General features: G+C 33.9%; 1 protein-coding gene across 1 annotated transcript; it reads left to right on the top strand.

Moving 5' to 3' along the window:
- Positions 1-50,406: 50,406 nt before the first annotated feature.
- LOC129233723 (protein unc-93 homolog A-like) lies at positions 50,407-70,521 on the top strand. Its single transcript, XM_054867701.1, has 2 exons — positions 50,407-51,563; positions 70,152-70,521. Exons 1-2 carry the CDS (start codon positions 50,421-50,423, stop codon positions 70,431-70,433), a joined length of 1,425 nt encoding a protein of 474 aa, XP_054723676.1. The 5' UTR covers positions 50,407-50,420; the 3' UTR covers positions 70,434-70,521.
- The last annotated feature ends 1,568 nt before the right edge of the window (positions 70,522-72,089 follow it).

Here is a 72,089-nt window from a genome sequence, read left to right as displayed (position 1 = left end):
AAGTAATAAATTTTAAAAGAAAACCCATGAACAATGCAAAAAGTCCAAAAATGAAACCAATCTGAATAAATTAGCAATAAATTTACCAGCGGGAAAAACTATGTATGGAAGCAATGTATCAAATGGAGAAATGCAGAAAAAACAGAGTTAAGGATAAACAAATTGGAATTAGTTAATCACAAAACGAAATAAGAAAGCAAAAAATGAAAAAATAAAAGTAAGAAATGTACGACGTTTACATAAAAATAATAGAAAATCTAAACCAATTTTAACAAAGGAGTCCACACAGAGGAAAAATAGGGAATTGCAGTAAGATCGTTAACTAAATTAGAACGGTTCCTCAGGATGTGGAAAGATTCCCAAAAATCAAGATCCAACGAATTGGGGCATTTTTGGATAATTTGATATGAGTTAAAATCAAAAGAGTGATTCGATTCCCAACAGTGTTGAGCAATACTGGATTTATTCAGCTGTTGTTTTCTCACATAGCTTTGATGTTCTTTTAACCGAAATTTCAAAGAACGGCGGGTCTGTCCGATGTATCCGAGTCCGCAATTGCAAACAATTTTATAGATCCCACAGCAATTAAGAGGGTGAATAGAATCTTTAAGAGAAGAGAAAGAAAGTTTATTAATAGGAGAAAATACCACTTGGAATTGGAATCGCTTCAGAATCTTAGCAACCTGAAAACTGATACCAGGGAAGAAAGGCAGAACAACTAAATTCTTAGTGTTAAAAGTTCTATTAAAAACAACATTTTGAGATTTTTTGCAAAGTTTTTTGTAAATGGAATCAACTAAGGTGGGCGGATAGTCTCTATCAACAGCCACAGCTCTTATATAGTTAAGCTCCGCATTAAGAAGCTCAGGTGAAGAACAAATATTCATTGCACGATAAACATATGTGTTGAAAGCTGAATATTTTTGATTAGGAGGGTGAGACGATAATCTATGTGGGGGTAAGGAAACAGCAAAAGGTTTACGATAAACCGTAGTTTCAAAACCGGACTCAGTTCGAGAAACGAGAACATCCAGAAATGGAAGGCAATTATTCTGTTCTTTTTCACAAGAGAATTGAATATGAGGATCAATGGAATTTAAAATGGATAAAGCATCATCGATGCTTAGTTGATCGTGGTTCATAAGAACAAAACAGTCATCAACATAGCGAACATAGAATTGAAACTGTAGTTTCTGAAACAACTTGACCTCAAAGTAATGCATGTAAATATCACTAAGGATGGGGCTAAGTGGGTTTCCCATTGCCAAACCATCCAACATAGTATAAAATTTACCATTAAAAACAAAGGAACTTTGCCTTAGACAAGTATGAGTAAGAAAATCTAAATCCTCAATTTCCTTAGAGGTAAAATAAAATTCAGACAGCCTACTCTGAAGGCATAACAATGAACCCTCGACCGGAACGTTCGTAAATAATGAGTTCACATCAAAAGAAGCCATAAAAGAATTATTTGAAACGCAATTCTGAATTTTTTTGACAAACTCGATAGAGTTTTTTACAGTGAATATATTATTACTCATAAGAGGAGAAAACACAGAGACTAAATATTTTGCAAGTTTATAAGAAGCCGTACCAGTATTGGAAACAATCGGCCTGAAAGGAATGCCAGCTTTATGTACCTTGGGTAAAGCATAAAATCTAGCGCAATTAGCAATAGAAGGAATAACAGAGCGTTTAACATTTATTGGAATAGATTGAACAGACTTGACAGCCGAAGAAATAGTCTTTAACTCATTTTCACTAGGATCTTTAGAAATCTCTAAGTATGGACCAGAAGAAATCAAATCATTAGTTTTGTCAACATAAGATGATTTGTCAAGAACAACAATTTGACCACCCTTGTCAGCTTTAGTAACAACAATATCTGAATTAGAAGTTAAATTCTTTACAGTACGCCGAACAGTATTAGTAAAGACGGGATTGGAAATTCTAGAATTAAAGTCCACATTAGAAGCAATAAGATGCCTAACGCAATCTTTTTGATTGGATGATAAGGCACTAAATTTAAAAGCTTTCTCAATAGGAGCAATAAGCTTAGAAAAAGAAGGTTTGTTGGCCAGTGCAAAGTTATCATTGCATTTTAGAGCATTAATTTTGAGAACTATTTAAAGGAACACTTGAAATATTAACGACAACATTTTTATTTACCACTGGTAAATTTTCCGAAGGAACAACTTTCGAATTTCTACAAAGTTTAGCTAATTTCTTTTTCAAAACAACTTGATGATTCTCCGTAGAACGAAGGGTTCTAGATCAAGAAGTTCTATCAACATAACCAAAATCAGAAATAGAATTTGAAATAGAGAGATGCAAATCATAGAGCTCACGTTCAATAAACGAGAGGCGTTTCCTAGTTTCTTGGATCGAAGCTCTAAGTAGAGCCAATTTCGACCGACAAATAACTTTATCAATTTTTACAGAACGTGGTAAGTTACATTTCAAAGAAATAAAATTCGGAATAACTTTCCTGCGCCTACATTCTTGAAGAAATTTTAAGTGGTTCAAAAAGCGAAACTTCTTAATACGAAGATTGCAAAACCTATTGATTTGAGACATTCCAAAAACAAAATAACAAAGTACATAAGAACAAATTATTATCAAAAGTACAAATCAAATTAAAACAGTAACAAGGCAAAAATGAAGCAAAATTCAAACCTACCAAATACAACAAATACAACCAAAATTCAAGGCAAGAAGAAAGAAAAAAGAAAGTAGAATGCAAACGTACAGCCCGTTTAAGCCAACTAAATAAAGAATAAATACCTTTGTGCTGAAAAATTAAAAAGTTAGTAATCCAACGTTATTAAGAACAAAACTTGCAAATGATTGCAGACACGTGTTTCGGTGTTACAAGGAACACCTTTTTCAATGCAAAGAAGTGTGAGCTTTTGGATGAAAAGTCATCCGAGAAAAGCAACACGGTGGAACAGGAGATAGTATAAATATCAAAAAATAGAAATTAAACAAAACAAAAAAGATAAAATGACACATGGAGACAAAATTTATCACATAATTCCATCAGGAAAAAAAACCGTTAAGTAATAAATTTTAAAAGAAAACCCATGAACAATGCAAAAAGTCCAAAAATGAAACCAATCTGAATAAATTAGCAATAAATTTACCAGCGGGAAAAACTATGTATGGAAGCAATGTATCAAATGGAGAAATGCAGAAAAAACAGAGTTAAGGATAAACAAATTGGAATTAGTTAATCACAAAACGAAATAAGAAAGCAAAAAATGAAAAAATAAAAGTAAGAAATGTACGACGTTTACATAAAAATAATAGAAAATCTATACCAATTTTAACAAAGGAGTCCACACAGAGGAAAAATAGGGAATTGCAGTAAGATCGTTAACTAAATTAGAACGGTTCCTCAGGATGTGGAAAGATTCCCAAAAATCAAGATCCAACGAATTGGGGCATTTTTGGATAATTTGATATGAGTTAAAATCAAAAGAGTGATTCGATTCCCAACAGTGTTGAGCAATACTGGATTTATTCAGCTGTTGTTTTCTCACATAGCTTTGATGTTCTTTTAACCGAAATTTCAAAGAACGGCGGGTCTGTCCGATGTATCCGAGTCCGCAATTGCAAACAATTTTATAGATCCCACAGCAATTAAGAGGGTGAATAGAATCTTTAAGAGAAGAGAAAGAAAGTTTATTAATAGGAGAAAATACCACTTGGAATTGGAATCGCTTCAGAATCTTAGCAACCTGAAAACTGATACCAGGGAAGAAAGGCAGAACAACTAAATTCTTAGTGTTAAAAGTTCTATTAAGAACAACATTTTGAGATTTTTTGCAAAGTTTTTTGTAAATGGAATCAACTAAGGTGGGCGGATAGTCTCTATCAACAGCCACAGCTCTTATATAGTTAAGCTCCGCATTAAGAAGCTCAGGTGAAGAACAAATATTCATTGCACGATAAACATATGTGTTGAAAGCTGAATATTTTTGATTAGGAGGGTGAGACGATAATCTATGTGGGGGTAAGGAAACAGCAAAAGAATTACGATAAACCGTAGTTTCAAAACCGGACTCAGTTCGAGAAACGAGAACATCCAGAAATGGAAGGCAATTATTCTGTTCTTTTTCACAAGAGAATTGAATATGAGGATCAATGGAATTTAAAATGGATAAAGCATCATCGATGCTTAGTTGATCGTGGTTCATAAGAACAAAACAGTCATCAACATAGCGAACATAGAATTGAAACTGTAGTTTCTGAAACAACTTGACCTCAATGTAATGCATGTAAATATCACTAAGGATGGGGCTAAGTGGGTTTCCCATTGCCAAACCATCCAACATAGTATAAAATTTACCATTAAAAACAAAGGAACTTTGCCTTAGACAAGTATGAGTAAGAAAAAGTAAATCCTCAATTTCCTTAGAGGTAAAATGAAATTCAGACAGCCTACTCTGAAGGCATAACAATGAACCCTCGACCGGAACGTTCGTAAATAATGAGTTCACATCAAAAGAAGCCATAAAAGAATTATTTGAAACTCAATTCTGAATTTTTTTGACAAACTGGATAGAGTTTTTTACAGTGAATATATTATTACTCATAAGAGGAGAAAACACAGAGACTAAATATTTTGCAAGTTTATAAGAAGCCGTACCAGTATTGGAAACAATCGGCCTGAAAGGAATGCCAGCTTTATGTACCTTGGGTAAAGCATAAAATCTAGCGCAATTAGCAATAGAAGGAATAACAGAGCGTTTAATATTTATTGGAATAGACTGAACAGACTTGACAGCCGAAGAAATAGTCTTTAACTCATTTTCACTAGGATCTTTAGAAATCTCTAAGTATGGACCAGAAGAAATCAAATCATTAGTTTTGTCAACATAAGATGATTTGTCAAGAACAACAATTTGACCACCCTTGTCAGCTTTAGTAACAACAATATCTGAATTAGAAGTTAAATTCTTTACAGTACGCCGAACAGTATTAGTAAAGACGGGATTGGAAATTCTAGAATTAAAGTCCACATTAGAAGCAATAAGATGCCTAACGCAATCTTTTTGATTGGATGATAAGGCACTAAATTTAAAAGCTTTCTCAATAGGAGCAATAAGCTTAGAAAAAGAAGGTTTGCTGGCCAGAGCAAAGTTATCATTGCATTTTAGAGCATTAATTTGAGAACTATTTAAAGGAACACTTGAAATATTAACGACAACATTTTTATTTACCACTGGTAAATTTTCCGAAGGAACAACTTTCGAATTTCTACAAAGTTTAGCTAATTTCTTTTTCAAAACAACTTGATGATTCTCCGTAGAACGAAGGGTTCTAGACCAAGAAGTTCTATCAACATAATCAAAATCAGAAATAGAATTTGAAATAGAGAGATGCAAATCATAGAGCTCACGTTCAATAAACGAGAGGCGTTTCCTAGTTTCTTGGATCGAAGCTCTAAGTAGAGCCAATTTCGACCGAAAAATAACTTTATCAATTTTTACAGAACGTGGTAAGTTACATTTCAAAGAAATAAAATTCGGAATAACTTTCCTGCGCCTACATTCTTGAAGAAATTTTAAGTGGTTCAAAAAGCGAAACTTCTTAATACGAAGATTGCAAAACCTATTGATTTGAGACATTCCAAAAACAAAATAACAAAGTACATAAGAACAAATTATTATCAAAAATACAAATCAAATTAAAACAGTAACAAGGCAAAAATGAAGCAAAATTCAAAACTAAAAAATACAACAAATACAACCAAAATTCAAGGCAAGAAGAAAGAAAAAAGAAAGTAGAATGCAAACGTACGGCCCGTTTAAGCCAACTAAATAAAGAATAAATACCTTTGTGCTGAAAAATTAAAATGTCAGTAATCCAACGTTATTAAGCACAAAACTTGCAAAATGTAGGCGCAGGAAAGTTATTCCGAATTTTATTTCTTTGAAATGTAACTTACCACGTTCTGTAAAAATTGATAAAGTTATTTTTCGGTCGAAATTGGCTCTACTTAGAGCTTCGATCCAAGAAACTAGGAAACGCCTCTCGTTTATTGAACGTGAGCTCTATGATTTGCATCTCTCTATTTCAAATTCTATTTCTGATTTTGATTATGTTGATAGAACTTCTTGGTCTAGAACCCTTCGTTCTACGGAGAATCATCAAGTTGTTTTGAAAAAGAAATTAGCTAAACTTTGTAGAAATTCGAAAGTTGTTCCTTCGGAAAATTTACCAGTGGTAAATAAAAATGTTGTCGTTAATATTTCAAGTGTTCCTTTAAATAGTTCTCAAATTAATGCTCTAAAATGCAATGATAACTTTGCTCTGGCCAGCAAACCTTCTTTTTCTAAGCTTATTGCTCCTATTGAGAAAGCTTTTAAATTTAGTGCCTTATCATCCAATCAAAAAGATTGCGTTAGGCATCTTATTGCTTCTAATGTGGACTTTAATTCTAGAATTTCCAATCCCGTCTTTACTAATACTGTTCGGCGTACTGTAAAGAATTTAACTTCTAATTCAGATATTGTTGTTACTAAAGCTGACAAGGGTGGTCAAATTGTTGTTCTTGACAAATCATCTTATGTTGACAAAACTAATGATTTGATTTCTTCTGGTCCATACTTAGAGATTTCTAAAGATCCTAGTGAAAATGAGTTAAAGACTATTTCTTCGGCTGTCAAGTCTGTTCAGTCTATTCCAATAAATGTTAAACGCTCTGTTATTCCTTCTATTGCTAATTGCGCTAGATTTTATACTTTACATAAGGTACATAAAGCTGGCATTCCTTTCAGACCGATTGTTTCCAATATTGGTACGGCTTCTTATAAACTTGCAAAATATTTAGTCTCTGTGTTTTCTCCTCTTATGAGTAATAATGTATTCACTGTAAAAAACTCTATCGAGTTTGTCAAAAAAATTCAGAATTGCGTTCCAAATAATTCTTTTATGGTTTCTTTTGATGTGAACTCATTATTTACGAACGTTCCGGTCGAGGGTTCATTGTTATGCCTTCAGAGTAGACTGTCTGAATTTCATTTTACCTCTAAGGAAATTGAGGATTTAGTTTTCCTTACTCATACTTGTCTAAGGCAAAGTTCCTTTGTTTTTAATGGTAAATTTTATACTATGTTGGATGGTTTGGCAATGGGAAACCCACTTAGCCCCATCCTTAGTGATATTTACATGCATTACTTTGAGGTCAAGTTGTTTCAGAAACTACAGTTTCAATTCTATGTTCGCTATGTTGATGACTGTTTTGTTCTTATGAACCACGGTCAACTAAGCATTGATGATGCTTTATCCATTTTAAATTCCATTGATCCTCATATTCAATTCTCTTGTGAAAAAGAACAGAATAATTGCCTTCCATTTCTGGATGTTCTCGTTTCTCGAACTGAGTCCGGTTTTGAAACTACGGTTTATCGTAAACCTTTGGCTGTTTCCTTACCCCCACATAGATTATCGTCTCACCCTCCTAATCAAAAATATTCAGCTTTCAACACATATGTTTATCGTGCAATGAATATTTGTTCTTCACCTGAGCTTCTTAATGCGGAACTTAACTATATAAGAGCTGTGGCTGCTGATAGAGACTATCCGCCCACCTTAGTTGATTCCATTTATAAAAAACTTTGCAAAAAATCTCAAAATGTTGTTCTTAATAGAACTTTTAACACTAAGAATTTAGTTGTTCTGCCTTTCTTCCCTGGTATCAGTTTTCAGGTTGCTAAGATTCTGAAGCGATTCCAATTCCAAGTGGTATTTTCTCCTATTAATAAACTTTCTTTCTCTTCTCTTAAAGATTCTATTCACCCTCTTAATTGCTGTGGGATCTATAAAATTGTTTGCAATTGCGGACTCGGATACATCGGACAGACCCGCCGTTCTTTGAAATTTCGGTTAAAAGAACATCAAAGCTATGTGAGAAAACAACAGCTGAATAAATCCAGTATTGCTCAACACTGTTGGGAATCGAATCACTCTTTTGATTTTAACTCTTATCAAATTATCCAAAAATGCCCCAATTCGTTGGATCTTGATTTTTGGGAATCTTTTCACATCCTGAGGAACCGTTCTAATTTAGTTAACGATCTTACTGCAATTCCCTATTTTTCCTCTGTGTGGACTGCTTTGTTAAAATTGGTTTAGATTTTCTATTATTTTTATGTAAACGTCGTACATTTCTTACTTTTATTTTTTCATTTTTTGCTTTCTTATTTCGTTTTGTGATTAACTAATTCCAATATGCTTATCCTTCACTCTGTTTTTTCTGCATTTCTCCATTTGATACATTGCTTCCATACATAGTTTTTCCCGCTGGTAAATTTATTGCTAATTTATTCAGAGTGGTTTCATTTTTGGACTTTTTGCATTGTTTATGGGTTTTCTTTTAAAATTTATTACTTAACGGTTTTTTCCTGATGGAATTATATAATAAATTTTGTCTCCATGTGTCATTTTATCTTTTTTGTTTTTGTTTAATTTCTATTTTTTGATATTTATACTACCTCCTGTTCCACCGTGTTGCTTTTCTCGGATGACTTTTCATCCAAAAGCTCACACTTCTTTGCATTGAAAAAGGTGTTCCTTGTAACACCGAAACACGTGTCTGCAATCAATTGCAAGTTTTGTGCTTAATAACGTTGGATTACTGACATTTTAATTTTTCAGCACAAAGGTATTTATTCTTTATTAAGAACGAGATTATCCAGCTCAATTCATTATTTTTTCAAGTTTACCTTTTTTTTTTCGTAATTCGGTACTTTTTGGCCGATAATGTTGCGCCGAGGCGATTTAGGGTCGATTTTTTTTTTTTTTTGAAAAACAGTAAAATATTTACTGATTTTTGTCTGTCTGGATTAACCTTAGAAAGACAGATGGGGACTGGCGGGTCCCTCGTATAGATCGTTATGTAATAAATAAAATAATGACTTACTGAAAGTAATGGAATTTTTTGACATTTCATATTATAAACCTATTGGATTGCTTATTTAATCATTCAGCCATTAGCCTCATAGAAATGTAAATTGAACCTTATACCTAGATAGACCTGTAAATATGTTTGATAAATGTATTGAACCTATGTTACTGGCTTATTTTGAAATGAATAGAAGGTCTTTTGATGTAAAATGGAATTCGCGTTTTTAATTTCGCAGAACATCGAAAGAAGTTTGGTATATCGCATACAAAAATAAAAAAAATATACCGCCTAACGTGGGAAAACGCAGCATTAAATAGATTGGTGACTCGAGCAAAGCAAGGCCCGTTTATTCCGTGAAAATTTGCTTTCAATACATAAAATGAACCAAATATCAATCTAAAAAATAAAACAGAAACAGGAGAATATAAATACCCGTTAATGCGCAAACATTTCATACTCGAACTTTATTTGGGAACGTTTGGCTATTTGAATTAACACAGTGGACAAATACAGTAGTTGTTCTAGCGGCTTCATTTTAATCAAAAAACGGCAATTTGTTTTAAATCCAAATTTGATATGAAAGATCACAATGATTGGTATTATTAAAAAAGCATAACACAATCAACGGTTTTGGTCAAACATGTAATGTCTCTTAAAAGCAATTTAGGTAAGTAATTTCCCAATGCTGTTTGTAGCAACGAGATTCGAGATGGATCCAACCCGTAACTAAAATTCGAAAGTTACTTTAGCTTAAATCAAGGTGAACCGAAATCAGACTTCTTGTTTTTTCTCGGATTTTGTAACTTTGCACTTGAAAACAAAGCTAAGCATTATTTGATTTTGTTTTGCGCACCATATACTTGCTTGCGAACATTTTCCATAGTATCAGGCACTAGGCTGTCGCACCTATCCTAAAACTATGCGAAGCATACCTACAACCGGGTTAATCTATCCAGAGGCCTCAATTTCGTCTCTGTTGTGGACTTGAGTGTCTGGGTTCAGAACTGATCGTGCTCGAGGCAGAAGTCATGTCATTCAAGCTGAGAGTGCGAACAAACTGGTAGGTAAGGTAAATTTCTCTGTTGTATTATTTACGGCCTCTATATGGTGAAATAAATTTTCTTTATTCACCAGTTTGTGTGAACCCTCAGCCTCAATGACATGACATCAGTTTCCTTGTTTGGTTGATCCTAGTTTAGGACTGTCATGCCCATGAATAGGAAGACTCAGATAGTGTTCGGAGGGGATAACCTAACCTATAGTGCATGGCAATTAATGCATGGGAAACATTCATCTCCGCGACGCTGGTCCGTGTCGCTCGTTCTTTGCTTAAAGTGAAAGATCAGAGAGCCCAATATTCAGAAATTCGTTTCTGAAACGCATGCATATAATAAGATAGGCATCCAGGAGTTGATAACAATTTTTTTTTATTATAACTTTCTTTCTTTTTCTATATTTTTCCATGTTATATAAAAAAGCAGAAAATATGTTGAAAAATAATCTTTGGCTTGCGAGAAAGATTTTAATGTGAAATGCACGGATAATGACAGAGAAAGTAAATTGAAAAATAGTATTTAAATTACCATTGAAAATAGACAAAAACTCTACTTAATCTTACGCCTAAATTACTGTTTTATTAAATCTTTGACGAAGTCAAAAAGAAAAAAAAAGTTCACAATCAGCCACAACAACTACACTATGTGCAGAATTTGAGCTCCACCACTGCCACTCTGGTGATTGACATGTCCTCTACTAGATCATAACAAATTGAAAAGAATTCAAACACTTTCCAATAAGAATAATGATGATAATAATAATAATAATAATAATAATAATTATTATTATTATTATTATTATTATTCGTAGAAATCAGCAAGCTGATCTAAGAGCAAATATTATTTACTGACCCATATGGATAGTGTTAAAAAAGAAATTTCAAGCTGTCGGCTATTTTTCGAGTGCTTTTCGCCGATTTAGACATTGCAATAATTTTACCTTTTAGCAAATTATCATTGAAATTAGCCATTCTACAATACCTATTGCAACATGACAAGCAAGACAATGAGGTTTTATTGTAGATTTTTGTAAAAGAGTTGTGTATGTTAATTTTTTTTTTCAGAATTATTTTTTTTTACAAAAGGCATTGGTCAACGCAGGAAAAAAAGAGTAGTATTTTACGTGTAGTTTTTAATTTAAAATGTTCTGTACAATATTCTTTTATTAGTCAATGAAATAGTGTTTCGCATTATTTACATATTGACGTTTAAACGGTATCCACAAAAAACTGACGATTGCAATATTGTGTTGTTCTTCTGCAGAGACAGAGAATAAATTTATACATTAAAAAAAATCATGGACGTACTTCTAATGTAGAAAGCCCACGTTATAATTGACTTGCTTATTTTGTTGAACAATTTTGTTCTTTTTTTACGAAGAAACTTACTTTCATAATTTCTGTTTTAAAAATGTATACGGTCTCCTAAAATGGGAAAAAATGAATTTTTAAGCATAGCGCGAAAACTACTGAATATTTTGAGCTCAAATTTTGGATTGCCTCATAAAAGCTCATCTAGATTGTTTTTCTATTAAAATTTAATATGGTTTCAGATCATATTTTTTTCAAAAAATTATATCATAATTCATAAAAAATCTAAATTTACATTTTAGTTGTTGTAAATGATGTTTTTAGTATTAGGCCGATTCATATTTTAATATAAAAAAACAATCTTTGCCGTTCCTAGTCTAGTTTATGTGTTGTGTGTAAAAATATCAAAATACATTTTAACATTACGAGAGAGATTTTTCAAAACTCAATTCTGAAGTAACGGCTGGATCAATTTTAACAAAAATTTGTATACTATGTTAAAAATGGATGCTGATTACAAATATGTGATAAAAAAAGGGGGGTTCCCATTGAAAATTTTGAATTTGATGCTCGTTTTAATATGAAGACGACCCCTTAACAACAATTTATCAACTTATAATCATGTAGAACACATTATTCCTAAAAAAAATAACAGCTTACACGTGTCTCTAGTGTCAATAGTCTGCGAATACGAACGAGTGTTTCGTTTTTTTTTTTTTTAATCTATGACTGTACCTTGGGACAGCCAAATATTTTGTGCCTCAGGACACGTTCCAAGGTACAACATATGCATAGTTCTTCATAATTAAGATATGTTGAGGAACGTGGAACAATGTTCTAATCTTATGTAGTCTTTAAAACTCATTTAATGTTAGATAATAATTCGTTATTTATTATCCACTAGCCGCCTGCGGCGACCAGCTGGTCCGCCTTTTTACGCCATTCGCCTTTTTACGCCAGGGGTGCCGCCTTCGGCGGCTGCTTAAACAATTTAGCGACGACATTAATCAATGTTTTTCTCTATAAATCAGTATTATCATTCGTTTTTTTACGCCAGTGTTGCCGCCTTCGGCGGCTGCTTAAATAAATTTCCTGGCGGTGTCAATCAATCTATATCTATCTATATCATTAATAATTTGAATGAAATATTTTCTAGATCTGTCTCCAGTTTCGTCGTTTGGAATATTTTTAAAGGAGGGGGAGGGGAGACACAAACGACGTACTCTTCATGCAAATTTTGTCGAAAAATAACAAAAAGCACTTCCACTTTTATGTGAAAGCATTTTTTTTTCAAAGTCATGGTGTATGTGGGAGAGGGAGGGGGGCATTGACATCCAATGTGCAAGCAGCCACCTACGGCGGCTGTTTGGCTAACTTGTCATTTACCTTTTTACTTCAAGTTTGCCGCCTTCGGCGGTTGTTTAAATAAATTTGGCAGCAGTATTAATCAATGCATCTCTATCTTTTTTTTGTGCCATTCACATTTTTACGCCAAGATTGCCGCCTTCGGCGGCTATCTACCTTTACAATCTATCTCTACATTTTCTTATCCATCTCTATTTATTTTGACCTCCGCACCCATTTCCTAATAAAAACAAAGAACACTCAAAAAACCGCTTTTTTTATTTAAGTAGAGCAAAAAAAAAAAAAACGCTCAAATTCCCCGTAGTGTGCAAAAAGTAGCGTTTGACAAAGATAAAAAAAATCTCGCTGTTTTTATTGAATTAATGCGCACAACTATGAAATGTAACGTAATGTAAAGGTCCAGCTTGGGGGGGGGGAGATGGAAAAAGAAATAAATGCAATCCCTAAATAAAACAAAAAAAAAAGGAAAAAAAAAAAAAAGAAAAAAAGCAAGCGCTGCCGAAAAAACACGTGGTCATCACGTCAGAAAATGTAGAAGTAAGCTATATAGTAAAAAAAAAAAAAAAAGATTAACATTTGTTTGCGATTAAGATTCCATCGTAAATATCGAATCGAAACCCAAGTAGTGACGTCACAGGAATAAAAGATTGAAGAACGCTTTTTTTCGACTGATGCGTGAAAGGACATGATGTGTTCAGCATTAAAAAAATTGTAAAAAAAAAAACTATTGCGTATTTTTAAGAACTTTTTTCTTCTGAAGAGGGCGAAATGTTTTTACTATTACCAACTTAAATTTCAGAAATGAGGCTTTGATACTTCTCGCAGGATGATATTAGAAAAAAATAAAACCCAGGAAAACATGCAAATTAAAGGTTTTTTCAAAAATTCATAAAAAATACAAAAATTACTCTATCTTCAAAATTTTTTTGTTCATCATATTTAAAATTAAATTTCCGACACTATAGTACCAAAAATATTTGTCTGGCGCGATTAGTTCGGGGTCTGTGAGGTTAAAAGTACTTAAAAGTGCTAAAAATCACATAAAACATTAAATGACTTTTTTTCTAATTAAAATATCAAAAATCGAAGCCCGAGGTGCACAATTTCAGCAAAAACTACACCTGTATACCAAATTTCATCTTTCTAGGCCTTACCGTTTTCCCGGGATGCGCGCCACACACACACACACACACACACACACACACACAAACATCTTATTTTATTATATGTATAGAAGATAGATTTAATTCACTACCATTATTATTTTTTTTTTTTTTTTGTGCAACATTCGTTTAAGTATATGGCTGTTTCCTGAATTATGAAGACTTGCCTATAGTACAACAGGATATGTCCCAAGGTACAATAAGATGTTACACCTTGGGACAGCTTGGAACTCTTATTATTCTAAATGGCTGGCAATATTATATTTTCTAACTGTCTAAATTTTAAAACATATATTGCATAGAAATATGTTGAGGTATTTTAATGTGACTTTTAGATTTTAAACTTGATTCAAATAACTGACGTTAAATATTAAAATATGAAAAGTGTCCCAAGGTACAACACTCTCCCCTACTCGAAGCATATTGCATCGAAAAATAACAAAAACAACTCCCAATTATACGTAAATAAATCGACTTCTCGAAGTCAGGGGGCAGTTGCCCTTTTCTGTTCTCCCAAATGACAGGGCTTTTTTATAACCTAAGGCCTGTCCATAAATGTCGCAATTTTTTCAACCCTTCTGCAACTGTTTTCATCTGCAAAGCATGTAAAAGACTTCTTCCATTACTCACCATTACTTACTAAAATTGGTTACTTTTCTTGAATTTTCTTGAATTGAAATCTGACTTTAATGCCTCATATTTTGATGACGGGGTCACAAGGTCAAATAATTTGTGTGTCCAAAAACATGTTTTACTATGTTCTTTAAGTTTCTCTCTAATCGTCTTCTTACTTAGATGTTTTCTATTATTGCACTATCTCATGGTTTCTTGTTTAGTGAAAAATACTTGCGTGTAGATTCATTAAAGCAAGAAAATTTTACCTTTAAATTATCTTTAAACACAAATCATACTTAATCAGCATTTGTATGTATGTACAAAAAAAATACACGCTTTTGAAAATAATAGTGAAGCACCGTTTATACGTTTTTGAAGGGATTGTATGAAAAAAAGCGTACAAATGAAAAAACATGTAACAGGTATAGGTTAATGTGTAAAGACTCTGCATAGATCAATTTTAAAAACGTTTAATTGATAAAAACGTATAAAAGAGAAACGTATAAATGGTAGTTGTTGCTGTCGAGGAGCATAACGTGCTCAGGGAGCACGTTATGCTCCTCAATCAGACTCGTTTTAAATCAGCGATTGCATGCTAATTTCGCAGTTTAAAATCCCCGTTTTTCGGATTGAACTTATTTCTGTGCAAAAGACAAATTATCTAATAAGTTCCATTTGTTACACGGGTGTTCATTTATTTTCGAAGCCATACAAAATTACCAAATGCTAATTTATCTTCAATGAAAGTAGCAGCCTATAAGCGTTTAATAACTGCGCGTCTTTCGAAATAAAACTGCTTCTAAATTCTTGAAGCTAATTAAAATTATCAGAGCTACACAGTCTGAGTCGAAGAGTCGGAGTCGCTTGAAAACGTACCGACTCCGACCTATTTTTTCTTTAATTTTCAAGGACTTTCCTTACATTAAAAAAAAAAAAAACAATTGGACCACTTGCTTTGATCACATTTATAACTGCATACTAATTTGCAAATAACTTTCTTTAAAGAATAGAACCTGTCAGCAAACGGTTTTGTTGCCGATCTCTTTCTAGGCACTATACCATAATGACCCATTTATAGGGTAGGCAACCATTCACAGCACAACAACTCATTCACACAAAGGAAGGACTAGGACAGGAGAGAAAAAGTACGTCAGTGCCTTCCTGTCGCAGTTATTCTTCTCTGACCACTAGACAAGGCTGGCGGCAATAATATAGTTTAAAATAACTTATTCGGGGCCTTCATGGACCTGTGATAGAAACTTTGTCTTCGAAGCTGGAGGTCGTTCGTTCGATTCCCGCCTGTGTCTAGGGTGTTATTTCCTTCTGTGTTGTAAGTCTTTCCTGTGTGTGTCCGGAGACAAGGCACTTTGTACGCAGTCCTCTATGTATGGTAAGTTTTTTAGAGATTCTGTATAAATAAAAATAAACAAATAAAAAGAATTTCCTCCACTGCGCTTTCTTTAAATCAATAACTATAATTTATATATGATCGGTTAAGCAATCACATGACTGAAAAATTTAAAACATTATTTTCGGTCAGAGTAATAAACAACTAGAATATAATCACATCCTCTTACTTTTTGTCAAATTCTTATCACCAGCAGTTTTTGACAGCTTAGTTTTTTTACTAGCAACATAAAAAAGAACTACTCATTAATTTTTCTTACGAAAGACTAGAACGAAAAAAAAAATCAGAAAGATAAGAGCGACATCGTAATTTGATTTTTGAGCGGACAGCTTTGTTATAAAAATGTATTATGGGTGAAGAGTTTCGAAGCAGAGCCATGAATCAATCATTTGTAAATGATCGGTGTTATGGGGAAAATAATCTCGACTATGTTTCATTTGTTTTAGTTTCTAGATAGTTATGGGGTAATTAATTTTATCAACATATTTTTATCCTCACTGCTCGATATTTTAAGGGGAGGTGTCAAAATCCATTTACTCAAGTTTATGAAATCGAAAAGAGGTTAGAATTCTGCAGGTCATGTGAATTTTTATTAATATAAATTACGTTGGAATAAATGTATGGGATTAAAATATATCACTAACGTAACACAATGTCTTTACTTCTGAGTAAAAGTAAGATACTTTCAGAGCATAATAGTAGACCATCAGAATCCAAGCTTATATAAAATGCAACAGTGGAAATATGGCACCTGTCAATCATGTGTGAGGAAGACAGAAACGAGTCCATTGACTTAAAAGGGTAGAGTAAAAGAAGAAAGAACGTTTGCCATAAAAAAAAAAAAAAAAAAATAGCGAAATTTCGGCGATATTAATGAATTTTTTTGAACAAGGTTTCAAAAAGAGAACTGGTTTTACTTCTGTCCATAGGCAGATTTAAGGGGAGTGAGGGGCAATCCGCCCCAGTCTTGGAAGGACTTGATACATAGTAACAACACGCTTCCCAAAATCTAAGAAGAAAAAAAATCAGGATTTTTTTTCTTTTTTTGAATAGTTCAGAAGTGAAAATGAAATGAATAGCAAATCTCCTTTTCTGTTGGTTGGCGGGGCGGTGGGGGGGGGGGAGGGTTAACATACACTGTATTACAAGTAGTTAAGCTGTCACTGGATTGCTGAAAATGTGTTAAAAATGACTATTTTAAAGTGAAAACGATTAGGGCAAGTAAGTATATAAGGAAAAATATCGACTGATTGAGCTATGCGTTCAGCTGCAAAACTTAAAACAATCGACGGTTATTTCAACAAATTAGAAGCTAAACCAGTGATTTAAAAAAAAAAACGAGTTTACCAATAAATTAAACAAGCTATAGCTTAGGGCACCCACTTTCTTGAAGGCCTTCAATTCCCTAAAATTTCATGATTTCTTCCCAAAAAAAAAAGGAACAGTTCTTGAAAAAATAAATTTCATTTTAAAGTGCTTGAAAACCTTTAAAACTAGGACCAGTGTGGATAAAAATCATAAGCTTTCAGATTTTTAACAAATGGGAGGGGGTATGGAGGAGAAATGTTGAAATGTGTCAAATTCAGCTCCTTGCAATATCCTGCAGTAAAAATGTAAAAATCATGGATCTCACGTTTCTGTAACATATTACTAGAGATATTTTTTGCGACTCCGCATGTTTCATATAATGCTTGCTGTTTATTCAATACTGAATGCTGTAAAGTAAGACAGAACAACGTTAGAAGAAGCACAAATTTGCAAATTACAGCAGACACGTGTTTCGGCGTTATAGGGAGCGCCTTTTTCAATGCAAAAAATAATGAGCTCATGGATGAAAAGACATCCGACAAAAGCATGAATGCTGTATTTTGGAAATTCTTTTGCATTGCTTGCTTTTATCTTACTTTCTCTGCATATTGTTAATCTGTTTAGCCCGAAAAAAAAAATACACTACTTCTATTCCTTTTCGTTTCCTGCACTACTTATAATTGAAAAAAATAGTTGGTGTATTGGGAAATCTATAGTTTTTTTTTCTTTTAAAATTAAAATAGTTGCTCTTACAAAGTTAGAACAATACTGTATAACAGTACAATATTGTACTAAATTTCAAATACTGGAAAGAGCAAATGAACTGCCTTAAATAACAATAATTGTTTTTGTGTCCTTGAAAAGAATTAAATCAGTCTTTGAAATTCCGAAGCTACTTCAATTTTATTTCTTATCTAGTGTATAAATTATAAATTGTCCAAATGGGCAGCATGTTACTCTCGCTTTACCTCTTTTCGGAATCTGCACACAATTTCCTTTTAAAGCATTTTTTACTATTGAACATTTTGCATTTAATTCATTGTTGTATTTGGGGATGGGTTGGATGCGTGATCAAAAACTTATTGAATTGAACCGACAGCCAATGTAAGCAAAATAACAATGCATAATCATCTGGTCTCCCTTGCATTTTCTCTCTTAGTTCAGCTGCCATTGATTTGTCGACCCCAAAAACAATTTTCACAGTGTATCATCGTAATTTGCAAAAGAGTATGTTTGCATATTTCCCCCCAAGATTTTTGTAGTTTCAGTTACCCCTTATAAGGCTTCAAAATGCAGAATTTTAAATCAATTTTACAGAAATTGTTCCGAGGAGAAACCCTTGGACCCCGTAAAATTTGAGATATTCGATACCCCACTTAAAAGGGATATCTTAAAAGGGATACTCTTAAGTTCAATTTGAAAGGAAAGCGAGCAACACAAGCACAAAAAAGTAAGGCATTACCTTATGTATCACAAGGAAAAAACATAAAGAAAAGGGGGGGGGGGGGGGGCTTTGTTCAAATGGCCTTTTTCGACACCAACAAAAAAGTTGTCTGGGCTACAAAAGAAACCCAAATCCTGAAATAGCTTTGGGCCATGTTAGGTCTAAATTCAGCCTTGATTACAACTAATGTTGCTCAAGAAAAGAAAAAAGGAAAAAAAATCAGCCCCCCCCCCCCCCCCAGGAATTCAGTTTTAAATCTGCCTATGCTTCTGTCATATTAGATTACAAAAAAATTTGCAATGCACTGAACAAAAAGAACACTTGCTATATTTAAGAGCATTTCTAAATTTTGCCGATCTTTTTTGACCAGAAAGAAAAACTGTTAAAGAAATCAAAAGTAGTAGATAAAAAACACGATGTTAACAAATTGACTATCAGAAAAGAGGTGGAAGGGTAGCAAACTATTCAAAATTTATCTTCTAAAATATTTATTTTGTTACATTATGCTTTATTTCAATTGAGATGGTAATTTCACGTCAAATCGCCTAATGCCAAGTGAATCGTCATGTCTTAGATTTTGTCCATTATTTTTTAACGAACAGATATCTATGAGAAACGCCCAAATATTTTTTTTTTTTTTTTGATTTTTTGAATGAAAATTACGCTTTGGAGAATTTTTTCAAAAATTCGATTTTTGATAATTTTTTGGAGTCGCCGTTTTGGCATGAATTCAGAAAATCTCTCTAATTTCTTGATTTTTTAACCAATTGAGCTGAATTTGGTATCAATTTCAAGCTAATATTTTCATCTTTCAGTGTGAACGACAGAATGTATTCTATGAACAGTTGGGTGTTGCCACTCTTTATCTAAAACCAGTTTTTATGTTTTTTTTTTTTTTCAATTAGGAGATTAAATAAGTCATATCTCCGGAGTACCTACTACGATCTGCATCAAATTTTTTTTGTAGCATATTTAAATCATTCTTATGCTATGTAGAAAAAAGTACAAGGGTGTTTTCTATTGTTTTGAAATAAAAAAATAAAGTTTGTTTTGCAGAAAATACAAGTTTTCTATTACTTTAAATTTCTTTTAAGCTTAAAAAAGGCCAAAAAAATTTCAGAACAATTAATACTGGACACTCAAAAGATTTGTATCAATAGTTAATCGCTAAAAAGTTGTTTACGTTGGAAAAGAATTGTGCAAAAACCTTGTTTCAGACTTTGCAAAAATAAATAAATAAAAAACATTTTTGATTGAAAGTGTACTAAATATTAAGAATAATAATTTGAAGAATAGTATAAAAAATATTTCTAATGGCATTATTTAGCTTTTTATCCCTTGGACAATAGACAATAAAAGATGGGGGAAAAAATAAAAGAATAAATACTATTGAAAAGTTTTCATAGCCTAAATTTGTTTGGATTACGTAACATCTGAGAATGATCTTCCGCTGTTACAATACTCATGCAATACGCATCATTCTTCTTTCGCTTCGAAAGTTAATCGACACATAGCTTTCGTCGATTATAAATTGTGAAATGAAAGGCATGCTTGTGCGGGCGGCTTTTTTTTTTTTTTTTTGAATTTACTATTTTCTTTGTATCAGAAGATGAAAAAGTCAGAATTTCTATCAATAAGTTTCATAGAGGTTTTAAAATATACTTCAATCAGATAAAGTAATCTTCTTCAGAGGAATCTAGAGTTGTGGAGTACTTACTGTAAGTGTGAAAGTTCAATGTCAGGTGTAACGTAATCCAAACAAGATTATACTAAGAAAAGTTTTCTACAGTACTTTTTTTTCCATCCCTTAATGTCAAAAAAAAAAAAAAAAGGTAAAGTAATTCCATTAAAGCTTTTTTTATACTATTCTTCAAATTATTATTCTTAATATTTAGTACACACTTTCAATCAAAAGTGGTTTTATTTATTTATTTATTTTTGCGAAGTCTGAAACGGAGGTTTTTGTGCACAATTCTTTTCAAAAGTAAACAACTTTTCAGTGATTAACTATTGTTACAAATCCTTTGAGAGTCCTGTATTAAATGTTCAGAAAAGTTTTTGGTCTTTTTTAAGCTTAAAAGTGATTTAAAGTAATAGAAAACTTGTATTTTCTGCAAAACGAACTTTATTTTTTTATTTCAAAACAACAAAAAACAACCTTCTACTTTTTTCTACATAGCAAGAGAATGATTTAAATATGCTACAAAAACAATTTGATGCAGATCGTAGTAGGTACTCCGGAGATATAACTTATTTAATCTCCCAATTGAAAAAACATAAAAACTGACTTTAGATAAAGAGTGGCAACACCCAACTGTTTATAGAATACTTTCTGTCGTTCACACCATAGACTAATAATAACATAGACTAATAATAAGAGTAGACTGAGCTATGGCAACCCTTTTGCTGCTCATAAACCAAACCATGTGACTGGTGGATATCCTAGCAACAGCGGGCGTTAATCGTAGCAGACGATCAACGCCAGCGCGAAATAAAATAAATAGAATTGATGGAACACGGAAGAATGATCTTTTATGGAGTCCGATTTGTAAATTTGTTATTCTAAGTTGTAAATATTTTGTTAATATAGTGAGTTTTTCGTTTAGATAGTATTGTGCATTTTCTTTAGTCAATTTCAATAACTCTCTAAGCAATAAAAGATGCAAGCGACCAAGAGGAATCAGCAAACGGTAATATTTTTACCTACAGTTTCAATTTAAGATACCGATTAGTACATTTTTGCGTTAACGCAAAACGTTTACGCCATTTCGTTCACGCCAACGCTGACAGCTCCAAATGAAATAAAAGTTACCGAAAACTGATCAAAAACTATTACTAATGTCAAAATAATGCATAACTAAAAGAAAAACAGTTCAATCTCTGCACCTGGAAGTTTTTTTTAATGAAAACACATTGTCTTAAAATACATGTCGAGGCCAAACTATAGATAATGCTGCCATCTAGCAACCATGCTGCCAAAGTCTTCGCCAAGCCCTTCCACTAGTCACATGATACATCTATGAACCAATTTTCTTTATCAGCAAGAATGAGAAAGCTCGGTCTACTCTTATTATTATATGAATAATAAGAGTAGACCGAGCTATGGCAACCCTTTTGCTGCTCATAAACCAAACCATGTGACTGGTGGATATCCTAGCAACAGCGGGCGTGGATCATAGCAGACGATCCACGCCCGCGAGAAATAAAATAAATATAATTGATGGAACACGGAAGAATGATCTTTTATGGAGTCCGATTTGTAAATTTGTTATTCTAAGTTGTAAATATTTTGTTAATATAGTGAGTTTTTCGTTTAGATAGTATTGTGCATTTTCTTTAGTCAATTTCAATAACTCTCTAAGCAATTAAAGATGCAAGCGCCCAAATAGAATTGGCAAACGGTAAGATTTTTACCTATAATTTCAATTTAAGATTCCGATTAGTACATTTCTGCGTTAACGCAAAACGTTTACTCCATTACGTTCACGCCAACGCTGACGTAGCAGTTCCAAATGAAATAAAAGTTATTGAAAACTGTGATCAAAAACTAATTACTAATGTCAAAATAATTCATAACTAAAAAAAAAAACAGTTCAATCTTTGCACCTGGAAAAAAATTATAATGAAAACACATTACTTAAAATACATGTCGAGTGCCAAACTATTCGGAACTCCAGCGCTCGAATACGCTACCTTGCGGTGATTTACAAAACTGCAAATGAAAACAAAACATTGCCACGTTGCGTTCCACGTGTGTCTGTTGACGTAAGCACAGGCAGTTTGTTCAGAGTATTTATTAACGCAATCGATGTGTCTTAGTTTGCTTTCAGCTACAGAAATTAATTCGTCCCTTAGTAGTATTCTCGAGCTTCTCAGAATAATGTTAGCTTTCCTTATTTCCTTCTAAAATGTGAGTTGATTGAGAAATGGTTAAAGCGAAAACTCTGGATTAACAAACTCGGATAACGTTATACAAGGTAAAAAAATTTATTGTTTTGTATGAATTTGTAAGAATATGAGTTTTTTTTAATCATAAATTAATTTAACTAATCATATTTTACAGCAGCATTTAGTTGGAATGGACAGTATGCAAAATATTTTCTTGAATTTATTATCGTAGAACAAAATGAAAAATGTTTAACCGAGAAAGAATTTACTTTATTCCTTTTATTCTCAGCTGAAAGGTTTCGCCAAATTTGTTTAGGGTTATAGTGTTAGTATTGTGCGAGCAAAGTAGCCTTGGCGAGATTTCGCGTTTTTAGTTAAACCATTTTTAATTTTTATCATGAGTGGAATAAAATGATAGTAAGATTACAGAATTCGATAAGTAAAAAGAAATAATAGTCAATCAACTGAAAAGAAAACTACCACCATATATAAACTGTGAGTACACATTTTAATTTATTTTGTTCTGAGTGAATTTGAATAAATATCAGTTTTTCAATTCGATGAAAAAAAAAACGAACTTAACAACATTGACTGGACACTTTTCCTTAACCTAATTCCACATAAATGATTTAAATAACCTTTGTTACTACAGTATCCTACTGAAATAGACAGTATGCAAATATATTTTCTTGAAAATATTTATCGCAGAACAGATTGAAAAATCCAGAAAGAACGTTAAGAATTTGAACAATAAAAAATAAAAGTTCGCCAAAAATCTGTTTATAGGGTTATGGTTTTAAAATTGTGTGAAAGAATAATGTATCTTGACAAGATTTCGCATATCAGGTAATTCATTTCCATGACGAATGAATTAAATGCATGATTTCTTTGGATATCCAATCATATAGTCATAGAAATAAATTATCTAGTGTTAAACGTTACTCTTGAAAGTCTGCCACGTATGTGCACTATGTGACAAAAATGTCAACAAATGCCGGAAATGTCACGAAACTGAACTTAATATGTACTAATGTATAGAAAAAACGGTACAAAATGAAAATGCCGTTCGAAGCGAACCAAAAATTTATGAATTCCGAATTCAACATCGTGAAAATGGCTGCTTCAGAACAACTTACTGTGTGTTCTGTATTAATTGTTTACTTTCGTAATACTTTTTGGTTTCTAATCTCTTTCTATATGGGTCAGAATAACCAAAAGACTTTGAAAAATCTTTTCAAATGAATAAAGCGAAAAAATCATACATAACAACAAAAATCACAACACTTTTAGCATTTTCTTCGTTACCACATGCGTTTGTTTTAGTTTTTAACTCCGCCATTAGACAGTGACTGCAGTGCCCCCTATAGCTCGTTGGAGTTGCGAATTGCAAAAGCAAAGCAAAGAGCAAAAATTGAAAGTTATTTTAAAAGCATTGCTTGAATTAATTACAAATATTTTATGTGTCAAATACTCGAAATTGTATTGAAAAATGAATTTAACTTCTTTCAATAGGAATAAATGTCTGAAAGAAGTTTTACTGAAAACCGTCGTCTTTGTAGCTGTTGAGAAAATCGGTTATTGTTAAGTATTGGAATTTCTTTTCAAAGCTTATGATTTAGAAATTGTTTAAGCTATTTTGTAAAAAAGAATTTTAAAGTGAAGTGTGAGATGGAAAATAATAACAAAATAGAATCAAGACTTTTTTCTTTTTGAGAAAATTTTAGATTCTCAGCCATGAAGAAATAACTTTCGGAAATAAGAAAGCAAAACAAATTTACGACTTTACATTGTAGAAGTTTTGCACATATTTTGTGAAATGTTATAGACTTTTCTAAATATATTGCACAAAGGTTACTTTCTTGTTGCGTAACTTGATGAATTATTTAAGCGTAAAATCTACAATGTCGTAACAACTTTCGTTTTCACTCCTTCACTGTAAAAACAATCCAGAAATGTTCCTGGAAGATAATGGGCAACTGACGTGTCCAATTTCTGCAAGTAGCATATCAAACAGGAATTTTTTCCGCTAAAATTCAGTAACCTCGCTAAAATTATCCTGGAGTATTTTTGACTTGTTCATAAATCACCCCGGTAAAAGCCAATCGTATCTCGACTCTTTTAGAGGTAACTTAGGTAGGTTTAATAGAATAATTTGGTACCTTTCTGATTTACCAAGAAAGCTCCAACTGCATTATTGCAATCATGGCCAAAGCTAAAACAAAATTGCAAGTAAGTACAGTGAAACCTGTGTAAGTTGACCACTTGCGGTGCACTACTTTAGTGGTCAACTTAAACAGGTGGTCAACTTATAGAGGTTGAATTATATGATATAGATCTAACTCTGTTCTTGAAAATAGAGGTCAACTTAGACAGGCTGTCAACTTACAAGGGTAGTCAACTTTACAGGTTTTACAGTATCAGTAATCTACTTGCCTGCGATTCTTTCAAAGCTGCGGAATCCAGAGATTTATTCACTCTCTTCTGAAGCTAGTCATTTGGACGGGCCGTAACCGAACGGAAGGCGACATACTTAATAAATACGCTGAATTAATCTTTATAATGGTATCTAAAAATATGTATCACAACAGTGACTAGTCTGCATTCGTGTAATATGTAGCAATTCAAGAAACTTTTTGACAGCAATACTTGATTTCACAGGATGTGGATGGAAACCTGTAAATTCTCGAACCGTTCCACGGAAGTAATCAGCAACGTTTCGGAATTTTTTTGCAGAGTTAATACAAAGTAAGAGGTATTTTATTAACGTTTTTTTTTTCTGTCAAATTTCAACGAAAATTAAGATATAATAATAATAAAACTATTTGAACTGATTTATTAATCTGGTTTAAAATTATCCTGCCAAATTTGGTAACTAAAATTTTAGTCAGTAATGTGATATAAAATAAATTGCAGTAATAAAAGTAGTGCCACTTTGACCGGAATAATAAAATTCTTAAATGTTCAAAAACTTCACAGTTTTTTTTTCTTTGAGCAATCACGATTGCTTATTGTTCTCATTTGACTGTTTTGGCGTGCTATTATTTTATTTTCCCACTAGTACCCTCTGCAGCATCACCGTCGACCGGCTCCCCACGATGCTGCTCCTCTAGCGAAAACCGTCTCCAGGTTGCGTCCATATCCTACACACACACGCATACACACACGCGCATACAAGCTCACACTCCTACACACACACGAACACCTACACACTCACACGCGTACACACACAGCACTGCGTACACAACATGCACACACATGCATACACACACACACACACACACACACACACACACACACACGCACGCACCCACACACATGCGCCTACACAAACACACACTCCTACACACACACACACACACACGAACGCCTACTCACACAGTACTGCATACACAACATGCACACACATGCATACATACACACACACGAACGCCTACACACACAGCACTGCGTACACAACATGCACACACATTCATACATACACACACACACGTACGCACTCACACACATGCGCCTACACAAACACACACGCGCATACATACACACACACGCTCGTGATTGCGAAAAACATAATTTGAATTCAAGATGCCAAAAATTCTAATTATTATTATTTTTTTGCTTTATTTCATAGCATCGCAAGGTTTCTCTGATTTATTACTCTGAATTAAATATTGCAGTGTAGGATGAGAAATTAATATGGCAGGTGCCACACTAGTTACCGAAGTCGGCTAGTACACAGAAAAATACGAATTGGTGCAAAATTAACGCAATGGTTCCAAGTTATCTACGGGTGCCCATGCCCCCAAGGGGCGATGCGCACCCCCCTCAATTGCTGCGGGATCCACCCCCCCCCAAGGAGAATCAGCGCTTCCCCTCCAAAAATAAGATCTAAATCCCTGTCAATTTACACCCCTACCCCTCCCTCCTTAAAATTTCAATGGCGCAGTCTGCGCCACGGACCCTCCCTGGTCGACATTCTTGAGTTATAATAAATTAGTGTACTTCCGACTTGTAACGACACATCGATAGGACAAAGTATTTTGCTATACTTTCTTGAGTCGTGCCCCCCCCCCCCCAAGAGCGAAGGCGCACCCTCCTAAATATCGTGAAGACCCCCAAAGAACAATAGCCCCCTCTCTAAGTAAAAAAATACCCCTCAAAACACCCCCTAAAAATTTTAATGGCGCAGCCTGCGCCATGACCCCCCCCCCCCCCCCAGAGAGCACCCCTGCTTGCTTTAGAATACAAAACAAAACAACACCTCTTTCAGGCTCTAAAGCGATTTGACTCTGTTGTTACCTCACATATCAGTTATCAGTTTCATAACGTTTCGCTCACCAAGATGGAAACAGAAACAAATCCTCTGACGTCTGATTCCTTTGCTTTTTCTCCGAGATCAAAAACCCGCCTTCCGTTTCTAATTGAGGCGGAGGGAAAACATGGGCTCCCGGTGCTCGTTCATCAGCTCTGCAGATCTGCAAATGACGAGTTGGCGATTCCTTTTCTTCTTCCTTTTGCACAGATGCATTCGTTGGATAATTTCTTTTTGTCTGCATTGAAGGGATGAGGAGAAATGTGTTCGCGTTTGAAAAGCTTGTCGGCGGCTAGTTGTTTGAGGAACAGCGAATATTTCTTCGCGTGTGATAATGACGAAACGAATTTCTCTCAGAAATTATTAGTGTTTTTATTTTCCTTTGTGAGAAATTTATCTTGTAGATATTAAGAAAGTCCTTGACTTCTTGGTAGGGGATATTATGAAAGTTGACTAATATATTTAGGATATTATGAAAATACTAGAAAATCGCCGGTCAAGGTATGACGGGTGAAAATTGCTTCAACATTTGAACGAAGCCATAGCCTGTTCGGTGATATTTTGCTAGTTGAAATTGTAACCGTCACGCTAGTGGATTAACCCTAAACTCCAGTAGATAGTGCTCATTGTGAACCACTTTCTCGTTTCTTTATTCTCCTAAAATGAGTCTAACCAGTAAAACAGTTAAGTTACCGGATCCAGCTCAGCCTTGTCAAAATTGCTGGAAAATATTATCAAATATTATCTCGCTAGGCGCGTGTTTCATTGTTGGTGACGTCAGCGTTACACGATCAGTGAATTGACTATTATATATATCAGGATACTTCTTCCACTGTTTCGTTGCTACAATTTTTAAATTTTGATTTTTCGTTACTAATGTTACTCCGGGGTGCCCCGAGCGTAAATTTTTAGGAGGGTGGTAGTTCTCAATTTTCCGAATGAAAATGCAAATTTTACAGAATGATTAAATACGATGTGCACACATTACTACATCTAATGACAAGGACATTCCACATTTAAAATATTCCAATGTTGTAATTATGTATCCGAATTTGCCATATCGTTAGACAAAGTTTACCGAATGACGATCTTTTGGGAGGTCACAGTGACCACCTTTCGAAACACCCCTGATAATACGTACCAAAATAAATTTCATGCGAAACTGTTACTATTTCTCCATTAAATAAATGAAGCACTTATATCATATGGACACGACCTCTGCAACTATTTTGCGTAGTATTACTGAACAGCGTAAGAGATTGCAACTGCCTCATCAAGAAGGGCAAAAAGCACAGCCAAGAATTTTACAGCTCTCACGTTATTAAATTATAAAATAATCAATATGATATTTTATCCTATTCTGAAAAGCTCAAGCCACTGTTAGTTGCGTCTTAGCTATCATCATTGACTTAATGTGTTTCTTCATCTTTTTCATAAGCATCATATCTATAAGAAATGACCACAAAGGAAAAATGATCACCAAATAAATAAAACAATAATCTGCCATGAAGAAACATATAAGGGTCATTCTTCAAAAGCGTAACTTTTCTATCACACGCCTTTTACAGTAAAAACTTTAAGGGACAATTCATTTAACGATGTTTTTTAATTTAATCAAAAATATATCTATTTAAACCTGTCGAAAAATATTTAATAATAATTTTTGTTTTAGTATATTCTTGGTTCACAACATGTGAATTCTGACCTCCGTGGCATGTCACACATTTTATGTATTGTTAATGTTGCTTCATAACTTGTTTAATTTTCAGTACATATTTATTTATTTATTATTTCTTTCACAAGTCTCTCAAATACTAATTGCTTAAGTATATTTAAATTTTTAACATTGTGTTTCAGTTTGTTTTAGTAGAGTAAGGAATTTTGTCACACAATACATTCTCACCTCCGTTACCCAAACACAAAATGCCATTTCTCATTAACAGATGGCAGTAATGACATCACATTTTATTTCCCATGGTACAAGTAAGCCCCCTTGCTCATTTTTAGCCGAAAAGAAGTTGTGATATTTTTGTTGAAAAACAAGATGACAGATTTTTTTTTTTTAAACCCAAGTGTGGTTATTGGGAATTCTCACTTCCGTGAACTTGAATTTCAGCGATGTAAATTAACGCAAAAAAAAAAAAAGCACATGAAACATTGTTTTCCTTGACAAATGTATTTATTGCGCGTATATTAATGGAATACTCCTCACCTTAGTGACAGACCTTGTCAATGTCATTATTTCTGAGGTTAGAATAAATGATGGATAGGAAATACATCAATTTCAGACAGTCTACCAAAATTATAAATTACCACTATATCCTCAAATTTACTAATTTGGAGATATATTTATACTACACTATTTTTAACACAAGTTTTAACTAAAAGGATAACTAAAATTTAAGCCGTACTAAGAGAGTTTAATATTGAATTCACTCATCATTGAAACAGCTCATTGTTTGCACAATTAACAAAATTACTTCTTTGATATTAAACTGTCCTCTAGTTTCAAACACTAAAGTTTTTTTTTTTTTCGTGAACAAGGTAAGTTTTGAGTAAAACGCGTTTAAAGATAACATCCTAGATAGGCTTTCATTAAATTTTTTTCCTAAATCATGCTGTATAGCGGCAACTACCAGAGCTATTAGTACCATCTCTTGCCCGAAGACAGAGGAGAGGTTCACCTACCATGTGTATTGGTTATCTCCAAATTTAATTTTGCCACATACATCCCTTTGCTTCTCACTGCTTCATTTATGAGTAAAACAATGGGAATTTAGCTGAGCCATTGTTTATAGTTACTTCTAGTAGGTAACACCTTCATGTAATAATGAAAAAAAGAAAACAAAAGATTTTGAAATTGAAAAATATTTTCGTCCAAAAGTTACACATTCTGGAGAACGTCTCTTAACTATATCAATAATAATAATAAATCAAATAAGTTTCAAATCCCGATTGAAATATTAAATAATCGAGCAAATAAAATGTGTCAAGAAATTAAAAACTTAAAAGTCATTTTAAAGTGTAAAATTAAAGCATGAGGAGCAAACACGGAAGCGATGTTAACAATATTTTGATGTCGCCAAGATTAGAAAGTATACGAACGGTCAATACAAAATAATTCTCGTCCTCAAAATTTTTTTTATAAGCTACACTTTACCTAAAATCAATTAACTATACAAACTTAGATAAATAACTTTTGTTGTAATAAAAAAATTCTTTAAAGGAGGTGAATAGAATAAATGAAAACGCAAACACTACTGTAAGCGAAAAAGAGCTTTTGTTGTCAAATACATTTTTGCAATCTAATTGAATAATGCTTCGCATTGAGCAATAAAGCTGGAGGAGATTTCATTTGGGAACTACTGTCTGGATTTACTTTAATAAAAAGCAGAAATGTGTCGTCAAAAATGTACGGCAGACTAGAACAAATAAGCCATCAGAAAGTGTACATAACGTTTGAGATATTAAATTTGTAAAAAGTGAACATAGGCTTTGAACAACAGAGCAATAAAAAAAATACCATGAACATATAAATCCCAAAAACAAATGTACAGAAGACTAGGATAAATAAATTCGTAAGACATGTGCAAAAGACATGGACAAAAATATCCTCAAAATACCATAGACGAACAAAAATATCTTATCTAAAAAAACTCGAATTTACTTTTATTTATTGCAAACCCAAAACAAATAAATTCTGAGAAAATAATAAGACCGAATATTGCTTTCTTTTAAGCGGCCTCCTGAGTTTTATGGAGCTACTACTTTCTCTTATTAAATTGTGAACATAAATAGAGAATAAAAGTAAACAAACTACGAGCAGAAATGACAACGAGCTCAAAAAGGATTTCTAACTCTTGTTAAAAAGTAAACAAGGATTTGAAGGGGCGTAGTTTTAGGGTACTTTTTCAGAGTTTCATTTTCGGGGTTTTTTTGTAGTCTCATACTCAGAGAAACCTTTTAGCATTGGAATTGGTAGTGCGCCATCCAACTTGGAGGGAAGGGAGGATGGACAAGGACATCCCTGAAATAAATGAGGACAAACGAAACTCAATGAATAATATAACTGCATAAATTATCCGCTCCCCCTTTTTTGTCGTAAAATCTATCATTATAGGAATAATATGAGCTAACACATTGCTCCTCGACTAAATATTTCGTTTTCACTTTTGTTAGTTCAACTACTACCATCTATCTATCTATCTATCTATCTATCTATCTCTATCTATCTATCTATCTATCTATCTACCTACCTACCTACCTACCTATCTACCTATCTATCTATCTATCTATCTATCTATCTACAATGATCGAGTAACGCGCGTGTTTCAACAATGAAACTCACTCCACGGTATGATAATTTGATAATACGTTCGGGTAATGTTTAACATGCAGGGAAAGGCTTCATTGTGATAAGGCTGAACTCGATCCGGTCACTTAACTGTTTTACTGGTAAGACTGTGTCATTTCAGGGGAATGAAGAAACGAAAAAATGGTCAACAATGAATGCTACCCACTGGAGTTTAGGATTAATCCACTGGAGTTTAGGTTACAATTTCAACTATCAAAATCTCATCAAACAGGCAATGACTTCGTTCAAATGTAGAAGCAACTTTCCCCCGCCATACCTTGACCTGCGATTTTCTAGTAACTAAAATAAGAGGTGAAATTACAACTAAAATTAGGACAAACCTAACCCGGCAGCATTGTGAACGTTGCGCAGATCCTAATCACAAGCATTACGACTCTGCCAGATTAGGCTTGCTTTGCCTCAACTATAATAAAGTAGTATTTATTTCTGTTTTTGAATATTCTTCGTGTATTTTCTCAAAAAACTTGAAGATTGTTTTAACTATAGATCAAGAAAAATATTAAAAGGCGTTTTATTAAACGTTTTATTTAAGTGAGTCTTCTTTTTTAATAAAATAAACATAGAAATGAAGAAGAATGGCATAGCCTGAGAAATTTTTTTCACGCTGTTGTTTTTCTTTAACAATAAATACGAATTAAAAATCGCAGGAATGGCTACAATCTTAAAATTCTTCTTCTATTAAAGCAAAATTTAGGATTTTAATTCCATTGTTCCTTATAACAGAAAAATTATAGGTACTTTGTGGTAATAAAGAAGAAAGTTTTTTCATTTACTTCCTTAGTTTTGTTGAACAGCGAAATTAACAACAGATGTTTTTACTGTTTCAAAAGTTAGCAGTGGTTTGACGGTTTCTAAAATATTTTTATTCATAAATTCGTTAATTAATATAAATAAAAAGAGATTAGTTGTGCTATATTTTTAACTGGTAGTTTTATCAATATAAAAGAGATTTCAATAAACTTTCATCTCTTGTATTTCAAAAATTTCTAATCATTCATTCGTAAAGGTTTTCAAATTTCTAAAAGCTGAAAAAAATACTTAAAAAAAAAGAAATCGAAGTATTGGCCCTATACAAATACCGTGTGCGAAATTTCAACACATTACCGCCCATTTTCTTTTGAGTTATGAATACGCACATTACTCGTACAGAGGGCACAACAAAATTCATTAATGTGGACGTAAATGTGATCAATTTAGAATTATCGGTTGCCCATCTGTACGTACATATAAATGTCCGTACGGATGTGATAAAAAACTAATCAATATTGACTTGAAGGTACATAAAATAGAAATTCTTCCAAATAAATTCAACAAGAAAATTTTGAAACACTTTCGTTACTTTGTATAAGGCAGGGGTGCTCATCCCTCCCGAGGACGAAGGAACACCCCCGCCTTTCAATTTATACGGAGAACCCTCAAAATGAGATCAAAAAACCTCTAAAATTGCCCCCTAAAAATTTCAATGGCGTAAACTGCGTTATGACCTTCCTACACCTCCTTGTCTGGAGGGATCTCTGGCTAAGGGGAAACAAAGTGCTGATAGATTCAAAAAAGAATTTATGACCTTCAGTGCAGTTGCAGATACACTGAAGAAAAATTTAAAAATAATATGAATTGTTAAATATCCTTTTTAAAAGAACACCCAAACATGGAAATATTTTTCATTACTTTCTTTTAATCAAGCATTAAAAATATTTTTGATCATCGTTTTTGTGAAAAAATAATATAAATTTGTGTCATCTTAGTTAAAGAGAACATTTTTAAAAGACTGTTTTAAATGGAAAATGATATCAAAAGGAACTGAGGCTTCAACATTTTACATTCTGAAGGGAGGAAAAAAAATATGATTCCAAGAAATAAACCTATTAACTACGATTCACTGAATACATGAATGCTCTCCACTAGGTTTTCACAGAAAACGTCCAGGAAGATTAGCGAAACAAAAAAGTTGAGGTGCTGTATCAGACTTCCACATGCCGTGAGATTAAAAATGGCGCAGCATCCCTAATTAAAGCTAAGGAAGAAACAATGGCTACTTGGTCGTTTATCATCTTCGCTGAAATGCGGACGACAGAATTCAATTCATTTTCTTCCTTTATTTTGCTCAGATATTTTTGCTTCACATTTGCGAAAAGATTAATTCGCGAGTCAAATAAAGGAACATATGCAAAATATCTTTTCACGTAAAATGAAATTTGCTGAAACGAAACATGAAATGGTATGTAGTAGGGTTTTAAGTTAAAACTTTACGTATAGAGAATAGTTACACAGAAAATGAGTTCAATAACGATATGGTCTTGATCTTTTCTTTTCTTACTTTCTTTTTTTAACTTCTGACACACAAAGGAAGGGGGTTATAAGTTAGACGTGTTTGTGTGCAAGTTTATCTGTCTGCTGCACTCTATAGCGCCTAAACGGATGGACCAATTTTTAAAAAAAAAAATGATCGAAAGGAGAGTTGATCGAGAGTGTTCTTAGCTAGGTAGCGTCTTCGGATGGATTATATTGATTAGAAACATCTAAAAGGTTTTCCGCGATTTTTGCAGTGAAAATATATTTAACATTTTTAAATTTTAGCACCAAAATGAAGATTTTTTTCTGTGTCTGATAGAATTTGTTTGGAACTTCCATCTTGTATAGAATTTGAATTATAACACTTTTTAAGGCAGATTTTAAATACGGCTAAGCCTTTTTTTCAGCGATTAGTAACCGAATTCATTGTTGGCCGACAAGGAAATTAAAAGCAATGATTTAAAATTTTTATCTGTTGCCATCAGTTTCTATTTGTTAACAAATAAAATACTTGTAATTAATAAATAACAGTATAAGGCTTTTAAAAGGATTTTCAATTTTCCCTCTTGATTTTACATTTGCGACCCAGTCGGGGTTTTTTTTTTAATTTTTAATTTAGTTACTTGTTTTCACAGCGCTGGAGAAAATTATCAAAACACATTTGGGGGTATTTTTAAAATGCTCCACAACTGAAATCAAAATCAATCATCACCTGATCGCCATTTTCTCCAACTCCACCTGTGTTGTGATTTAACGTTAAGGCTTGACCACGGAGAGATGGTGGATGACCTTGAAGCGGAAACATCGCTTGTGGTCAAGCCATAATGCCATTTACTAGAAAAATTAACCCTGACTTTATCCAGTAAAATAATAAAAGCACAAATTGCAGATTTCTGCAAACATGTGTTTCGGCGTTATAAGTAACAACTTTTTCAATGCAAAATATAATCTGCAATTTGTGCTTTTTGAATTTTTTTTTCTTATTTTACTTTTTAACATAAATGTATTTATTTAACTTACCTTACAGTATCGTTTTTTTTTTTTAATAAATATTTTAGTATCGGTTTTAAATCTATTTTGATGTTTAGTTTTTTTTCTCCTAAAAGTGGCTCGCTATTGGTACCCAGAAAAAAATTCCCTAACTTCATCTTTAGACCTGACATTATACATTACTAAATAGCGTTCGCCCATAACTTGATAACTTCAACCATATTTAACTCTTTCAGTGATCAGATATAGACAGGATTTCCTTTGCTAAGCGGAAGCAGGTTTTAACATCACATGTTTATTTCAGATGGAGCTATCTCGTCTAAAAATATTGCCACCAACCCGACGCCATTTTGCCCAATGCGTTGGTTCGAAATACAAAACATAAACAAACGATTTTGACAGAAAATATCCCTTTCTGCTGGGAAGAAAACTTGAAAAATGACTTCTAATAAAGTATGGTTCGTTCCGTCTTCCAATGGGACTATCGTATGCATGGAAAAGTGCAGTTCTGGAGCCATTATCCGGCACTTTCCAATAATGATTCTCAGAGAGGGGTCCGGAAAGGGGTAAGTGACTTATGGAAGATGAAAATGAAGTTTAGAATATCTCTTCGACTAGGTCGCCCGGTGATGATCATTTGTCGCCGCTTTTATTGGATGGTCGAAGAAAAATTTCTTTTTGAGAGTTTAAAAAATGAGTGTGCTCATGGCTGAATGAGTTTTCTCTAGTTTCATAAATCTAATATTTCTCATTTCGCAGAGTCGATATGAAAGCCGAGTTTTAAGCTTCTTGTCCTTAGCGTAGAATGTATTAAATTTGAGTTGCCACAAAAAGTATACAAAGACAAAATATCGCGGATGAAATTGTTTTTGTTGGATATAAAAGGCATAAGCTTCATATAAATCGTGTGACTCTTACCTCGTTTTTACAATGGGGTAGTTTCCAAGATTTTAAAAGTATTTTTTCTGAAGGAGCATGCTTAAAAACAATGGATCTGAACATTTTTTAAGTAATTTGTTTAAGTTTAATATTTTCAAAAAAATACTTAAATCGGTATGCTTTTATTGTTTATATTTCTGCCGATGACATCACAAATGATGAAATGCCATTCAGTGTTGCCATTCACAGAACAAAATATTTAATTCGCATCTTTACGCGTAGAGCGCAATTTTAATTCGCTTCTTGATCATCATAACGTGGAAACGGGATAGAAAGATGCAGCAAAGTGCATCATTTGTGACGTCATCAAGACCACGCCTTGTTTGAAAAATCGGACATTTTAAAAAATTAATTAAAAAATAACTGTTGGAAAATAAAAGTATTTTCTGGCTATATTATTATTATTATTATTTTTGCTTATTCTATCAATTTTAGTAACAAGAAGTATTACTTTTGACTGAAGGAAACAACCCCATTGGTTACAGCATTTATCCATGCTGCAACTGTTTAATGGTTGACCGTGTTTTTTTAAAACCAATAAAATAAATACTAACTAAACAGTCTGAACACATTTTTATATTTATGCTTTGAATAAGTCAGTTCTCTGAAACATCAGTTTCTTCGCATTTTTTTCCAAGCATTAATTGAACGTACTGGTTTAATACGAGCACGAAAAAATCATTTTGCGTGCACTAAGTGCATCATTTCGTACAAATTCATAAATAAATAAATAAATAAAAACGAAGGAAGACTGGTCACCAATATGACAACTGTAAGTTATCGATTCCGCAGTCATTATCTTACTCTTTGACTAAAATTGCCGTTTCAAATAACAATGCAACTAGGGCAACTTCAACAAAAGACAACAATAGGGCTTAAGATGTTTTAATGCTACTTTGAAATAACAACGTACATCCAGACATGTTTGTTGTTCGGGATGCGAAGTCACTGTGACCTACCAAAAATTTCCTTATTCGGGAAACTTTTCAGGAGTCGGAAAAATTATCATCACTTGTTTTTTTTTTTTTTTTTTCGTTTAAATATAACATTTCGGGTTATTTTCTATGTGAGACATTTTCATGCGGTTCCTATCCATTAATTTAAAAAAATTTGCGAAAACAACTTTTTATAGTTACTCGTGAAATTTCAAACAATTTTTTTTATGCGGCCCGTATCTACACTTCGTGTATACACTTCTGATATTTAACGCATCATTTTATCATTTTTAACCTCAATTTTATCGAATGTCTTCATTTTGAGAGCGGAAAAAAAAAACTCAATTTTTCTCAGACACAAACATATTACCTTCAGCAATGCATATTTCCGTTAGTTGTCGAGTTTAAATACCAACCTAGCATTTTTTATCACAAAATTCAGTTAAGACATTATCTCCGGTCACGAATTCTTTATCATTCACAGCGCTGAATTTGTAGCATGCCATGTCTGTTCCGTCGAATTCATATCATGGTTTCACTTTGAATTTCTGAATAGACAATTCGAAACACGTAGCACCTTCGTTACGACATGCATAGGAGATGAAACTTACTTCCCTGAATCCTTGTCGAAGGATCGCCATATGAAATCGATTGGGTAGCGACACGACTTTTCTCTTCAAAAATCGAATGAAATTGAAGCCATATTTGTCATGCATCTCACGTTCAGTTTCCCATGCAGTTATTTTAATCAACTGCAGGCTTGGCTCAAATTGAATATATATATTTTTAAGTATAAATATCTGTTTTAGCGTCCAAAGATTCACTGCTTCAATGTTAAATAATAATAATAACAATAGTAATAATTTAGAATGTGTACCAGTGCTTGGATATGCAAACATAGTTCGGAATTAAACTAGAAATTCAATTTACTTTCAGAGTCAGCAAGTTGCGGAATTTAAAAATTATTTGAAAATATTAATATCTGTTTCAGTCATAAGATTCATTACTTTAATATTATTAAATATATACTTTAAAGTGCGTACCTGTGCTTGGATATGCAAATCCCAGTTTGGAATGTAATTAGAATCTCCCTTTAATCGTAAACACTTTACTCTTAACTATTATTTTTATTTTATTAAAATATCATTATTTTATATTAGTATTATTATTATTTAATAAGGGGGAGCGACACTATCGCCTAGTCGATATCGCCTAGGGCGGCAGAACTACTAGAGCCGGCCCTGATCAGATGTTCTCTGCTGTGGCATTCTAATCGATGCGTCTGAAAGAAGAGTATTTATTTATACAAAGAAGTCACCACCTATCGCCAGTATCGCCGTTTTCGGTAAACTTAGATTTAAACCTGAATGTATAATAGTCTGTTGGCATTAATATGCAACTTTAAGGAAAGTAAGTACTACAACTTGATCCGTGGTGCAGTTCATGGTGTTTATTATGGAAGGGTGCCCATTTCCAAGGGTGATGGCACACCTCTGTCGAATGCTACCTCCAGGATGAGACCAACCAAAATGAGATCAAAACTCACAAAAAATCCTTCCCACAAAGAAAATAGGCGGCGCAGTTGAGCATTGATATTCTTTAGGGGAAGGGTTTCCAAAAACCTTTCCGGGGAAAAAATACAACACTATTTTTTTCATGCGAAAACAACAAACGAAAAAAATTCTTACCCTTTTGTTTTCATCAAAAATTTGACTTTTGTGAATTTCATTCGTAACGCAACTTCCATGTATCATATGACTCTTCCAGTCACAGCGCCAGTAAAAGGAGCGATTTCCAGAAAACGGTAAAGTGAAAGCAATAAACAAACTTGATTCTTTAAACATACTAAAAATAAATATTTTCGAGTGTAACGTAGCGTGGACAAAAAAATCAAGTACGTATTACCTTCCATACCTCCGATTTCCTTGTCTTATGAAGATAATTTAGTTTCCGATTTTGGTCATTTAAATTTATCCAAATCTAATTGAACTTTCAATTTTTTCAAATTGAAAATCCAAATTATCATGAAATAAAATTATGATTATTTTTATTTTTTGATTTAAGTGCCTCATTTAGCAAGATCCTTGAAAACTGCTATTCATCTCGGAAGTAATTATTTAAAAGGAAACTTCCCATATAACTGCGTCACTCTCCACACTTTGTCAAATGTCTCGCTATTTTTTTTAACCTTTTCTTTTAAAAAAATTAAATGTCACATTTCTTGCTACCTCCTCACTCCCCCATCGTCACAAAATTCACGAACTTTTCCCCCTCTCAAAGCTTAAAATAATTTGTAGACATCCCCTTGAGAAAAATTCAAATCATATTTAAAAATATTACTTGAGAAAAATAATAAATTGCGCATCAAATGATGTACAAAAATTTGCATCAAAATCGATCTCGCAACAGTTCATCGACACAGCTGTCTCGTCAGGAAATTTTTCAGATTGATTATCTGATTAAGAAAAACGCTGATTTGAATCCACGAGAAATGAATTAATGAAATTGCTGAATAATTATTCAAATTGACTTAATAACAACAACTTTACAAGAAAAATGTACTTCCGCAGCCGATTCTTTTTCTTCAGTTAACGGGTCTGGAAAAATCCTGCGGGCACTTGTAGGAAGTGTATTTAAATACATTGCTCATCCACGTGTGTATTTACTTTGATCGTGTGACGTCATGAGTTTAACAAAGAAAAGAAAACATCGAAGCTCAGCAAAAAGCTCTCCGAAGTAAAATTCCTGACACAGCGTTATTTTCTTTCTATTCCTAGAACTCTCTCTCGAAGTCAAAGGCAGAAATGTAAACAAAAATTGACCCAGAAGAAAATCTTTTTCCCTAATGGAATGAAGTTGAGATGTTGCAAATGCAAAAATGTTTTTTTTTTTTTTTTTTTTTTTGTAGATAACAGCGCCATTAGCTTTGATTCTCGATTTCGATTAAAAGCAAGTCGAAAAATAAATTATTTGGATTAAATCAATTAGCTGCCGGTTATATTTTATCATTTTAGGACATTGCGAATCAAGGGAAGACTCAGTTCTGATTTTAGAGGGGGCTCAAAAATGCAATTTTCGGGCACTAACAGGCGAGTTTTTCGAAAATAAAATTTCAAAACGCAGCTTTAGGCTATATTCCCCCTTGGAATCCATGTTTGTGGCGAATGCATTGTATATACGTACGCAAGCACATACTGTCCAACCACGGATTGCATGGAATTTTCAAACGTCCAGCTAAGACGAATCTACGTGAATAAGGGAGAAAAGTAAAAATTTGTTGCGCGTATTCCGCTCATTTGAATGACTCTGCTTCTGCAAAAGCTGACATCGGTAAAAAATAATAGATTCGACTATTTCCGGCTGTAAAACGGATGTTTATCTTTCCATACAATCTGTGGTCAGACAGTACACAAGTAGTACTTAATCTTAATGACAAAACGTGCCCAAATCAAACATTAATATATTTGACAAATATAAATATATATATATATATATATAATGATTTATAAAATATAAATAAGTATATTGAATAAATTGCCTCGGCTTGATGCGCTCATAAGAAAGAGTGTTTTCGCACAAGACTAATTTGTGTTCTAACGAAAAAGCAGTTGCAAATCGCAGTTTTTCAAGCAATGTTGATTTTTAAAATAAATCCTATGAAAATCCGCCAATAGTTTAATTTTTATTTAAAAACACCACCAGATGCGCTGAAGCAAATTTGTACATAAAAAACATATGAATTCTTCTCTTTTGAGTGCTCATTTTTGTTTTTGTCTGTCACGAACTAAAAATCAAATAAATAAATAAATTTAAAAAAAGTTTTTCCGTGTATTTTATTTTTTCATATGTTTTTCAAATATGCAGATGACTGAAATTTGTTATGTGCCGTTTTACAGAGAAACAAAATGGCCAAATTCGGGAAAACCCAATCTCAGGCAGCCTATGCAACCTCGGGGCTATGTTGATGATGAAATATTAATGCCCAGAAAATTCCAGGAAAAAAAGAACAGTAAGAAATCATGCGGTCCATCTCAATTCCAGTCCGAACAGAAAAATCCTCTACGCGTTCATGTCTCAACAAGTTGGCAAAAGGATAAATTCTTTGTTGAAGATGTGCGGCGCCGATGTATAAATGATTATGAGAGCAGATACGATATCTCGAAATTGCGTCATTACTTGCTTTGTGTCTACAGTATTAATCATGAAAATTTGAGCAATTGTAATTAATGTAATCTTTTTTGCGTGGATATTTTCTGCGTTTTTATTGTTATTCTGGATAGGATAACTAAACGTACGGTAAGTGCAATGTATGTTACGTTAAATTTACTATCACAGTTTTCATGGGTGCCCACCTGGAGGGGGGGGGACATGGTGTAGACTGCGCCATTGAAATTTTTAGGAGGGTTGTTTTAAGGCATATTTTCCTCTTTTTTGGGGGGACGATCTTCGTGGTTTTGAGGGGGTGAACCTTTGCTCTTAGGGGGCACCCCTGCTTTTTTAGTTCAGAAAAGTAACGATTTGAGCAGGGGCGCCTCGATGAAAGGTAACTGTAAACTTTCAAAAATGTCCTTATTCGGCAAATTTTGTCTGACGATTCGGAAAAATTTAGAGTTCTTTTTGATAAAATTATTAGCATTCGGCGAAATTTGGAGTTCCAATCTGAAAAATTATTATCATTCAAAAAATTTGAAGTTCCATTCGGTAAATTGAGAATTTACACCCTCCCAACAATTTTAGTTCGGGGCGTATCTGGATTTAAGCCTTGAATATAAAAACTAGAAAATGTTTAACTCGCATTTTCTTTCAATGCACTTTTTTTTTTTTTGGTTAAAGGTAAAATTTGAAATGCGCCGATTAATCTGCAGTATTTCTGCAACAAAAGGTAACGTTCCATTACAAATTAATAATTAAACTAGTATTTTAAAAATTATTTGTATCGAATAAATGTATATTTTTAAAAAAGTAGGACGGTGTGAGATGCTTAATTATGTGTGTTACTGCCAATATCCCCTCCAAACCGTTTGAGGGAACACTCTGAGTTAAACTTTTTCATTCATTTGTTGGTTTTTCAGTTACTGTACTCGCTGCTTCTGTGCGTACATTTACAACATACATTAAATAAATAAATAAATAAATAAAAAATTAATTTGAATTTGACATCTGGATTTCAAACTATGTTTTTCGAAATCACGAGTAAGTGTGTATGTTGGCGTGTGTGTTTGTGTCTGTGTGTGTAGGCATGAATGTGAGTATGTGTGTGTATGTTTGTGTGTGTATGTAGGTGTATATGTATGCATGTGTGTAGGTGTATATGTATGCGTGTGTGTAGGTGTATATGTATGCGTGTGTGTAGGTGTATATGTATGCGTGTGTGTAGGTGTATATGTATGCGTGTGTGTATAAGGGTTGGCAAAAACCCGGTTTTTAAAAAAAAAAAAAAAAAGCCCATGGACCCGGGGTTTTTTGGGTTTTTTTAAATAAAACCCAAAAAAACCCAACTAAAGCTGGGTTTTTTAAAAGAAATGTGGGTTTTTTGTCTTTTTTTAGGGAAAATGTGGGGTACTTGTAGCATATTGTAGCTTAAGTATATGGACAAAGCAGAAAAATTGTCTTGGGGGTAAAAAAAAAAGCTGGAAAACTAGTTAATTCAGCGTTTTCTCAAGATAAGTATGAAAGACGACGAAACCCAAGAATGGTGAAGTTTCAGATTTTTTTAGTTTCCATGATTACCAACAGTTAAGGCAAAGTTACTTCTTGATTGATAAAATCTGTTGTTCGTTTTTAATTACTACATTTTTTTTTTTTTTTTTTGCATTTTACTTTATTGTATTTCACTTTGTTATGCAAAACTACTGTAGAACCTCAAGTAGTTTTTATTCCTATTTACTGAATTCCAGCTTAATCAAGACATTTCTTTGAAATTTATGTTGCGCCTGTTTTTCTATTTCTGTGTACAGAGTAAGAATTATTAAACTTTTTCGTAAGATAATGAAAATACTGTACATCCTATTGTTTTCTGTCCGACCATTTGTAAAACCTGTTAATTTCTAAAAAAATATAACTTGTTAGTTCGAGATTTGTGACGTGTTGGGTTGCAGAAAAAAATTCACATGAAAGTCTTTTATCTGGAGTAGTTTCCTCTGTACAATCTACAAATATTGAGAAAATCAGACGTGACATGACTTAGTCAAGATAATTTGAGTCATTTATTGACCAGTGAAAGATAAAAGTTAAATATATATTTTTTTAATCTTTGAAGTATTTTTTTAATGCCGTTAAGAGTTAAGAAATACTATTAAAGTTCAAAATTCAATTTTTATGTCCATTGTCTATGGTGAAGAACAAATAAAATAGAAGTTTAAATTGTAAAAGTATTTAAATTAATTAATTTTTTTAAAAACTTCTCAGAAATTTTTTAAAAACCCAAAAGTGGGCTAAATAATGGGGTTTTTAAATGGTTTTTTTCAAAAAAACCCATTGGGTCCAACCCAAATGGGTCCGATCCGGCCAACCCTGGTGTGTATAGGATATGGGCGCAATCTGGAGACGGTTTTCGCTGGAGGAGCAGCATCGGGAGGCCGGTCGACGGTGGTGCTGCAGTGGGAGGCGGGGGGTTGAAAAAGGAACCGGAATTCAAGGACGGTCAAATAAAAACAATTAGCAATCGTGATTGCTAAAAAAAAAAAAACCTCTAATTTGAATTCCGAAACTTTGAATTCAAATTATGTTTTTCGCAATCACGAGTTGCGACAAGACCCTACTGGTTAGAGTTACTGTTTCTAGAAATGGCTCCCCCGCTCAATCATGTCCCTCCTCCTGGGTGCTTACGTGTATATAGTTGTGTGCGTGTGTGTGTAGGCTTACGTGTGTGCACGTAGGCGTGTGTATGTGTGTAAAGGCGTGCACGCGTAGGCAAGTGTGTATGAGCATGCGTGTGTAGGACATGGACGACACCGCCCAGCAAAAGTGGATTCCGGGGGACAGTGCTCACGACCAGCCGCGCCGCCGCCGCACAGTGTGGCATAGTGGGCAAAAATCCACCGAACTCGCGGGTTTTGAGCTAGGATCTTCTATTATGGCTCAAAATGCGGCAAAATTCTTCGACTATTTCGTAGTGGTGCTACAATTTTGAATTTCTTAACCCCCTAAGCGCCGCAGAGCTCAGAATGGACCCAAGTCGCTATTTTGAAAACTAAAAAGTATGACCATATTTTTCCCCTGATATGTGACTCAATGCTTAGCATAAATCGAGGAATTGGATGATAAAACACAACTTTTGATCGCTGCTGGGTGTTTAGAAATACTTTTTTCCATCGTATAAGTCATTAAAAACATGATTTTTCAGGTTTTTCTGTTGAAAAAATGGATTTTAACGGTCTTCACACATCTCCCACTCAAGAACAAATATATATTTTAATTCTAAACTACAAGTTTTCAATCATTTTCCAAAGTTCAAAAGGTAAAAACTTCCCTAAAACACTGAAAAATTGCTCTAAGTCCGAATTTCAGCTCGAGATCCTACCATTGCCCACGGGAGTACATCTGTGCAATAGCGCAAGCAGCTTATTTTTTATGTATACATTTATGTGTATACATTTCGAGAATAAATCGTCTGCGTTCGAATAAAGACCTTTACATTTAGAATTTCCGAATGCTTTTGATGTTTTTAAGAAAATTTAATGTATTAAAGTAACAGTTGAGCAAATGTGTAGACACAAAATTAGTATGTTTGTCTGTTTCCTCGGAATAATCGTAATACTCGAATTGCACCAGGTATGTTCACTCTTTTTGTCCTCTGTTACAAATGTTTAAAAAAAGAATTATGTAAATTACATTTTTTTAAAAATTTGTTTCTGCGTGTAAGACCAACAAAACAACATAAATTTTAATATAGATTCTATTAAACTTTATAATAAAGTTAAAATAACATGTCTTTACTGTTTTTCATACTTCTAAATTGAAAGCTAATGGACATATATTTGTAAATATTTGTTTTTTAAATTGAATAGAGTGAAGTAAAATCATATAATTTCATTAATCCTTTCAGCCTTACCTCAAATTCAGCTGTATTATAACCTATAGATGATGTTGTTAGGAACAAAACTGGGGCTAAAAGGGTTCATCTGAGCATTAGTTGTTTAGTTTAAAACACATTGAAATTTTAACATGTGTTTTTATATTTTAAGTTCCAACAAAAACACTTACGTAAAAGAGTGAAAATACCTGTTACAATTCAAATATTACGATTATTCCGAGGAAACAGACAACATACTAATTTTGCGTCTACACATTTGTTCAACTGTTTCTTTAATACATTAAATTTTCTTAAAAACATCAAAAGCATTCGGAAATTCTAAATGTAAAGGTCTTTGTTCGAACGCAGACGATTTATTCTCGAAATGTATACCTATAAATGTATACATATAAAATAAGCTACTTGCGCTATTGCACAGATGTACTTCGTGGACAATGGTAGGATCTCGAGCTGAAATTCGGACTTTGAGAGCAATTTTTCGGTGTTTTAGGGAGGTTTTTACCTTTTGAATTTTGGAAAATGATTGAAAACTTGTAGATTAGAATTAAAATATATATTTGTTCTTTAGCGGGAGCCATTAAAACATATTTTTTCAACGGAAAAACCTGAAAAATCATGTTTTTAATGACTTATACGGTGGAAAAAAGTATTTCTAAACACACAGCAGCGATCAAAAGTTGTGTTTTATCATCCAATTCCTCGATTTATACTAAGCATTGAGCCACATATCAGGGAAAAAATATGGTCATACTTTTTAGTTTTCAAAATCGCGACTTGGGTCCATTCTGAGCTCCGCGGCGCTTAGGGGGTTAAGAAATTCAAAATTGTAGCACCACTACAAAATAGTGGAATAATTTTGCCGCATTTTGAGCCATAATAGAAGATCCTAGCTCAAAACCCGCGAGTTCGGTGGATTTTTGCCCACTATGCCACACTGTGCGCCGGTGGAGCTGCAGGCCTGGTCCAAGCTGAAAAAGGAACCGGAACATCAAGGACTGTCAAGTGAGAACAATAAGCAATCGTGATTGCTCAAAAAAATAATTTGAATTCTGAAATTTTGAATTTAAATTATGTTTTTCGCAATCACGACAGGACCCTACTCATTGGACTTATTGCTACCAGAAACGACTCCTGTCCCCCCAAGCCTGCCCTTCCTTCTGGGGGTTACGTGTGTATATTTGGGTATGTTTGTGCAGGCGCACGTGCGTGCATGTGTAGGCTTGTGTGTGTGCGTAGACCTGTGTCTGTGCACTTAGGCGTGTGTGTGTGTGTGTAACGGTTTGTGTATGGGAGTGTGTATGTGCTTAACAATGCGTGTGTGTGAGCGTGTGTGTATGTAGGACATGGACGCCACCGACCAGGAAAAGCGGCTACCGGGGGACAGTCGCGCCTGTAGAGGCCGGTGGTGCTACAGAGGCTCCCAGTCCAAGCTGAAAAAGGAACCGGAACGCCAAGAACCGTCAAATGAGAACAATAAGCAATCGTGATTGCTCAAAAAAAAAAGAAAATTAATTTGAATTCTGAAATTTTGAATTCAAATTATGTTTTTCGCGATCACGAACTGAGACAGGACCCTACTCATTGGAGTTATTGTTTCTAGAAACGGCTCCTGTTCCCCCGAAGTCTGCCTCTCCTCCTGGGCGTTTACTTGTGCATAGTTGTGTGTGTGCGTAGACCTGTGTGTATGCACGTAGGCGTGTGTGAGTGTATGTGTGTGAACGTGCGTGTGTGTAGGACATGGACGCCTCCGACCAGGAGAAGCGGATAACTCAGGACCATAGCAGCCGCGCCGCCAGCAGAGGACGGTGGGCGGTGGTGCTGCAAAGGCTTCTGATACAAGTTGAAAAAGGCACGGACACCAAAAACGGTCAAATGAGAACAATAAGCAATCGTGATTGCTTAAAAAAAAACTTTGAAAATCACAACCTTTTTATGCAATAAAAAATTTCCGTTGTGATAAAAAAAGTTTTAATTTTTTTTTTAATTTTATGAAGACTTGAAGCATCCAACCAGGAGCTGAGATTTATGTCACGTGTTACATTCTGACCAGTCACTGAGCAATATTCTACTTTTAATTAAAAAAAAGAATCGTAAAGCGCGTTTGCGTAACCGAATCAAAAGCACAAATTTATCTTTTCGTTATTTAAAATTCATCGTTATATAACATCTTCACCATGCGTGCATATAGCAGAAGGGCAAAAACTGGGGCTCCGACATTGATGTAATTACTTTCCCCTGAAACTGGAGTTAATCTCTCCACTAATGATCAAACCATCGATGTTCCTGAAAATTTCAGAAACCACTCCATTTTAATTACGAAGCACTTCTGCCGAGAAAATGGTGGCCGGCTGTCTAACTAGCAGATTGTCATTTCATTTCTCTGAAAGCTCCAAGTGTTCTTGAGGTTTCTTTTTTTGGCGGAGAGATTTTGGATGAAGTCGATAAATAAAAGAAAGTATTCTTGTTTGTTTTGGTGTTCCTTTGTAATGAATGAAAGCAAAACGTGAAGCATGTACTGGATTGATAAGACATTGTGCCAGAGTTCCAGTAAAATAGAGAGATTCATTTTTGTTCAGCAAAAAACAGCTTGGCTACTAAATAAAAATGGGGGAACAGAATATGATATGTATTGCAGCAATTACCAAATGGTCGACAAATTACCAAATGGCCACTTCTGTTATAAGCTGAATAGCAACCTATACTAATAATATAAAGCTGCAGAGTTTGTTTGTTGGAACGCTCTAATCTAAGAAACTACTGGTTCGGATTGGAAAGGGGGAATTATTTTTGTGTTGAATAGTTCATTTATTGAGGAAGGCTAAAGGCTATATCACATCACGCTATGACTAATAAGAGTGGAGCAGCAATAAATTGAAATTAAATCAATAATAATCATGATGCATTTTTTGTCGCATAAATAGCAAACATTTGATGCCCGAATAGCTCAGTCGGTAAAGCGCTCGGCCAGCAACAATAAGTTCTCAAGTTCGAACCCGACTGTGGGCGGGAAGATTTACAGCATTTACTATCCGGCTCATTTAAAAATTCATTAATTTTAAAACAAATGTTTTCAATTTTTTTTTTACTCTTTTTTTATTTCGATTTTCTCATTTAACGGAAAACATTGATGTGGATAAGGATGTGATAAATTTCTAAGGGGGGAATAATTTTTTACTATATATATATGTATATCATAGCGTGATGTATTTAAAATAGTTCTTTAGTACATTGTTGTCTTATTAACGCGGGTGAAACCGCGGGGCACAGCTAAAAGTAATTAAAGGAAAAAATGTTTCTCAGTATTATTACTAATCCAGGCAACGCTGGGTATATTCAGTAAGTTACAACCCTATAGTCAGGGCTAAGGCAGAAATACATGAAATACACCGCCATGCTCAGTCAATTCCAGCCGAGGACCGCAGTTTCGTGCTTAGTAGCATTCATCAACCCGGTTTAGTTTTAAAGACTAATTTCGAGTTCAATTAAATTAGTGTTTAATTCAGGATCAGTGGGTTGCCAGTTACGTTAGGTAGTAGTTATAGGAGGCCCCGACTTCAAAAGGTTATTAAAAATTAAGAGATCGTATGTAATTAGTTAGCTATTTAAAATAATTCATCGTATGTTAATTAAAATCAGTATTTATTTTATAATTGTTTGATTCGTTTAATTGATTTTTGTACTGGAATTGTAAAATAAATTTCATTTCTAGATGTGGGTAGGAAATAGTATGTAAGTGTAATCGGATATTTTTTGCTTTTTAGTTCCTTTGTGTTTTTTGAAGGCGATTTTTTTTTATTTAAAAGTAATTTATTATTGCAGAGATGCACATAATTTTTAATCAATTCCGCTCTTCGAGCACATGCGAGGGACCATCGGATTTGTCACTTTAGAAAGAAAAGAGCATCAAATTCAGATTCACAGAAATAAAGTAAAATTCATTTTTAAAGTGCGTCGCTATTGCCTCCGATGTGAACGACTTGCTGAAGTACAAACACTTCTTAGGACTTTTCAAATAATCCACTACGCAGCTTTCAAAGACATCTCCAAAGTGTCCAACGCCGAAAAACTCTGATATAATTTTTATTGAAAAATAAGTCTTAATTAGTTCCTTGAAGTCATCCGTCCAACAGCAACATTTCCTTTATTTAAAAGTATAAGAAAAAGATCAGTTTTTTTTTTCCTTTTCATACCTGGTATAAAAGTCACATCCACTCACTGAACCTTGCTTAGAAGTAACAAGAAGGGACGAAAATCAATGAGCAATGGCGGTCTAATTATTTTCTCTCCCGCAACAAGAGTTAATCTCCCCTCTAATGATCACAACAACATGTGTTTGACATTTTTAGACGCCACTTTGTTTTAATTACAAAATCGGAAAGCCAGCTGTCTTCTTTAGCAGATTGTCATTCGAATTATCTAAAAGCCTCGCATGTCTTACGCTTGAGAAATTACGCTTAAGGTAAATTGGGAAATATGAGAATAAGGAAAGAGTATAAACAAAATGAACCTGGTTTATCTTAGAATGGTTGGTTTTTGACTTTTAATAAGAACGAAGCTGTTATATTAAAATGGTAGGTTAATCTTGTAGTAACAGATGGGGAGAATAATGGTAATTGCGCGATATGGTGATAACTGTATTTAATTGAAATGAGTATTTTTTTGCACAAGACATTTATAAAATTGCTCCCTTTTTTGTGTGTTTAGTTACCGCTAAGTAAGTAATTATGTTAAACAAGTGAACGGTATGTGTTAAAATGGGAATTAACAATTTTTACTACTTTATGAATTTCTACACAGAACTTCTGATTATCCGTTGGTGAACTATTCATGCAGTTTGAAAATTAACTGATTACATATATTTTTTTCTCGTTTCTCTCCCCTCCACCATTTTTGAGCCTTTTCCCAGGGCCGCAGGGAGTCAAGACGAGCAACTTGTCAGATCGGTCTCTAAGCCCCCTTCCCCCCATAAAACTGAAAAAACTTATACTGCTCCGATTCCAAGCCCTTAGTGTCCAACCAGGCTGACAGGGTGGCCCTGGTTTTTCCGTGCCTTCGTGATAGAACCCTGATGATTACTCGTACGTGTTCATATTAATCCCTTTCCAACATGTTGATCACAAAGCTGCCCAGGGTCTCTAGAGTTTAATTCTAAATGCGAAATGTCTGCCCAATGTTCGGGGAGATTTGTATGACTCTCATGGTCAGTCTCTTCATAGGAGAGAGTAGGGTGGAATATGACGGTGGATGGAATGAGTCAGCGCTGCATTTATACCGAAATAATTAGTGGAAAATTATTTCTAACTTCTCCAGTAGATGACACAACTCCAGACTAATAATACTTTCACTGGACTTACTCAAAATGTTTTTTCGCATTTTAATTCTGCATAAATGCTGAACTGTCTCATTCTTCCCGACTTTCTCTACATGCGCAACAGCATCTAGCACCGCATCTAGTGCAATGCTACAATTCTGATTCAAATTTCTATTTCCAAGCTGGTAGACAATGCGTTCTTTTTTTCTAATTCGACTATTTTCTGCGTGGAAAGCTGTGTCTTTGAGAAGTTAATGTGACCCGTAATCTAATGCTTACAGTACATTACTGAAAGCACACAAATTTCAACGCAATTTTAATTAACTTTTCTTTTAACTATTAGCGTCAAGAAGCTATAGACCAAAAGACGTTTTCCTTCACTATAATTCTAAGAATTTCTGTACTCATTTGAATGATCTAAAATACTTACTATTTTACGTGTATTTTGGTTACCTAGCAGTAACTTTCTTAATATTGCATATTTCATATAGACAAAAGTGTATTTTATGTGTTAATCATTACTTATTCATTGGTTAGTTTTTTATTTATGATTTATATTTTCAGATACTGACCTGATGTCTACTTTGATTAATTATTTACATGACATTGAAGGATGGATGGACAGGACTCAATCGATCATGTATTGATTCGCAAATAATGCTAGCGAACTATTTGAAGAAAATTTGTAGATAGTGCTTCTTCGGCTGATTTTTAATCAACAAATGAACAGTTTGTATCGTTAAATTGATCTTATTCAAGCAGCCATGTCTTCAACGCATTCGAGTGCAAAATCTCATGAAAACCTCTTGAGCCCTCGCCCTAAATATCGGACAGAAACGGTGCCGGCTGAGGTGGGTTTCCACTTCAACAGGGCGACTGCACAAACGCGCATCAAACCTCTGGAATCTCAAAATCGGTTTCCAACGTACGGGACAGAAAATGCGATTGGAGAATCAGACACTCTAACGTCTGTGCAGACAGAAAGGCAACTACTCAAGAACATGATTGTTCTAGGCTTGGGCTTTGTCTTTACCTTTAGCGCCCTAGCAGCCTTGCAGAGTTTGCAAAGTTCACTGTTTCTGGAAACCGTCCTGGGACTGCACTCCTTGACCGTTCTGTACAGTCTGGCTGCCTTCTCTTGCCTGTACGGTCCTATTTTTGTGCAAAAACTCACACCGAATTGGACAGTTGTGCTGTCTTTCGTCTTGATCGCCCTTTACATATCCACTTTTTTCTATCCCAAGCCGTACACTTTATTCCCCAGTGCCATACTCCTTGGACTGACGTTTGGTCCATTGTTCTGTGCCCAAACTACCTTCTTGATGCAACTGGTATCCCGGATGGCTTATCTCACTGATGGTATCAGAGATAAAGTTCAGCAGCGATATCTTCGACTGTTTTACTTTTTCTACAATTCTAGTCGCATTTGGGGGCATCTAGCAACAGCCCTGTTGCTAAGATATGGTGGCGATGTGTATGTCTTCTCCACTAGGCCACAATATCCTCGATTCCATTCCAACAACCCGCACTTCCCGATGCTCGATTTACGAATGTCTCCATCTCTATACGCCACGGTTGCAAGGCCGAGCTTATGCACCTTAGACCACCTTACAGATGATCACATCTTCCGGAATCCTGCCTCGTACATGTTCTCCGTGCCATCTAACTTGTATCTGATGCTAATATCCGTATATTTAGGCTTGGCGTTTCTTGGACTGGCTACAGTAACGACACTATTGGACAAGTTTGATCTTTACGTGTCTCAAGATCCTCTGGAACGACCTCCTATTCTTCTCAGCTTCAGAAAAGTGGTGCTTTCGATGGTGGATCCTCAACTGCGACTCATGATTCCAATGATCGTATTCATCGGATTTGAGCAGGGTTACTTGATAGCTGATTTTACCAGAGTAAGTTCGCATTTATTATTATACTAGCAAAAATACCCGGCGTTGCCTGGGTCAGTAATAATTATGAGAAAAAATCGTTACTTGCTTTTGTTTTCTGGTTTAAGTGAAAGAATTTAAAACACATCTTTTTGACGTGATTAAAAATCGAGTTTCTTCTTTACCCATAAAAGTAAAATAGCAATAAGTAGAAAGAACAAAATAGTATTGATTTAGAAACGAAAGCACTATATTTAAGCATATACAAATTTCCAAAACATGAAATTATTATTCTCATGTTTAAAAAGATTAATCTGTTGATACTTTTTTTTTTTCAACATGGAGTCTAAAACCTTCTCTGTATTGCTATTGAAGTTGCTCGTAATCCCCTTATACTTGCTTTAGTTATTTTGGGAAATTTCAATCATTGTGGGCTCTTGGTGCGAATTTACCGAATTTGCGGGAATCGTTTTGGGATACCTTCGATGATGCTCCCTCCATCTTTCCTTACTTTGTAAAACGATATGATATTAATTTTCGTTACAAAGATATTATAGTCAGGTGCTGAGATACTTTTGGTCACCATAAAATGGCGCTAAAGAGTTTCATCCGAAATGTTTCCAAAATAAGTAGTAAAATTTGGCGATTGTTTGAAATTGTGCAAAAAGGAAAATTAATGGAAGTTTTTGTGCTGTTTATGCATTTGCCTAATTTAGTTGCTGGATTATTTAACACAGTAAAAAAATTTTTTTTAAAGATTCTTTGATTGGCGATATTTTGTTTACATGGTGAAAGCTGAGAAACATTATGACGTGGTCCTCGGCTTCAAAAACAGCGACGTTGAAAAAAACTGCCAAATGCATCAGCTACGGAAATCTTTCTGCAAAAATTTTGGCGATCTGCTGGTTGATTGGATAATGAGTAAGTGTTCAATCAGCATAAATAATAATAAAAACAATTAATTACATTAAAGTTCCGTTTAAATGGAAAATGATCAGCCAAATCATATATTATTTGGCAATCTTGTGCAAAAATCTTACTTTAAGATTTGACTTGAAAAAAGCCTTGAACAGTCACGAAAAGCAAAGATATTCAACAATACAACAATTGTCGCTATCGACAGGGAGTTGAGATGATACACTAAATACTGTATTGAGTTTAGGAAAGCCTTCGAACATGGAACTAAAACGCTCATAACTCTTTTTTATTCTACTTAGAAATTTCGAATAGGTGCCATATTCAGCAGAAAAATCAGAGCTTTCGATGGACATATAATGTAAATATGTGCAAGTATTTTTTCATCCCTTTATTAGAGAATTTATACGAAAATTGTGTTTTATTGCCCCCCTAAGGGGGTTTGGCCCCCCATAATGGGACGAAAACTACCCTATGTGTTATTCTGATGCATAAGCTATATTATTGTAAAGTTTCATCAAAATCCGTTCAGTAGTTTTTGCGTGAAAGAGTAACAAACATCCATACATCCATACAGACAAACTTTCGCATATATAATAGTAGTAAGATATTCTGATTTTCTTCAATAGCATTTTAGTTGATTTTACAGTTTATATAATAAGAAATAAAGCAAATTCGTAAAACTAAACATATGTTAAACTCCATGTCACAGGTACGGGACATTTATCCAATGTCCTAAACTCTTACTTTAGCATAGCTATCAATTGAACTTACATCAAGGATGAGAAACACACAAAAGTTAAAAACAAGAACAAAATTTATTATAACTGGTTAAAACATTTTTTTTTTTTTTTGAAGTTACACGCGCGTGCTAAGAAAAACTTTCTTACTGCTCCAGCACCAACAACTTTATGGGTTTAAAAACTGTTGCCACAAAAAAGTTGATATAAGAAAAGTTTAACTGCATAAATAATATGATAAAATTAACATGAACACAAAACTTTCGGAATAATATTTTACCATTGAATTCTTTGAATCCAGTTCGAACAAAAATCGTACTTTTCTTTTTAGTATACTAACATAAATTAATCATTTGGAAGGAGAGGCGTTAGATTTTTTACTAAAGATATCGCGGAGTGGTGGTACATTTAGGCAAAACATTAAAATGGGAAATTTCCACTCCATGGAGATTAATATAAAATTAATTCAAAGTCAGTTAGTTGTTCGATCTCAATTGCGTCGAGTTCAAAAGACAGATATTTCTACAATTTTTAGTTCGTAAAAAAAGGGGGAAATATAATTGTAATAAAATATTTTTGGTGACTAGTGAATATTTTATAGTAAATTAAAGGCTTGAAAAATCAAGTCTCTACTATATGTATGTAGATTCCATGCTTGGATTTTATTTACCATTGTAATCGCATGTTTTTAATTTTGTCGCAACTCTGGTGAAAACTCCACTGGTTCTTGTGTCTTGTAAAATCTTGTTCTTAGTTGGCAGAGTCAGATAAAAATATAAAGCATCTGCGCACGCAACTCAAAAGTATCTGCAAGCTAAACATTGTCTATCATGTAAAAAAAAACTTTTAATCATAAGAAATAAATACTTGCAGGTGTATGCTTTGAGGTTAGAAGGATCTCATTTTCATGCGAATTATGTGAGCCTATGGATGCAAAGACCTAAGCTAAATTTCTAAATTTTAAAACTAAGCTTCTTTTAGCAGATATATTTGCATTTATGAGTTCACATATTTTTGGGAATTACACTCCACTCCACATCACACATTGGTGGTTTATATCTCCTGTTCTAAATAATTGAGAGACGGAACAAACATCATCTTGTTTGGAAAGGAAAACCCTTTCCAACGATATATAATGTTAGGGGGGATTTTTTACCCCCTAATTAGGCAAAATTTAGCTTAATTAGTCAATTAGAAAAAAACTAATTCGAAATTTAGAATTTCGGTTTCCAAGTACACGGGCCCGGGGTACGTTCGAATTTTTGTGCCATGTTTCAGTGCTGTAGGTGCTGTGGGGTCCTCTAGCCATCGCGTACAAAGAAAGAAAGAAACAAACAAACACCGTCACCTTTATATAATTTAGATTTAAGAACTTTTACGATTATCGGACGACGTGCAACTCCGCGGCGAATGTATCCGCATGTCAGCGGATGTATCTGCGCACGGCATGTGCGCGTGCGTCTACATTATCTAGCTCTGTTAGTTGGTATGTTTTTTTTTTTTAATTCTGGAGCCAGTGATAGTACAGTAAGGATATTTTTCCTTAGTTTCCCTTTACGGTTAAAGAGATTCATTCTACAGGGTGTGCCCAGATGATGTGCCTAAGTACTGCGCATACAATAAGTGATAGACATAGTACTGCGCATACAATAGTGATAAGAGTTCGAAGATAAATATACCAAGTTGTTTTTCCAATGAAGTTCAATTATGCAAAAAAGCAATGTGTGAGCACATTGTGCAAAATATTCAATTTCAAATGCTCAATGTTGGAGCCTCTTGTTACACAACAACAGCCAATTTGTAAACTAGTTCGTTCCACTCATTTTAGAGTATCACACCGTCAATGGTTTGTAATGCTGCTCAAATGTGTTCTTGGAGTTTCGTAAAGTTTTCTGCATCCGGAGTTGATAAACAATCTTTGACGTAAGGGGCCATTCATTAGTTACGTAAGGGTCCGGAGGGGGAGGGTGGGTTCGAGAAATCTCTACTTTCCCTGCTTTTGGGGTGGGGGAGGGGTCAAACCTATTCTTACGTAACATTTTCTAAGTCTATGTTTTGTATTAGAAATCGCGCAGTCAAATGATTTGGCAGCTATCCTATTTCATTTGCGTCTGGAAGTTTAAAAAAAAAAAAAGTGTTAGGATTTGTTTTACGAATAATGAATAGCGTAAAATGAAATCAAAGAATCGAACTATGTATTGCATGTTTTATTTTTAATTAGTATTGCATCATATTGAAAAAAAATGTCGTAAAACAATTAGTCTAGATTCTTACTTTTTAGTAAATATTTCTTTTCACAAAAAGTGATAAGTGTTTTCAATAATAGTGAATTTAATAACGATTCCTGTGATGTAAGATTCGTTATTTTATTATTTTGAAAAACGAAATAGAATCTTACTTAAGAATAGGAGGGAGAGGGGGTCAAAAATGGCCAAAATCATCCTTACGTAATTAATGAATGGTCCTTAACCTTAGAAAAAGAAAACATGGCGTGTGGAACGAGCTAGATTACAAACTTGACGTTTGTCGTGTAACAATAGACTCACACATCGGATATTTGTAAAACATAATTTTTGAAATTGGGTCCATCACTTGTGCTCACCATGTATTATCTGCCTCCTCGATGTCCCATCATTTGTGCTCACATTGTGTATAGTCTGACTCCTCGATGCCCTGCATCATTTGTGCTCACCCTGTATTATCTGCCTCCTCGATATCCTACATCATTTTGTGCTCACACTGTATTATCTGACTCCTTGATGTCCTGCATCGTTTGTGCTCACTCTGTGAACTACCTGACTCTTCGATGTCCCGCATCATTTGTGCTCATCCTGTATTATCTGACTCCTCGATGTCCTGAATCATCTGTAGTGCAATGACAGAATTAAATACAACTGAATCCATACCAACAATGGCACTCATACACAACCAGCTAAGGTCGCTATATTAGGGAGCTAGCTCAACCGTCATTTTAGTTCCAAAAGAGTACGCGTGACATCACTAGTATGTTTGTGAAAACCGCGCGGTAGAAAACTGGTTTCTAAGCGTCAGATGTTTTTAGAGCTTAATTTTCACGATGAAAGTGTAGGAACCCTATAATCCCTGGAACTTATTTTTAACTAGAAAGTCTCCCGTCTAAGTACGACGGATGAAAATTGCTTCTACTCTTCTACATTTGAACGAAGCATTTGCCCGTTTGGTGATATTTTGATAGTTGAAATTTTAACCCTAACACCAGTGGATTAACCCTAAACTCCTGTTGGTAGCGTTCATATTGTTGACCATTTTTTCGTTTCTTCATTCCCCGGAAAAGGCAGTCTTACCAGTAAAACAGTTAAGTTTCCGGATCGAGTTCAGCCTTGTCACAACAAAGATTTTCTCTGCATGTTAAATATTACCAAAACATGTTATCAAATTATCATACCGTGGCACGAGATTCATTGTTGAAACACGAGGTTTACTCGATCATCGGCTATTATTTATATGAGGATACGTAAATAGTCTGAATCCTGTCTAAAATGTAAAAAAAAAAAAACTCGCGTCTGCAGGAGCTGAGCTCTCGTGAGGTCCTGTGCAAATTAAGCCAATGATGTGTTTTTTGGTGATTAGGATATTTTCCGGTTTTCGGTACGTTCTTTTGTATTGGGGTGTGATATCGCTCTAGGAGGGATGAGCACGCCTAATGAGTGCACTGCAAAAACGATTCAGAAGCGTTCCTGGAAAAAAATAGGCAGCTGATATGCCCAATTTCAACCAGTAACATATCTTACAAAAATTAGGAACGTTTTCCGATAAAAGTCCTGAAATACTGGTAAGTCTCCCCTGTTAAAGTCAGTAGTGAACCTTCTAGAAAATTTGAATAGGTTTAATGTATTTGATTAAAACTTTCCTGGTTTACCAAGAAAGCTCCAGAAGCAACCATGCTCAAAGCTACGCGAATAATTGGAAGCAAGAACCAAACATCTTCTTTGCCTGCAATTCCTGCCTCGCAAAGCTGCAGCTATCCAGTGACTTATTTGCTCCCATTGAGAGTTCAGTCTATCCAGACGGGCCGTAGTTAAACTAATGCCGATACACACTGGTAGCAAAAAACATTTTTCACACCAGTGAAAAGTGTTTATTCGTGCATCTTTTAGCAATTCAGGGAACTTTTTTGCGAAGATACTTGATTTTGCGGGGAAATAGTAGTACGAGATCCGGCAGCAAAATTCTGCACTCATCGAGTATGAAGTCAAAATCAAATTTTTATGTTACATTATGAAAGAGGCAATGTGTTTTGGCTAGGTTGCCTAGCAAAAAGTGCCCGCAAGTATTTTTTATCAAATTAATATTGTTTGACATTTTGGGGTAAAAATGACGCATTTGTTATTGAAATAAACTATGCTCTACTTCAAAGAAATATACCTAAAGAACTTGAAAAGTTATGGTTGCCGTTGCGCAACACTCCGCAACCTATTCGCAGCCACATTTAAACGGGTACTACTGGTGCACATTTATGCACTCATAAAGTATATCAAAATAAAGCTAATTTTTTTTTAAAACGTGATAAACTAAGGTTGCCTATGCAAAAATGGCCGCAAGTGGGGGTTGCCAGCTGTTAAAGATTGCTTAGAATGAAAGAGTTAGCGCTTTACAATATTCGTTCGACAGAGATGGCAATAGCCAGTTCTACGCATGGGCGTATCTAGAGGGGGGCAAGGTTGGGCAGCTCCCCCCAACTTTGAAAATACAAAATATTAAAATTTAAAAAATAAAAATAAATTGACAGTTGTTTCAATTTTTGAATTTATGAAAGAGTTCATTTGTAGTAATTTGTTCCTGAGTTTGAAAGTGTATACATCTTTGGGAGTTCATTGAAAAGGGAAAGTAATTGGTGTTTGGTTGGGTTAATAACGAACTCATTTTAGAATTTCATTGCTTCGAAAATTGGAATAAAAAAAAGGGCGGGGGGGGGGGGGTGCTAAAAACCAGTCTCCTAACTGGCCAAATGTTGGGCCTTTTCAGGTACGTCTCGAACTTCAAATTTTATCAGAGTGGAAACTCTCAATGGGCCGAATGGAATTCCAAATTTCCCTGAATGATGATAATTCGCCTAATGGAATTCCAAATTTTGCCGAATGATGTGGCTGCAAATAGGTTGCGGCCAGTTGCGCAACGGCAACCATAACTTTTTAAGTTCTTTAGGTATAGTTCTTTGAAGTAGAGTATAGTTTATTTTAATAACAAATGCGTCATTTTTACCCCAAAATGTCAAACAATATTAATTTGAAAAAAAAATACTTGCGGGCACTTCTTGCTAGGCAACCTAGCCAAAACACATTGCCCCTTTCATAATGTAATATAAAAATTTGATTTTGTCTTTATACTCGATGAGTGTAGAATTTTGCAGCCGGATCTTAGACTATAGGTGAAAACCTCTGAAATCCCGAAACGTTCCACGGAAATAACCAGTAAAGCTTCGGATTTTTTTTACAGTGTGTTATAAACTTCAATAATGTCAGTTGTAGGACTTATTTCGCAACTGGAGTGTAGGCCTGATACATACCGTAGATGAAATCTCTTCTCACTTTTAGAAATTACTTTTAGGTACATTTCGTGTTTCGTACAGTAATGTAAAAAACCAGTTGAAAGGGAAAACTTTTATCAAAAATTTGACAAACGCGTTGAGTAAGTAAAGGAAAACTTTAAGGGGACCGTGGACCTTGAAAGCTTTTTCTTTTGTTTATTAATTTTGAAATATGAAACTGTGCATAAAAGTTAGTAAGTTTATTAGCATGCAAAATATCAAGCCAAAAAAATGCAACAATATAAAAATTTAATTAAAATTAAAAATTTTGAAATTTAAGATAAAAATTTTAAAATGCTCCATGCGACTCAATTTTTGCTCTTTTCTCAAACAATTTGCAGTTTATCAAAGAACAAAACATTGCCAAGAACTTTGGGTATCCATTTAGGGATTGGTCCATTATTAACTGCACAGTATTTTTTTTCGCGTAAAGCAATAGTTTTTGTTGCGAATATTACATAAAAATCAAAACTTTAATATTTTTAAGCAACATAAAATTCTCTTAAACCTTAATGCATACCCAGTTTTATCAAACTACTACCAAAGTATCATGTTCTGAAATTTGAAGCATATCGAACAAAAATTAAGTCGCATGGAGCTTTTTTCAATCTGTGTCGCATCGAATTTTCCAGTCCGAGATAAATGACGTTGAAGTCTAATTTCACCTACATTTCATGTTCTTCGTATTTTAATACCTCCCGAAAGATATTTTCACGATGACTAAAAAGTTGACATTAATACCAATGTAAGAATTTATTGAAACTTAGTATACATGTTTGGCACTTAGTTTTTCGACTTTGTTTACATGTTTTACAGCCATTTTAATGGAAAATATGCTCTGTTTACTTTTTTTAAACGCATATAACTTCGCGATAAAACATCAGATCAACAAGAGGTTTTCTTCATACGATTCAGCCACACTTCATATATTGTTACTTCCACGGAATGAAAAAATCATTTTTTTGACCGATTTGAGCTGTTTGGAAGGTCCACGGTCCCCTTAAGTAAAGTCTGTCTTATCAAGTTTATAAATAAATTAAGGATGTATTCTTTGAATTAAATCAAATATTTTTCGAAAAAATATTAATCAGAAAAGCTTAAGAAACGGAGATATTTTTTGTGACACATTTTGACACCTGTTCAAAAAAGCAATTCTTCTTTCGAAGTAAATTAATTTTAAAGAAAAAAAAAAAATGAATCCAAAAAATGTTTAGTTGGTTACTAAAACAGTACGGATTGAAGAATTTAGAAACATTAAAAGTTTCAAGGCTACGGGAAAATAAAAACATTTACTTACTTATTAGAAGAAAATATAATTTGAGATTCGTGTTTATTTTAAACTGTAAATGAGGTGACATACATTAATCTAACAAAATGGATATTATATTTCAATATTTAAAAGTTCTATTTAAATAACAGTTTTGAAAAATAAAGCCGGAACACAAATACGCAAAGTACTTCAACTTTGTACATAAAACTTCATTTTCAATTTAAATAGCCATTTTCAAGCGATATTTTCGAAAGTAATATCCGATGTAAATGGATTGCATGCCGTCGTTTATTGCGCCCGTTCTTTTCACTCGACGCGGAAGTGATACAATAAATTTTCTACAAATCGCCTGCGAGAATTTTCATAACAGCATTAACGTCGGCTGCGCCTCACTTAAAGGAAATGATTGTTGTCAGGCGTCGAGGTGATTTGTCTCCTGCACGCGTCGAATAGATTATCTGCTTTTATTTCGCTTACTTTCCCTGCGCCGAACTTCGTTGAATAAAATTTAGATTTATTTCTTTAAACATATATATACCATAATGTTTACGGATATTGGGGAATGACGCCGTAATCTGAAATAGTTGGTTTTGTATTCCAAAAATAATGCAAAAGTTAATTAAATAACATACAATATACCAAGCAGCCCGGTTATCACATCCAGAGACTGCAGTTTCGTTCTTATTAGAATTCATCGGTCTAGATTAGTGAATATCCAAGCTGGAAGCAGATGTCATCTCATTGAAGCTGAAGAATGCTAATAAACTGGTAGATAAAGTAAATTCATAATCACCAGAACGAACTTATATTAACTTATTGCTAAAGTAAATTGGTTCCAAACCACCTTTTCCTTTATTGAGTCCCCCTATGTTATCTAGAAAAAAAATTAATATGGTCAAACCTTTTTGCGTTTTACCCCGCAAGGCTCGCCTTAATATCAAGTGACGCAGTCGGGATCTTTTTTTTTTTTTTACTTTTCAGTTTAATATTATTAGTTCTTGTGAGAATACAATTTCTGAAAATCAAAAAATATTTTAATAGTTAAAAGAATAAGGAGCAATTTGTGTGTGTGTGTGTATTCACAGTAGCGGCTTTTATTATTTGACTGAAAATGATGTTATATACTCCAGATGAAAACCTTGCACCAGGATTCTTTATTCGCTACGGCGCAGCAATGATTAATCGAAACTTTTAGCTGAAAATTAAAATGTTTTAAAGATTATGACTTTATGCCATTTGCTGCAATTATTATACTACGATTTTAACTAAAATGCCCATACGTTTAAAATTAAAACAAAGAACTAAAATATTAAAAGCCGTTTGGCTAGGTTTAAGTTTTGAACAGCAAGATTAAAATTTAAATTAAGCTGTTTAGTTTAGACAGTATGAACAAATAACTTGTGAGTAACAGTATTAAAGTTCTAAATTCTATTTTAAATTGCAATTGTTAGGTAGGGTATTTTCCGGGAGGGATGGACCACGTTTTTTCTTCGTTAACTTCTCTACAATAAGGGGAAAGAAATGTTCCCTCGCCATTACAACATACTAAAGAAAAATAGTTTCTCCTTTCACAGCATATATATAATTGATGCTTCATTTTTAGGTCCTTTAATGACCACTACTTCTGGTCTGAGCTACTACCGGGCATATTATTCAACTATAAAGCAATATTAAAGATACAAATGGGGGGATTTTCCAAAAAATAATATTCCTTAAGTAGACCTTCGATCACCCATAATTTTTACTTCAACGACTTTAACATTTGTTTCCAAATTAGCTACAGTCCATTCTCCGCGCGTTTACGAACCTTTTCTAATATAGGTTGATGTGCATAAACCGACAACAGAGAAATACTACTCTTTAGTATTTTAAATTCAGTTCTTTGAAAATCAATATTTTAAAAATTCGAAGTTGTATTGGGTTTATCTCTCCTTTATAGACGTGGTCGATCTCTCCCGATTGTCTGGGTGAAAAGTACAATCCTCCTAACCTTTGTTTTTGGATTTCATGTCTCCATTTTAGAATATTAGGAGGCCGACGCGTGCCCAGACATTAGAGTATCAAAAGTAGTTAGATTACATTTCATACAAAAGCTTAGATTGAATAATTGTAACCACGTAAAAAATTATTTGACTTACCAAAAGAAACAATTTTTGACTAAAAAATATTCTGCTTCTTGGAAAGCAAACAGCAGCATGTCATACAAAACACCTTTCCGTATCTTTGAGATAGATGTTTCATCTATTGAGACGGCGCATTAACGAAACTTCTGACTGATCCATCTCACACGGTGGTCAATCTCTCTCGGAATTATACGTGACAAAAATATCTATAAAAACAGCGTAGTAAAAATGCTCTTTTTATATTGCTTCGATCGTTTTTACGAGAGAGAGAGAGAGAGAAGTGGAAGTGATACTATAAATTTTTGACATTGCTTGCGAGAATTTTCATAACTGCATTAACGTTGGCTTTGCCTCCCCTGCTAAAAATGATCACTGTCACGCCTCATGGACATTTTTATCCTCTCTACATTTGAGGTGTCACGCGAATTTTACTCATATACTGCCTGAAGGATGTTCATCAATATCATACGTGTAATATATTCATTTTCTAACGATATCGTATTCGTTATTTTTCTTGTATTAGCTTCTTCCCTTACGTGTGGCTACTGAGTGTACAACGAGGAGACCGAGTTTTGTTGATACATATTTTAGATTTTGAATTTTCTGATTATATTCAACAATGTTACGTACCAAAATTAAACTTCTCAAAACGCCATTAATATTTTTCTGTCAAAAAATGATTTCAACACCTTTGTTAACATAATTTATTTCATATGTTTTTTTTTTTTTTTTTGTTTTTTTTTTTCATGTACCAACTATATTCAACGTGGATCAAGTTGTTACACCAATGAATAAACTGTTATGCTGACGTAATCAGCAACAAAATGAAGATTTTACGAGCTGATTTTAAAGAATTTCTTAAATATTTGGAGTTATAATCGGAGTTAGATAATGAATGTAAATTTCATTTACAGTTAATAAAACATAGGTATGGCTATCTTCTTCGAAATATGATCTTACAAACATTTCAAGAGAAATCTCAATTATTTGAGTTTTTTTTTTTTTTTTTTTTTTGTTATTTTTAAGCATTTCTGGAGAAAGAAAAAGCACCTAAAATTTGATAGTTTCACAGTATTAACTTGATCCAAGATTGATGTATCAACTTGACTCAAACAATGCCATTGCTTTAAATCAACGTTAACGATGAAAAAATAACTACGAATATGAGCCATTTCTATTAGACAAAATCATGGCATCTATTTAAGGAACCCGGTAATGTTGCTTAATATGATAGTCACTTAAGCATCCTATATACGAAAGTTGGAATGAAACTGTAAAAGACCACTTTTTTGCACAAAAAACAATTTCAAAACAACTCTCAAATAAAAAACGGCAGCATCTCCCGCTCGCGTATGACGAATAAGTAAAAATCACTTGCTTATTCACAGGACAGGTTCTGGGACAAATGCACTCAAAATTAAAGATCTTGGTTCAATTTAACCCTGTCTCCCCTGAACGTTTGTTGCTTCTTTTATTCAGCAACCTTCAAGACCTCGATTTTTGCAACCGTTAGTCCTAGATGCCTACTACCAATTTCAGAAATGGACAAAATAAGATATAGAGTTAAAATGAGAAAAGTCTGAAGAAAAAAAAAAAAAGAGTGAAAAAATACAAAACCTAGTATCGGATTTGATTGAATTCTACATTTAAAATGTGTAAATTAGAGCTACGATTTGTGAAATGTTCATAATAACTCTATTATGTATCGTGAAAACGAGTCAAATAGAGAACCAAATTGCAAATCAAGTCAGCTCAGAGTTAAACAATAAGAACCTTAAATAATGCTCAGTTATCACGTTAAAATCAGTTTCCAAAATTCCTTCATATCGAACATAAGAAAATTAACAGGAGCTAAATAACTTTATTCGCATAAGAGACTAAACTAGGTTTAATTTATGAGGCACAAAGTCAAAGTTTTTTCCTGGTTTAGATGTCTGAAAATATCCAGTTTAAAATAAATAAAAATCTAAGAGGGGACTACTTAAGTAATTTTATTTTATTTTTAACTCAAACATGCCTTTTTGAGCCATTATTTTGAAAGATATGGGAAATGCAAATGCACTGCATGGCCTTCTTTATTGCCCTACTAGACTCCTAAATAAAGTCGTAAATTCCCCAAAATCACTTACGAGAGTTTCCCAAGCTACATTAAAATCGGCTTAGCCTCTGTTAATGAAAATGACCGTTTCCTATCGTCAGAACAGTTTTTCTTTTGTTTTGACATCATTCGCTTTTCTCCTCAGCTGTTACATTGCCCGTTAAGAGAACTATTTGGTCAAAGGGGTCTTTAAATATCTAGCAATTTATTTTGTACCCAAGAGACTGTTCGTCTTAAAGCATAAATTATAACACTAAATATATTGCGTATATTTTAATGCATATCTCTAAGGAATTTATTGTTTTTTTAAGAATATAAGCTTTTGGTAATAATATTTCATCGCATTACACAACCATTAAAGGAACCTTTTTTCGTTACAAAGAGCAGTTGAGTCGTTTTCTTACTTTTTTTCCCCCGCTTGGTTGTGGTCATAACAGCTAATTAATTTACACTAATATAAATACTTCAGTAATGTTTATAAAAAATTGTTTTTGAAATTTAATTTGTCTGGTAATTTTCCATGAAATACTAATAAAACTTTTGAAAAAAATCTATTTGAATTGAAATTAGTTGATATTAATGTATATAAAAAAATCAACAAATGCAAGCAAAATAATTGATTTAAAAAAAAAACATGTCTGAAGCACAAATTTTCAAAAATGTTACATATACCATAAACACTTTGGCCACACTTAAGAACTTTTCTCATTATTTTCTCAATAATTTTGAAACTTTTTCCAAGCTGGGGAAGCTTAATTTGCACATCTAATGTTCTCTTAGTTTATTTTTAAAATAGTGATTGTTTTGGTTTTAAGTATTATTGCTATTTTAAATTTGCTTTATATGGCACAATGTTACCCTTGCGTTTGGGTTACTTTGGCTCAAGCCGTTTTCGCTATTTAAAATCACTGTAGAACTATCTAGAGTCAAAGAAAGGCTGTGTTCATACGAAAACCTCTTTATTTAAAAGAAAAATGCATTTTAGATGAAGCTTGAATCACTCATAATTGTTTTAAGGAAAATGGAAGAATAATTTAAAATGTATGTGCATACCTAGTTATTGTCTCGGAAATTTCTGACGGAGAACAATCATCTTTTCATTAGTGTTGGAGGTTGAATAATTTTATTAACAGAACACCATTCGTAAATTAAAGGATCCTAGATTGTTAACAACTTCCAAAACTTGCTGGTACGTTCTATACTCTCAAAATTAGCTCCTTCTTCTCTAACATCACCAACTATCAATGCATAACTGAACCCATTCAATTCTACAACAAAATTTCATAAACTTTTCAACAAGTTTAATAAACTTTGTTTGAAGTAGATGCAACTTGGGTCCAACTTCAAAACCTCCTACAACTTTCAATTCCTCTTCATCTTCCAAAATAAAAGCCATGTAACTGAGCCCTGATGAGCTGAGTCTGTAATCGCTCTTTTTATCTGTTGTTGAGAATTCTAGGTTTTTCTTGCGTTTGCTCTGTTTGAGGTTTTACTTTTAGGCTTTCTTTTCTTTTATAAATATGTCTGACGGATATTTTAAAGTTTTTAAGCTGGACCAAAGTATGTCGTAATTTTTAGGCTGGGAGATATTTTATTATTGTGAAAACTTTAAATAAAAACCCTAACCAGAAATGATAAATGCAACTATACTACTAAATAAAGTATTAAATAGTGTTCACTTCACTTCACTCCTCGAGGGCCCACCTTGCCTGCATTGTTGTGACTTAACCTGTTACGGCACCCTCGAGGCATTAAATAGTGTTCATAAATAGGTACTTAACAAACTCTTAGCTTATGTAGAATTGCTTCTATATGTAACATTTTGAGGGGTTATAAAGACACGTGTTAGCACAAGGAACGCAGAAACACTAGGGTTGCTTCTTGAGCAGAGCTATCGAACTGCTTGGCATGCATTAATGAGTGTTTCGGACTTCTCTTTGCAATGGAATCTGTTAAAATTTTATCCTGAAGGTTGAGAAAAAAAGATTCAACGTTCTTTATCAATTTCGGCCAAGGAAGGACCTTAGGGCCAAAGTAGACCTCGTTTGCGGTACGCGTTTTTGGCGTGAATAATTTTTACAATGCCAGAAGACGTTATTATAAAGCTCATATCTGCCTGCATAGATAAAGGCTTTACTTATAACTTCGAAACTCTTGTATGGGATCGTTCGCAAAGGACGTCACGCTTTAAAAAATCGTGGGGAGGGTGTGTGAGATTATGAAAATTTGTGACAAAATGTGGAAGAGTAACAAGTAGTGTGAAGGTGTGACATAATTTTTATATGCTTATGTAGCACAGTGTAAGGGGGTTGTCCATAAATGATGTCACACTTTTTTTCAACATTTTTGATCTCTCTAATCACTTTTGTCGCTAAACGTCACACTTCACCTTACCCCCTCAACCTTTCATAACCTCCTCTCCCTCAACGCATGACATTATTTGTGTACAGCCCCTAACATGTAACCAGGGGAGGAGAGGGGATCACAGGAACTTTGTCACACAGGTGACAAAGGTCGGGAGGGGATCAAATATGATAAAAACAAAGTGAGACGAGTAAAAATATGACAACGTGTATTTGAGTTTCATTTGTCTGTTGTCGGACTTGGTTGTTCTATCGCTCTTTTTAGGCACTGAAGAATGGGTTTGATTTTACGACTCCGAAACAGCTGTTTGCAGACTTTTAAAACTCTTTTTAGACTAAAGAGTTTGTTTTTTTTGTACATAATTTGTACGAAAATACTATTAATTTTTATTACGTTATTTTTGTATAATTTAATGTTTGCTGGTGCCAGCACTGTCTGCTTTGTTTATTCTCACCTACCAGGAACATAATCTCAATCAGTTTAAACAGTTCACTAATTCTTTTTATTAGTGTGTTCTGTTATATTAAAGTTAGTTTTAGGTAATTAGTGAGTATGTGTTGTGAGTATATATAATAGGGAGTATAAACAATTTTTTATCTCCTTTTTTATAAAGTTAAGAAATGGTGTAAACCTTGTGAAAAGTATGCAAAAAAGACTTAAAATGCTCATCAGGAACAGGGGAATGCATACAAAATATTAGCTAATTATTTCACTGTTCTTTAAAGTGTCTCTAGTTATGTAATCAATAAAGAAGTTGCTTTTAAAACAGTCTTAGTCTATAATTTGGCCAGCACTGTACTTGTGCATATACACGTAGTCATAGTTTTGCTCATTTCATCGTACAAAGTTTTCCACTGCTTCTTTTAGATACAAAATGAGACGTTATTTATGGACTACCCCTATTCAATATTTCTGTAAATGTGGGCTTTTATAACGTTAATCGTTTAACTGCTTTTTCAAAAAGGAAACGCTTTTACTTCTTGCAAACATACTTGACTTTATGCCTGCAATGAGCAGGCCTTTTGATTTCTGATGCTCACACGCATCTTTTTTTATTCATTTATTTCTAAACATATTTTTATATTTTAACCCCATGAAGTCTCTGTTGAACATATGGGGGAAGCAATAAACAACAGTGAAGATATTATAATAATTATCTGGTTACCTGTGTAGGGCAATTCCATGAAAAAGTGGCCATTTTTTCCCGCACGTGACTGCTTACGTATTTCGTTAAATAATAATAGTTTAGAAGGTAATGAACAAATGTTTTTTTTTATGGAATCACACTTATGATTCTGATTTCGTATGCAACATAATTTTGTTCATTGCCATTTTATATTACAATAAAACAGTAAAAACTGTGAAGTTGACCACCCTTGTAAATTGACCACCTGCCTATGTTGACCGCTTTAGTCAGGAACGGAATTAGATCTATCTTATATAATGAAGGAAAACCTATGTAACTTGACCACCTCTCTATCTTGACTACTAATATACACCAAATTTGGTTTGGAGTATTGTAAAAATCCCTTTGTAAGATGACCACTTGGTTTATCTTTTTTAACTTAACTAAGCAAGTTATTTTATTTTATTTTTATTTTTTTTTTTAAATAGTTTTCTGAAAATAATTTTACTGCAAAGATGTCAGACAAGCATTTTACCAACTAAATAAAACAGCAGCATAAAGCTTTATGCTGCTCTCTAACTTATTTTTCTTTTGTTATTCTATTTGGGATAACCTTTTGTACTCTCTGTTCAATGATAACAGATGTCAGCAGAAAAGTCCAAAGTCTTTTCTTCCAGTTGAAATATTTTGTAGCAAAAGAGTAAAAATTATTGTGCTAAAGAGTTGCTTATTTCCGATACTACGGGTTCAGTGATACGACATTTTCATTTTCATGAACTAGAAGAGTTCAGTTTGTTGCTCTTTGTGTTATAAGTTTTTCATAAGATCGCTTCAAAAAGAAAATTAGTTGAAATTGAGATCGATAAAAAGCATGAAATATTAAAATTAAATTAAAAGAGAGAAAGCCAGAGAAAATTTGCTGACACATAAATTTCTAAAACTACAGTGTCTAATATAGCAAAAAGCGAGGAAAAAGTAACAAAAATATTTGAATGACATTTTGAATTATTGCTTCAAAGTAATATTAAACAATAAATGTGGCTTGAACAAAAAGACTAAGTATTAGTCAAAAAAATGAATATACGGTGCAAGAAACGATAAAAAAATGTTTAAAAAATCATCACCACCCTTTATAAGTTGACCACCTGTCTAAGTTGACCACCAACGTATTGCACTGCAAGTGGTCAACTTACACAGGTTTCACTGTATGAGCTTTAATTCAAATATATTAGCTGTGACGTACAGAAAAAGAAGGCAGCTTTAGTAGTGGAAGAAGAACAGGTTTAGAAGTAGTAGATATGAATCTTCAATCAGAGTCCTAGCCATTAGAGACTGTATAGTTTGGCTCTAATGATTCAAGCTTAAATGAGCTCGTCCAACAACAGGGGAATTGTGCTATGAGAGTTTTACTATAACCAAACTACTAAAATGTATTTGCTAACATAGACAAATCTAAATCGTAATCGGATTTTGCTGTGAAAAAAATACAGTCGATCTGGCTTATAAAGAGATCTGATTCAACGAGACAACGGTTTCTCATTTTGTATCTAGTTAATGCAACATCTATGAAAGAATACTCACTAATTAACTTTTAGCTGATAAAATATACTGATTTGCAAACCAGAGGGATTTTATATTGTGATTTTATAATATAAAATGTTCAATGCGAGTTAATATGTTTATTTTTTTGGAGTTAAACAGACAAATTATTGTTTTATGTGAAATATTTACTACTTGTGTATACTGTAATCTATTGTTTTTAATGTAAATAATACATAGTTTAATACATATTTATGCGTTTGTACGCCAAAATTATACTGATTTAATAACACTGCGGACAGTGTCTTTGGCACTCTTTAGTGTTGACTTCTTACTATTAACTCATGTTGAACTATAATCTAGAATTATAATCATATAAATAAAAGCCGATGATTGAGTAACCCTTGTGTTTCAACAATGAAACTCGCGCCACGGCATAATAATTTGATAGTATGCTTTGGTAATGTTTAACATGCAGGGAAAGGCTTTATTGTGACAAGACTGTACTCAATCCGTCTACTTAACTGTTTTACTGGTAAAGACTCATTTTAGGGGAATGGTGAAACGAAAAAATGGTCAACAATGAACGCTACCTACTGGAGTTCAGGGTTCATCCACTGGAGTTAGGATTAAACCTTAAACTACCAAAATATTACCAGACAGGCAATGGCTGTGTTCAAATGTAGAAGCAAATTTTCACCCGTCATATCATGACGGGCGACTTTCTAGTTTCTTAATGTTTGTGATTGTCTTTTGTAATTTACGTTGCATGTGTAACTTTATTTTATTTTGCTTATTGTTTGTTATGTATGTGTGTGTGTTTTTGTTAATAAATCTTACCTTATCTTATCAATTCGTTCAATTATTTCAGTCGTACGTGAGCTGCGCGCTGGGCCTGGAAGCGGTGGGCTACACGCTCCTGTGCGCGGGCGCTACCACCACACTGGGCGCCGTGGCGGCTCACCACTTCATGAAGCACATCCGGCGCTTGACCCTGCTCCTAGCCGCTGCCCTGTGCCACGCGGGGCTACTCATGGTACTGTGGCTCTGGACGCCCGTCAGGGACGACGTCGCCGTCTTCTACGTCATTGCCGCCGGATGGGGACTCTGCAACGCCGTCTTCGAGACTCTCACCACAAGTAAGGACCGATGAGTTTCAAATAGTGATGTTCCGGATATCCGTATCCGTATCCCGCGAATATCCGAGGGAAAATAAAGATCTGTATCCGTATCCGCTACTTTTTTGACGGATCTTAAACGGATCTTCTATATTCTAAAAATTATTAAATATTTGAACAAAAGACTCTTAAATTCAGTTTTAAATTAGGTTTTATACCCTATTTAAATTATAAGGTATCATTTCAGAAGCCAATTTGTACCCCCCATTGCAAAACGAAACGGGTAATAAGTTTTAAAGTGTATCTGTGTGTCTATTTGTGGCATCGTAGCTCCTAAACAGATGAACTGATTCTGATAGTTCTTTTTTCGTTCAAAAGATGACTCGATCGAAAGTATTCTTAACTTGGCCTCTTTTTGCAGAACTTTAACTACCGGAGATATTAATAAAAAACCGACTTAACGTTTTTCTGGCCCTAAATTGAAAGAACGAAATTTTCTGCGTTTGATATTTGTTTGGAACTTCGAAGTTATATACAGTAAGAGCTATAATCTTGTTAAGGAAATTTTAAATGCAAGCCTTAATACGCGTGATCGGTAGCGATTTCATAGTCGGAAAACAAGACGAAAAAGCTCAATGTTTTAAAATTTCTATTCGCTGTCAGTTCATATTTGTTAACAATGTGTTCTGACCCGCGAAATCCATCTTAATATGGGGTCAGCCCTCTGAAACGTTTTTTTTTATTTTTTTAGTGGCGTTCCTCAAAAAAAAAAGACACTAAATTTTCTATTTACTGTTTGTAAAGGTGTTCCCGGCTCTGTTGTTCTGTCGGTCGGAATAAGTTGAGTAGAATGGGTCAGCGCTGCATTTATGCTGAAATAAAATGCGAAAAATTATTTGTAGGCTGTCCAGTAGCAGCTTTACACTCTTGCTCCTGTATCCTACATCTACCGAGCAAGCTAGAAATAATTTTTCACATTCTATCTAAGCATTAATGCAGCGTTGACCCGTTCCTTACAACTCTCTCAATTTTATCGGAGATTTCTTTAAGAGTAAATCATAGTCTTGATTATATTTTCGCCGTAGATGACATGTTTTGAAGAAACAGTGTTATTATTCTGACGGGAATACCTTCCGCAACAAATTAAACACTTGGAGAGTTGAATTGGGCAAAAAAATATTGAGATCCGTATCTGTATCTGTGGATCTTGACACTAATGATCCGGATCCGCGGATCTACTTTTTTGACGATCTGGCACATCACTAGTTTCAAAGCAGGCCCTTTTTTATCTGGACCTTCGGATGATCCGGATCAACTTTGTAACCTTTGAAAAACATCAGAATTATGCTACACTAGTGGTACCCCGCACGGCTTTTCCCGTAGTAGAAAATTAAAACGTCATTTGGTTCGCTTGTATATTTACAAATAATGGATGATGATTTTCTCGCCCATCTTACCGTTCCACGTTATGATATTTGGTAATTTACTCGTCCACGTTGTGATAATTTGCTCGGTAAAATGTTCTTTAAATTGGGATATAAAAAGAACAAAATCGAGTTTTCGAAAGATCGCTTCGAGGTAAACACCCCCATGCTACAAACTAATTTTGTGTCAAATTTCATGAAAATCGGCCGAACGGTCTAGGTGCTATGCGCGTCACAGAGATCCTGACAGAGAGAGATCCAGACAGA

The sequence above is a fragment of the Uloborus diversus genome, unplaced genomic scaffold (assembly GCF_026930045.1).
Source record: "Uloborus diversus isolate 005 unplaced genomic scaffold, Udiv.v.3.1 scaffold_656, whole genome shotgun sequence".
Taxonomy (NCBI): Eukaryota; Metazoa; Arthropoda; class Arachnida; order Araneae; family Uloboridae; genus Uloborus; species Uloborus diversus.
This window is presented reverse-complemented; position numbering and strand designations above follow the sequence as displayed.

Excerpts from the sequence above, each read along its gene's own strand:
- LOC129233723 (XM_054867701.1), top strand. The coding sequence starts at position 50,421 with ATGTCTTCAACGCATTCGAGTGCAAAATCTCATGAAAACCTCTTGAGC. Across the intron at positions 51,564-70,151 it reads TGATAGCTGATTTTACCAGA|TCGTACGTGAGCTGCGCGCT; the intron begins GTAAGTTCGCAT and ends CAATTATTTCAG.